This window comes from Pristis pectinata, chromosome 39 (genome assembly GCF_009764475.1).
Source record: "Pristis pectinata isolate sPriPec2 chromosome 39, sPriPec2.1.pri, whole genome shotgun sequence".
Taxonomy (NCBI): domain Eukaryota; kingdom Metazoa; phylum Chordata; class Chondrichthyes; order Rhinopristiformes; family Pristidae; genus Pristis; species Pristis pectinata.
The window spans coordinates 1,607,921-1,677,812 of record NC_067442.1 but is presented as its reverse complement, the minus strand read 5'-3'; the positions used below and the strand labels follow the sequence as shown (position 1 = coordinate 1,677,812).

The following is a 69,892-nucleotide window of genomic DNA, read 5'->3' as shown; positions in this document are numbered from 1 at the left end:
ACACTCCTGAGCTGTGGACAGGGGAAAGTCCTTGGGATGTCAGGAGGTGAGTCACTCTCCGCAGGATCCCCAGCTCTTGATGGAGAGCAAATTGCACAGAGTCCTTGTAGAAATCAATGGCCAAGTAGCACAGTGGATAGAGCCACTGCCTCCTGTCCCCAGAGACCTGGGTTCGATCCCGGCGTCCGCCGCTGTCTGTGTGTGTGAGGAGTTCACACCTTCTCCCCATGACCCCTGTAGGTTTCCCCAGGGGCTCCGGTTCCCTCGCACATCCCAAAAAATAATGACGTGCGGGGTCGGTGGGTTAATTGGCCGCTGTAAATCGTATCCCCCCCACCCCGGTGTGGGTGGATAAGGGGGGTAGTTGTGGGAATGGGGGGAGAATGAAATGGGATCAGTGTAGATGGTCAGTCGATGGTCGGCACGGACTCGGTGGGCCGAAGGGCCTGTTGTTTTGCTCGGTGACTCCCTGAATCTTTCACCCTTCTAATTTCCAACCCCTGCCCTTGCAGTGCCTCCGAAGCCAACAGTCAGGGTGCTGGGGGAGCCCGCCAGGGAGAACGGCGAAGTGGAACTTCAGTGCACTGTCCCACGGAGCAAGCCTCCCGCCAGGATCCACTGGATCAGGGACAAGAAAAAACTGCAAGGTGAGACAGCACCGTCCCGTCACACACTCCCGGGGCCAGACCCCCCGCACCGTCCCGTCACACACTCCCGGGGTCAGACACAGAGCGAAGGTCCCTCCGCACCGTCCCGTCACACACTCCCGGGGTCAGACACAAGGTGAAGCTCCCCCCGTACCGTCCCGTCACACACTCCCGGGGTCAGACACAGAGCGAAGGTCCCTCCGCACCGTCCCGTCACACACTCCCGGGGTCAGACACAAGGTGAGGCTCCCCCCGCACCGTCCCGTCACACACTCCCGGGGTCAGACACAGGGTAAGGCTCCCCCCGCACCGTCCCGTCACACACTCCCGGGGTCAGACACAGGGTGAAGCTCCCTCCGCACCGTCCCGTCACACACTCCCGGGATCAGACACAGGGCGAGGCTCCCCCCGCACCGTCCCATCACACACTCCCGGGATCAGACACAGGGTGAAGCTCCCCCCGCACCGTCCCGTCACACACTCCCGGGATCAGACACAGAGTGAAGCTCCCCCCGCACCGTCCCGTCACACACTCCTGGGGTCAGACACAGAGTGAAGCTCCCCCCGCGCCGTCCCGTCACACACTCCCGGGGTCAGACACAGAGTGAGGCTCCCCCCGCACCGTCCCGTCACACACTCCCGGGGTCAGACACAGGGTGAGGCTCCCCCCGCACCGTCCCGTCACACACTCCCGGGGTCAGACACAGGGCGAGGCTCCCCCTACACCTAGCACCCCCAGCAGTTCCTGAACTAGCAGCTTGGTCTATAATCTTCTCTTGGGATCTTGCTGTGCTCACTTCTTGCATTGGACCCTCTCTGCCAACTGACCGCCCAGGTCACGCCACTGCCCCCTACCCCGCCCCGCCCCCGCCGGTGGGATCTTGCCATGCAGAAAAACCCCACCTCCCCCGAACACCCCGCCACAGAGATCGGCATTCCCAGGGCTGTTGGGCTGTGAGGGGGGCCACGTTGGGAGGTTTAGGGTGGTGGGAGAGTGGAGGTGGGAGGGGAGCACCTCTGGATGCATCCTCCGGACAAGCCGTCCGAAGGTTTTCCCGATCCGATGCCCGGCATCCCCGTCACCAGGGGAGACAATTCCCTCTGTCAGCGCAATTTCACACTTGAAAATACTTGAAAATGTCATTTATTCTGGCAGATTACTGAGGGATTGACTCACCCGCTGCCTCTCCAGGGCTGCGTGAGAGACTGCAGAGTGAAATGCAAATTCAGCAACTGCGGGGGGTGCAGGAAACATCTGCCCTGATGTGCAGCCCACACAGAGCCAACCCCTGCACTCCCGTCACCGGACTGACCTGCTCCCCAGGGAATGGTCTCGGAGAGATCGGTGGGCAGTTCAAGTGTCCCAGAGATAGCGGAACATGTCGCGGGTGTGCGTCCGAGAGGGACGGACAGTGAGGAGGGAGGGGCAGTGAGGAGGGAGCACTGCGGGAGGGGCGGAGAGGAGGGAGCGCCGCGGGAGGGGCAGTGAGGGGGGAGCGCAGATTTAAAATCCCACTCTCCCTTCCATACAACCCCCAGCCTGAGTGCATTTTCATCCCTCCCCACTCAAAGCCTTTAATCAGCTTAATCCGTGCATTTAACAGTGAGGAGCGAGTGTAGATCAGAAGGTTAACTAGTTTAGCATATAGATTGCTTTCTGAGGGATCATTGCTGTTCGATCAACAATCGTATGGTTTGTATCAGTGCTGTGCCTTATGTCACCGACTGAGCTCAGATTCTGTTGGAGAGCGACTGTGACACTTGAGTCCTGTTATATTTTGAGAGATAGATGTTGAAAATCTCACAGCTCCTGTGGGAAACATTTGAAGAGGGAATTTCTAGACCATAAATTGTTCTTTTGTGTTCCCTCACCGCCCCTCCCGCAGCGTGGCACTCCCTCCTCACCGCCCCTCCCGCAGCGTGGCGCTCCCTCCTCGCCGCCCCTCCCTCACCGCCCCTCCCGCAGCGTGGCACTCCCTCCTCACCGCCCTCCCGCAGCGTGGCACTCCCTCCTCACCACCCCTCCCGCAGCGTGGCACTCCCTCCTCACCGCCCCTCCCGCAGCGTGGCACTCCCTCCTCACCGCCCCTCCCGCAGCGCGGCACTCCCTCCTCACCACCCCTCCTGCAGCGTGGCACTCCCTCCTCACCGCCCCTCCCGCAGCGTGGCACTCCCTCCTCACCACCCCTCCCTCCTCACCACCCCTCCCTCAGCGTGGCACTCCCTCCTCACCGCCCCTCCCGCAGCGTGGCACTCCCTCCTCACCGCCCCTCCCGCAGCGTGGCACTCCCTCCTCACCACCCCTCCCTCCTCACCACCCCTCCCTCAGCGTGGCACTCCCTCCTCACCGCCCCTCCCACAGCGTGGCACTCCCTCCTCACCGCCCCTCCCGCAGCGTGGCACTCCCTCCTCACCGCCCCTCCCGCAGCGTGGCACTCCCTCCTCACCGCCCCTCCCGCAGCGTGGCACTCCCTCCTCACCACCCCTCCCTCCTCACACCCCTCCCTCAGCGTGGCACTCCCTCCTCACCGCCCCTCCCACAGCGTGGCACTCCCTCCTCACCGCCCCTCCCGCAGCGTGGCACTCCCTCCTCACCGCCCCTCCCGCAGCGTGGCACTCCCTCCTCACCGCCCCTCCCGCAGCGCGGCGCTCCCTCCTCACCGTCCCCCCCCAGCGCGGCACTCCCTCCTCACCGCCCCTCCCGCAGCGTGGCACTCCCTCCTCACCGTCCCTCCCGCAGCGTGGCACTCCCTCCTCACCGTCCCCCCACAGCGCGGCACTCCCTCCTCACCACCCCTCCCGCAGCGTGGCACTCCCTCCTCACCGTCCCTCCCGCAGCGTGGCACTCCCTCCTCACCGTCCCCCCACAGCGCGGCACTCCCTCCTCACCGCCCCTCCCGCAGCGTGGCACTCCCTCCTCACCGTCCCTCCCGCAGCGTGGCACTCCCTCCTCACCGTCCCCCCACAGCGCGCACTCCCTCCTCACCGCCCCTCCCGCAGCGTGGCACTCCCTCCTCACCGTCCCTCCCGCAGCGCGGCACTCCCTCCTCACCGTCCCCCACAGCGCGGCACTCCCTCCTCACCGCCCCTCCCGCAGCGTGGCACTCCCTCCTCACCGTCCCCCCACAGCGCGGCACTCCCTCCTCACCGCCCCTCCCGCAGCGTGGCACTCCCTCCTCACCACCCCTCCCTCCTCACTGCCCCTCCCGCGTGGCACTCCCTCCTCACCACCGCCCCTCCCGCAGCGCGGCACTCCCTCCTCACCACCCCTCCCGCAGCGTGGCACTCCCTCCTCACCGCCCCTCCCGCAGCGTGGCGCTCCCTCCTCACCGTCCCCCCACAGCGCGGCACTCCCTCCTCACCGCCCCTCCCGCAGCGTGGCACTCCCTCCTCACCGCCCCTCCCGCAGCGCGGCACTCCCTCCTCACCACCCCTCCCGCAGCGTGGCACTCCCTCCTCACCGTCCCTCCCGCAGCGTGGCACTCCCTCCTCACCGTCCCCCCACAGCGCGGCACTCCCTCCTCACCGCCCCTCCCGCAGCGTGGCACTCCCTCCTCACCACCCCTCCCTCCTCACCGCCCCTCCCGCAGCGTGGCACTCCCTCCTCACCGCCCCTCCCGCAGCACGGCGCTCCCTCCTCACCGTCCCCCCACAGCACTTCCTCCCTACTGTCTGTGGACCGTGACTTGAATCGACAAGGTACGGAAGGACAGGGACTTACAGCAGGCAAATGGAATCAGTACAGATGGTCGGCACGGACAAGTTGGGCCGAAGGGCCCCTATCTGCACCGTATGGCTACGAGGAGAGACAGGGAGAGGCTGGGTCTGTTCTCCCTGGTGAGGAGGGGGGCTGAGGGGAGGACCCGATGGAGGTGGACGACATTGTGAGAGGGGAGAGACAGGGTGGGGAGTGGGAAACCTCTCCCCATGGGAGATGGGTCGAAATCCTGAGGGGTAGGATATTTAAGGGGGTGTGTTGGGCTGTGGAATGGTCTGCCTGAGTTCTTGATTCCCCAACCCTGGGAAAAAGACCCTATCTATGCCCCTCATGATTTTATACACCTCTACGAGGTCAACCCTATGCTCCAATAAGAAAAGTCCCAACCTGCCCGACCTCTCTCCATAACTCAGGCCCCCGAGTCCCAGCAACATCCTCGTAAATCTCCCTCTGCGCTCTTTCCAGCTTTATGGCATCTTTTCTACAGCAGGGTGACCAAGGGCGGCGCGGTAGCGTAGCGGTTAGCGCAAGGCTATTACAGCGCCAGCGATTGGGGTTCGATTCCCGCCGCTGTCTGTAAGGAGTTTGTACGTTCTCCCGTGTCCGTGTGGGTTTCCTCCGGGTGCTCCGGTTTCCTCCCACATTCCAAAGACATACGGGTAGGTTAATTTGGGTTTAAAATGGGCGGCGCGGACTCATTGGGCCGGAAGGGCCTGTTACCCCGCGGTAAATAAAAAAAACTGAACACCATACTCCAAGTGCAGCCTCACCAACGTCCTGTACAACTGCGACATAACCTCCTGACTCCTGTACTCAGTGCCCTGACCGATGAAGACCAGCGTGCCGAACGCCTTCTTCACCACCCTGTCTACCTGTGACGCCACTTTCAATGAGCTGTGTACTTGTACTCCGAGGTCCCTCTGTTCTGTTACACTCCCTGGTGCCCTATCATTTATAGTACAGGTTCTACGCTGGTTTGACTTTCCAAAGTGCATCACCTCACACTTCTCTGTATTGAAATCCATTTGCCACTCCTCGGCCCACTTCCCTAACTGATCAAGATCCCCCTGTAATCTACAATAACCTTCTTCACTGTCAACTACACCCCACAATTTCATGTCATCTGCAAACTTACTGATCAAGCTGTCTGCATTCACATCCAAATCACTTATTAAGTAACGAATAACAAGGGTCCCAACACCAACCCCTGCGGCACACCACTAGTCACTGGCCTCTGTTCCAAGAAGCAACCTTCAACCACCACCCTCTGCCTCCTACCTCCGGGCCAATTTTGAATCCATTGAGCTAGCTCTCCCTGGATTCTAGTTGTCTAGTGAGAGGGAGATGTAATCCCCCTCCACTGGGGACTGTGAGAGCGGGAGCTGATCCCAGAATTCTGGGATGGGATGGTGTGCCTGCAAGCAGGAGGTATAGTCCCTGGACAAGAAGTCAGAATTTCGAGAGAGGGACGAGGAGGAAGTCCTTCTCTCCAAAGGCTGGGTATGAGAGGGATTCCCTCCCTGGGCACAGGGAAACCTGGGATAATGGGCATCCCAAAATCAGGATGTCATTGATGAGTGCGTAAAAATCACACCAAATATTCTCACCCCCTATTTCTAGTCCCTGTTTACGATGTTAAAATATACACCTTTAATTTCAACACTGCTTAAACCAAGAAGCAACAGTTCATTAATATCCCTGACTTCAATTGCTTCGTCATGTCCAGCGTGCAGGCAGTAAAATCATTTCAATTTCTCCTCTTCACTAATAGATCTGAGATATTCCCTGTTGCAGAGTCACAATCCACTGGTACGCATTAATTGTTTCAATAGAGGAAAGCAATACTGACTAACTCCTGCAGTTAAACACTTCCAGGGTAGGGGGAAGGGATTAGACACAGGGTGAGGCTCCCTCCGCACCGTCCCATCACACACTCCCGGGGTCAGACACAGGGTGAAGCTCCCTCTGCATCGTCCCATCACACACTCCCGGGGTCAGACACGGAGTGAAGCTCCCTCCCCACTGTCCCGTCACACACTCCCAGAGCGCAGGTTACAAGTTAGAATTTTTTATGAATAAAGTAAACTTTGAACTCAAAAACAGGTTACAAATTTGTATTAAAACCCCCTGAACTATTTAATTGAAGTTTGTCGATAAACAATAACTCGTGAAGTGTTAATGGTTAATAATGGAACACATTACTTTGGGTGAAAATGTAATTTATTATTTTTTTACAAATAAAGAATATTTTGAAATAAGTAAAGCAACAGATGTGGGTGTTAGCAGGACGAGTGCAGACTGAAGCTCCCTCATCCGGCACCCTCGGGACACCTGGTGTGGCACCCTTGGGCCCTCTCCAGTGCCAGATCACAGGAACCGCTCTGAGATCTCCCTGCGTAAGGGTATACCTAACCCCTCTGAATAATTATTGCCAATGTCATAAAGCTTAAAACAGAAAATAAGACTATCAGAAATAACCTCAGGGGGGGAAAAAGATTGCCCTGTCAGTTTCCAAAGCAAATCGCTTAAGCGGCCTCACCACTGTCAACCGGCAGCCTGCAATTGTTCTTCATCAACCTGTTCCGTTCTCGGTGTACATTTTCAGTTGACTTATTTACTCTTCCACATCAATTCCCTCAGAGAATATTCATTCCACAATTCAGATTTTGACGATTACAAAAGTGCTAATGTAGCCCCATTGGTGGTCTCTCTGTAGGTGTCAGATTCAAATTATGCCAGACTCCCGGAAGTTCCAGAGCACAGAGTGCCGGGGCAGGGAGTTTCAAGCTCTGATTCGCCTTTGCAGTCATCCAGGATCGCCGAGGCAGGGCAGGGTAGGGATCAAGTGCTGGGAAATAGGGTTGGTGCAGAGGATTAGCATGGATATGGTGGACTGAAGGGCCTGTTTCTGTGCTGCCTGAGTGACTTAAACTACGATCGGAAGGATCCCAGTGATTCCAGTTTGGGACCCCGGCGTCCTGAGTGTGTGGGACACACCTCTCATGGAGTTTCCAGCATTCCCACTCTCTGGAGGTATTTTGATGGAGCTGTATAAAACCCTGGTCAGGCCGCACTTGGAGTATTGTGTGCAGTTCTGGTCGCCCCGTTACAGGAAGGGTGCGGGGGCTTTGGAGAGGGTGAAGGAGAGGTTCACCAGGACGCTGCCTGGATTAGATGGCATGAGCTATAAGGAGAGGTCGGACAAACTTGGGTTGTTCTCTCTGGAGCGGCAGAGGCTGAGGGGAGACCTGATAGAGGTTTATCAGATTATGAGAGGCACAGATAGAGTAGACAGCTGGGATCTTTTCCCCAGGGATGAAATGCCTAATACCAGAGGACATGCATTTAAGGTGAGAGGGGGAAAGTTCAAAGGAGATGTGTGAGGCAAGTTTTTTACACAGAGAGCGGTGGGTGCCTGGAATGTGCTGCCAGGGGTGGGGGTGGAGGCAGATACGATCGAGGGGTTTAAAAGGCTGTTAGACAGACACGTGGATGTGCAGGGAATGGAGGGAGATGGACCGTGTGCGGGCAGAAGGGGTTTAGTTTAATTCTGCATCGTGTTTGGTACAGAGACCGTGAGCCTGTTCCTGTGCTGTGTTCTGTTGTACGTTAGTACGTGAGACAGCAAGAGGCTCCTGTGTCCTGCGTTGTATGAGCTATATTCTTCTTCCGTCCCCTTCAGGAGTCACTACCCAGGAGCAGCAGGGGAAGATCTTCACGGTGACCAGCGTGGTGAAGATTCCGGTGGTCCGCAAGGACGATGGGACCATCGTGACCTGTGAGGCCGACCTCCCGGGGGTGAAGGGGCAGAAGCGGCGGACAGAGTTCCCGCTCAGCGTGCGCTGTGAGTTTCAGAACACGGGGCACGGAGGTGGGGGGGGGCGGGGGTTGGGCCTGCGTGTGGGGCGGTGTGCACGCCTTCCCTGGCACCCCTTACGCTGTCCCGGGAGCCCTTCCACACCCCAGCCCCGCTGATGGAGGGGCAGCCAGATCCCAGCAGCGGGAAGAATAAGTGGATCATCTGCGCCAATGCCAGGAGGCCATTCAGCCCCTCTAGAGCCTGTGGAATTCTGCGGCATGTCAAGATTAGAGAAGGAGACGTGAGATATGGTAGCAGGCATATAGGTGGATAAGTCCCCGGGGTCAGATGGAATGTACCCCAAGCTACTATGGGAGACAAGGGAGGGGATTGCTGGGGTCCTGATGGAGATATTTTAGTTGTTAAGTGTGAGGTGTTGCATGTTGGAAAGTCAAATCAAGGTAGGACTTCCACTGTGAATGGCAAGGCCCTGGAGAGTGTTGCAGAACAGAGGGACCTAGGAGTACAGGTACATAGTTCCCTGAAAGTGGGGTCACAGGTAGACAGGGCGGTGAAGAAGGCGTTTGGCATGCTGGCCTTCACTGGACAGGGCATTGACTGTAGAAGTGGGGACGTTATGTCGCAGTTGTACAGGACGTTGGTGAGGCCGTGCTTGGAGTATTATGTTCAGTTCTGGTCACCCTGTTACAGGAAAGATGCCATTCAGCTGGAAAGAGCGCAGAGGGAGATTTACGACGATGTTTCCAGGACTCGAGGGACTGAGTTATGGAGACAGGTCGGGCAGGTTGGGACTTTTCTCGTTGGAGCGTAGGGGAATGAGGGGTGACCTTACAGAGGTGTATAAAATCAGGAGGGGCATCGATAGGGTGAATGCACACAGTCTTTTCCCCAGGGCTGGGAATCAAAAACTAAAGGGCACAGGTTTAAGGTGAGAGGGGAGAGATTTAATAGCAACTTGAGAGGCAACTTTCTCACCCAGAGGGTTGTCCGTATGTGGAACGAGCTGCCAGAGGAAGTGGGTGAGGCAGGTACTTGGACAGGTCTGTGGATGGGAACGGTTTAGAGGGATATGGGCCAAATGTGAGCAAATATGGACTAGCTTAGATGGGACTCTTGGTCAGCATGGAGGAGATGGGCTGAAGGGCCTGTTTCCGTGCTGTGTGACTCTGTGACTCAACCAGGTTTAAACATGTAGAGGAATCCCAAGAATGGAGCATTGGACTTAATCCAATTTGACTGCAGAAGGGAGATATTGAACATCTTATATCCACTGGCTTCATTTTTTTTTAATTACTTTCTGGTTATAAATTCTCTGTTTATCTGTATGCAGAAGTCACTGTAGATAAAACATTTTAACCCACGCTTAATTTAAGTCTGCACTCCCTCATTACTTTGAGAGCTAAAGTCCCAGTGAAAATTGGGAGCCCAATTAAATATATCAGCCCAAACTCAGTCTGAATCTGATGTCAGTCAAGCACTTACCGCCAACGTTTGAACGTCACAGCAGCTCAGAACAAAATCAAAATCACTTTTCTGCACGGGGAGCTCCATTCTGAAGTGAATTGCTCTGGGGTGTTCCGGGATTTATGTATTCAGGAGATTGGTGAGTGAGAATTCGAGGCTGAGTGAGTGGGCGAGTGCCATGGCAATGGAGAGGCAGCTATCCCAGAATAAACTGCTTCAGAGAAAGTTCTCTACTGAAGCCACAGGGTCACGGCAGGGTTCCCTGAGAACTGTTTGTAACCCTGATTTTCGGAAGTCGGAAGTGAGTGGGAGGGGGTCGCGGGAAAGGCTGTGATGGGAGAGCGAGCAGGCACGGGAAGGGCGGCTGCCAGTCACGGAGTTGGATAGCAGGGAAACAGTCCCTTCGGCCCAACTGGTCCGTGCCGACCCAGATCCCCATCTGAGCCAGTCCCATCTGACCACATTTGGCCCATATCCCTCTGAACCTTTCCCATCCACGGACCTGTCCGAGTGTTGTTAATGTTCCTGCCTCACCCACTCCCTCTGGCAGCTCGTTCCACGTACGGACCACCCCCTGGGTGAAGAAGTTGCCCCTCAGGTTCCTATTAAATCTCTTTCCCCTCTCACCCTAAACCTGTGCCCTCTAGTTCTTGATTCCCCAACCCTGGGGGAAAAGACTGTGCGCATTCACCCTACCGATGCCCCTCATGGTTTTATACTCCTCTATAAGGTCACCCCTCCATCTCCTACCCTCCAAGGAATAAAGTCACAACCTGCCCGACCTCTCTCCATAACTCAGTCCCTCGAGTCCCGGCAACATCCTCGTAAATCTCCTCTGCAGTCTTCTGGCCTCACTGACTCAGTGAGTGAGTCTGCGCAATGCCCCCTCCTCTGCTCAAGGCAAGTGGAGTTTCTTGCTGTGTGCACAGTGACGGTGAGGCGCAGGGAGGGTGAGGCGCAGGGAGGGTGAGAAACGCGCTTGCAGCAGCATCACAGGCACAGAGGTACAGACAACACGCAGGACATATACCAGGCAGTGAAGAACAAGAGTATGCAAACCAAGACCTCAGTGCAAACACAAACACACAATCAGAGGCAAGTCCATGCTAGTGCAAGAGGCGGCCCCAGTGTTGCTGCACTGAGGCAGTGATCAGGGTTGTGCCGGTCGGTTCAAGAACCGAATGGTTGAAGGGAAGTTCTCCTCCTGCCCGATGGCAGCTGTGAGAAGATGGCACGGCCCGGATGGTGGGGATCTTTGATGACGGACGTTGCCTTCCTGAGGCAGCCCCTCCTGTAGATACTCCCGATGGTGGGGAGGGATGTGCCCGTGATGTATTGGGGCTGAGTTCACCACTCTCTGCAGCTTCTTACGTTCCTGCGCATTCGAATTGCCGTCCCAGACCGTGATGCACTGGGTCAGGACACTTCCAACTGGACATGTGCAGAGGTTTGTTCGAGTGTTCGGGGACAAGCTGAACCTCCTCAGAAACCCCCAACGTACATCTTTTGCGGTTTGGGAAAATGGTCCATTCCTACCTGATGTTCCACCCGTCTCCCAAACGCTCGCTCATACCTCCGGGGTTCCCACATGTCGGGTGTTCCGAAGCCGGGGAGGACCTGTATCAGGAATGGAGCTTGAACCAGGCAGAGGGATGAACAGAGTCGAGCGAGCAGATCTGGAATGTCGTTCCGGAAACTTGGTGCACCTTGATGCATCACTCAGTGGTCTACAGTCCCTCACCTCATTCTTGGGGAGTGTGTGACGGGACAGTGCAGAGGGAGCTTCACCCTGTGTCTGACCCCGGGAGTGTGTGATGGGACGGTGCGGAGGGAGCTTCTTCACCCCACGTCTGACCCTGGGAGTGTGTGATGGGATGGTGTGGAGGGAGCCACACTCTGTGTCTGACCCTGGGACTGTGTGACAGGACGGTGCAGAGGGAGCCTCACTCTGTGTCTGACCCCGGGAGTGTGTCTGACCCCAGGATCCTCACTCTGCAGACCCCAGCTCTGCCGCTGTATACCCTGCCCAGTTCAGCGATATCTCTCTCAAGTCTGATAATTCCTCCTCTTCTCACAGATTCCCCAACGGCTAAAGTGGAACCCCCACCGGTGATCCTGAGGGAAGGAGATGATCTGGTCTTATCCTGCTCCGTGACAGGGAACCCACTGTAAGTACCTCCCCGGTGACGAGCAGACTATTTGCTCATCAAAACATTAGCTGCCAAGGTCCTGAAGTTGTGCTCATGTTTAATTTGGAACTGGTTGGATAAAACTCCGATAATCAGGCTCTCTCCGGACTTCTGTGTTGCTGGAACTCGTTATGCAAGTAGACAGGTCGGTGAGGGAGGCGTACGGTGCGCTGGCCTTCATCGGTCGGGGCATTGAGTACAAGAGTCGGGAAGTCACGTTACAGCTGTATAAAACTCTGGTCAGGCGGCACTTGGAGTATTGTGTGCAGTTCTGGTTGCCCCGTTACAGGAAGGGTGTGGGGGCTTTGGAGAAGGTGCAGGAGAGGTTCAGCAGGACGCTGCCTGGATTAGAGGGCATGAGCTATAAGGAGAGGTCGGACAAACTTGGGTTGTTTTCTCTGGAACGGCGGAGGCTGAGGGGAGACCTGATAGAGGTTTATCAGATTACGAGAGGCACAGATAGAGTAGACAGCTGGGATCTTTTTCCCAGGGTGGAAATGTCTAATACCAGAGGACATGCATTTAAGGTGAGAGGGGGAAAGTTCAGAGGAGATGTGTGGGGCAGGTTTTTTACACAGAGAGCAGTGGGTGCCTGGAATGTGCTGCCAGGGGTGGGGGTGGAGGCAGATACAATCGAGGGGTGTAAGAGGCTGTTAGACAGACACGTGGATGTGCAGGGAATGGAGGGAGACGGACCGTGTGCGGGCAGAAGGGGTTCAGTTTAATTTGGCATCATGTTCAGCACAGACATGGTGGGCCGAAGGGCCTGTTCCTGTGCTGGACTGTCCTGTGTCCTATTGGATGTTAGAATGTAGGATAAGAGGATTCGATAGGGTAGATAGAATATTTTTGCCCATGGTGGGGGTATCACATAGATTCCCTCACTGGCCCCCTCCGGCCCCAACACCAGGGGTCACAGAGACGGGGAGGGGTGTAGGGGCCGGAGGAGTTCACAGAGACGGAGGGGGGGGGGTGGTGTAGGGGAGGGACGGGGTCACAGAGACGGAGAGGGGTGTACGGGAGGGAGGGGGGTGTTACAGAGAGGGGGAGGGTTGTCGGGGCCGGAGGGAGTCACAGAGACAGGGAGGGGTGTACGGGAGGGAGGGGGGTCACTGAACCGTAGACCTCCCTGTTAATAAGATAAGATCTCTTTATTAGTCACATGTACATTGAAACACACAGTGAAATGCATCTTTTGCGTAGAGTGTTCTGGGGGCAGCCCACGAGTGTCGCCACGCTTCCGGTGTCAACATAGCATGCCCACAACTTCCTAACCCGTATGTCTTCTTTTTTGGAATGTGGGAGGAAACCGGAGCACCCGGAGGAAACCCACACAGACACGGGGAGAACGTACAAACTCCTTACAGACAGTGGCCGGAATTGAACCCGGGTCGCTGGCGCTGTAATAGTGTTACGCTAACCGCCACACTACCGCTCCTGCCAGCGTTATCTCCCAGCGGAGGCTGAAACCCGGATTGATTCCGACAACAGTTTTCGGAACACTTCACCCAATGCCCATTGTTGTGGGCTGGAGGGGTGGAGACATCCTCTGAATCCCGATAATTGGAATAGAAATGACTCATAAATTGGCTGCACCTCTCAGCGGAGGTTTTAAACAAGTGCAGGCGATTTGGAATAATGGTTTAATCTTCACGCATTGCAAACAGTGCAGCCAGCAGCCTGCTTGTGTAACTCAGCAATGGGTAACTCAGAATGATGGAGAGGTGCCATTGAACCAGTTTAACACGAGGTTCTCCTCCTCAGCACCAGAGGATACACCCCGTCATTAACCACATCCCCTGCAATTTCCCACGGCTGCAGACACCTCCGGTTCAAAAGGCAAACACCTCTGTACCCAGTCCCACTGTGGGGCGCTCCCTCCTCACCCTCCTCCCACAGCGCGGCGCTCCCTCCTCACCGCCCCTCCCTCGGCACAGAGCCCGGGGCCCGGTGTGATCAATGCAGGAGGACTGCGAGTGGGTGGGTGGGGATGTTAGAGGTGGGGAGGGTCTCTCCGTCGTGACACAGGCAGGGGAGCTGAGATCCCTGTGGTCCTCACCTCGGGGCTGCACTGGACCAGTGTAGGGTGGGGCAGGAGTAGAAACAGGCAGGGGTCCCCTACACCCCTCCCCGCGACACCCCTCCCTCCCCTACACCCCTCCCCGCGACACCCCTCCCTCCCCTACACCCCTCCCCGCGACACCCCTCCCTCCCCTACACCCCCCCGCGACACCCCTCCTCCCCTACACCCCTCCCCGCGACACCCCCTCCCTCCCTACACCCCTCCCCGCGACACCCCTCCCTCCCTACACGCCCGCCCCCGCGACACCCGTCTCTGTGACCCCCTCCCCATCTCTGTGACCCCCTCCCTCCCCTACACCCCTCCCCATCTGTAACCCCCACCTTCCCCTACACCCTCCCCCTGTGACCCCCTCCCTACCTCTGTGACCCCCCATACCCCTCACTATCTCTGACCCCTCCACCCCTCCCTACCTCTGTGAGCCCCTACACATCTCCTCGATCTCCACTGCCCCCCCCCAGCTCCGATTCCTTTCTCTCTCCCACTGACGGCCGTGCTTTCAGCTGCCCGGCCCCCAAGCTCTGGAATCCCCTCCCTTGCCTCTCTGGAACCCCCATCTCTCTCCCTCCTCCCTCCCTCTCTCCCTCCCTCCCTCTCTCCCTCCCTCTCTCTCTCCCTCTCTCCCTCCCTCTCTCCCTCCATCTCTCTCTCCCTCCCTCTCTCCCTCCCTCTCTCCCCTCCCTCCCTCTCTCCCATCCCTCTCTCCCTCCCTCTCTCTCCCTCCCTCCTCTCTCCCTCCCTCTCTCCCTCCCTCCCTCTCTCCCTCCCTCTCCTCCCTCCCTCCTCTCCCTCCCTCTCCCCTCCCTCTCTCCCTCCCTCTCTCTCTCCCCTCCGTCCCACATCCCCCTCTCTCTCTCCTTGTCTCTCTCTCTCCGTCTCTCATCCCTCTCTCTCTCCCTCTCTCTCTCCCTCCCTCTCTCCCTCCCTCTCTCCCTCCCTCCCTCTCTCCCTCCCTCTCTCCCTCCCTCTCTCCCTCCCTCTCTCCCTCCCCTCTCTCCCTCCCTCTCTCTCTCCCTCCCTCTCTCCCTCCCTTCTCTCCCCTCCCTCTCTCTCTCCCTCTCTCCCTCCCTCTCTCTCTCCCTCCCTCTCCTTCCCTCCCTCTCTCTCTCCCTCCCTCTCTCTCACCCTCCCTCCTCTCCCTCCCTCTCTCTCCCTCCCTCTCCTCTCTCCCTCCCTCTCTCTCTCTCCCTCCCTCTCCTCCCTCCCTCTCTCTCCCTCTCTCTCTCTCTCCCTCCCTCTCTCCCTCCCTCTCTCTCTCCCTCTCTCCCTCCCTCTCTCTCTCCCTCCCTCTCCCTCCCTCTCTCTCTCCCTCCCTCTCTCCCTCCCTCTCTCTCTCCCTCCCTCTCTCCCTCCCTCCCTCCCTCCCTCCCTCTCTCCCTCTCTCTCTCTCTTCCCTCTCTCTCTCCGAAGGACATTTGGCCTTCCCCTGTACCCCCCCCCCCCCCCACGTGGGAGAATATGGCTTACAGTCTGTCCTGATACAGCCCGTTTTGTCACGAAACATGGTTTAATGAGGGAGTTTGGCGCGTGTGTGGGCTGCTGCTCTGTGTTCTGCGCGGGTGCACGACCAGAGGCACAGTTCACCCTGTCATTGGTAATCTCTGTGTGTTTAGTGACGGGCACTATTTATAGACTCCAGCTGGCACTAATCCTGCGGTGAATTCATTTGCAGAGCAGTGGCTTTCTGCTTAACAAACCCTCTCCCTGCAACTCACTCAGTGCCTGAGAGCTCGATCGACCAGGCCCGCTGGTACGAGTTGTTACCTTCCAGCGCAGGGGAGGCGAGGGTTGAGTTTCAGGTGGCAACATACGTTCGAGGAGTGCAGTATGTCTGACTAGGGTCCGTCTGCTTGCTCTGTGGTGTTTGGGAGGGAGGGACGGACGGGGTGGGGGTTCCGTCAAGGGAATGGCCCTGCCTCGTTTTGTGGTTTATTTGCACAACCTTCATTGGAGCATTGACATGGTGGGGGGCACGGGAACAACGCCGTCCTTATCCGGGATGCAATTCTAACCCCGCAGCGGCTACAGGTGCCGGGAGGTGTCGATGGTGTCCGTGGACACCGTGTGCTTCCTCTGCAAGGATCTCACTCCCTCCTCACTGCCCCTCCCGCAGCATGGCGCTCCCTCCTCACATCCCCTCCCACAGGTCGTAAATTATGAGAGTTGTTAAGGATCCTGCTTTTACTGTGAACAACTTGAGGTCATTCAAAGCTCCTCTGATGTGATTTTACTTCGTCATTTCCTCAGGGATCTGAGCACTTCATATATTTTAACAAATTGTACACACTTATCCAGGAACATCAAATATTCAATCTTTTCTCTTCAACAGTTCATCAGTGTTGGGTGTCGACAGTATCGAGCTCGGGGGAGACACAGGGACAGGCAAACCACAGCTCAGTCGGAGATGGAGGGGCAGAGAGGGGGAGGGAGGGGTGGAGGAGGGGAAGGGGGGCCCAGAGAGGGGGAGGGAGGGGCAGAGAGGGTGAGGGAGGGGATTCCAGAGCTCAGGGTCCCGGCAACTGAAGGCACGGCTGTCAGTGGTGGAGAGACGGGATTTGGGGGGGTGTGGGGAGGGGTTGGAGGTGGGGAGATCAATAAGGGGTGTAGGGGGTTTAAGAGACAGGGAGGGGGTGTAGGGGAGGGAGTGGGGGTCACAGAGATGGGGAGGGGTGTAGTGGAGGGAGGGGGGGTCACAGAGACGGGGAGGGGATGTAGGGGAGGGAGTGGGGGTCACAGAGACGGGGAAGGGTGTAGGGGAGGGAGGGGTGTAGTGGAGGGAAGGGGTCAGAGACGGGGAGGGATGCAGGGTGTCGACGAGGATATTTTCTCCCAGGGAAGGGATGACCCGAGCCATCTCTCCCCAACATCCATGAATCCACACATCCTTCCTTCTTTCTGCGTTCCCTGTGGTGTTGGTTCCTGGGCTGATCTGTCACCTCACACAGGCACCTCCTCCCACCTGTTCAACACGGGAATAATCCCTGTTATTTATGCTTCCACAGGGAACCTCTCCGTGGACTAATTAGGCTGTATGAAATTCAAATCTTGAATAATCCTTCACATATTACTGAAAACTCTTCTTCTGTCAAGCGTGCACACATTTTATCTCCTGACTGGATATCATTGTCACAAAAATCACAATATTTTCATTATTTTCGTTTTTGATCTCTGGACATTTATTGCCTCTTCCTCCCCGCCCCAGAAGGTAACGTGGCAGATGTGGAGTGCATGGACTAACCCCACCCAGGGAGCTGGGGAGTGTCCCGTCACACTCCTGACGTGTAGGTGGGGGACAGGTGATGTGGCGGATGTGGAGTGCATGGACTAACCCCACCCAGGGAGCTGGGGAGTGTCCCGTCACACTCCTGACGTGTAGGTGGGGGACAGGTGATGTGGCGGATGTGGAGTGCATGGACTAACCCCACCCAGGGAGCTGGGGAGTGTCCCGTCACACTCCTGACGTGTAGGTGGGGGACAGGTGATGTGGCGGATGTGGAGTGCATGGACTAACCCCACCCAGGAAAGTGGGGAGTGTCCCGTCACACTCCTGACGTGTAGGTGGGGGACAGGTAATATGGCGGATGTTGGGTGCATGTATTTTAGGATTCTAATTTCTGAACCAATCCTCGTGCTTCCTGTAACTAACAGAATTATGCTCAGTGGTCCCAGAGTGCTCCCCCACTGACACCCCAGTCACTTGCCCAGCCTCATTCCCCAAGGGGAGGTCAAGTACATAAGCATATTGCTTGAGAAATTAATGGATGTTCAAGTCCCACCAGCCTTGACTCAAAGGGATGGGCACAGAGAGCAGCACTGATGAATCCCCTTCCGAAGAAGGGTGAATACTGAGTCGCAAAGTTCTCAATGGAACAAGCAGTACACCTTTCAGGGAAGTGGTCAACAGCAAAGGGGAAGTGACTGACAGTCACTGGGCTGGGGCTAGTATGAATTATGTGGGCCGAATGTCCTCTTCTGTGCCATGAGCGTCTTGTAAATCATACTGACTCCTTCAAGATCACAGGAACTTTGGGCGAAGGGGGTCTCAGATTTACGGGAATGATTTCAGGGATGAGGAGAGAGATCAGAAGAAGCTGGGATTGCTTTAGGAACAGCTGTAGGCCAGCGTGTCGAACGCCTTCTTCACCGCCCTGTCTACCTGTGTCTCCACTTTCAGGGAACCGTGTACCTGTACCCCTGGGTCCCTCTGTTCTACAACACTGGTGCTAGATTGGGAGATGGTGTTGGTTTATTATTGTCACTTGTACCGAGGTACTGTGAAAAACTTGTTTTGCATGCCGTTCACGCAGATCAATTCATCACATCAGTACATCAGGGTGGTACAGAAGGAAAACAGAATGCAGAATAAAGTGTCCCAGTTACAGAGAAAGTGCAGTGCAGGCAGACAATAAGGTGCAAGGGCCACGACCAGGTAGATTGTGAGGTCAAGAGTCCATCTTATCGTACTAGGGGAACGTTCAATAGTCTGATAACAGTGGAATAGAAGCTGTCCTTCAGCCTGGGGGTACGTGCTTTCAGGCTTTTGTACCTTCTTCCCGATGGGAGGGGGGAGAAGAGAGAATGTCCGGGGTGGGTGGGGTCTTTGATTATGTCGGCTGCTTTACCGAGGCAGCGGGAAGTGTAGACAGAGTCTATGGAGGGGAGTCTGGTTTCCGTGATGCGCTGGGCTGTGTCCACAACTCTGTGCAGTTTCTTGTGGTCCTGGGCAGAGCAGTTGCTGTACCAAGCCGTGATGTATCCGGATAGGATACTTTCTATGGTGCAGCAATAAAAATTGGTGAAGGTCGATGGGGGCATGCCAAAATTCTTTATCCTCCTGAGGAAGTAGAGGCGCTGGTGAGCTTTCTTGGCCGTGGCGTCTACGTGGTTGGACCAGAACACTTCTGAATTCACTCCGAGGAACTCAAAAGCCCTCAACCAAGGTGATCGAGGGAAGGGGAGAGGGAGCCATCTCTGAGGGTCGGAGGGACTGAGGGGGGGAATGGGAGCAGATCCCAGAGGGCAGATGCATGAGTCAGCGAGTGGAGGGAGGGGCTGGGTGGGCTGTGGGATCCTCCTGTGCGGGCACTGACATGGTGTTTTCTCCCCTCCTCCCCCCGGCAGGCCCACTCAGGTGACCTGGAGCCGGCTGAATGACAGCCTCCCGGAGCGGGCGGAGCCACAGGGCCAGTCACTGACCGTGCGCCGACTGACCGCTGCCGACAACGGCACCTACGTGTGCGAGGTCCACACCGAAATGGGCAGTGCAACTGACCAGTACGTCCTGGTGGTGTACGGTGAGTGACTGGTCCCAGAGGGGGGGCGGGGGCTCAGCTGATGAAGACAACACCTTCCTCACCACCTCATCTACTCTGCGGAGGGAGCCACGCCCTGTGTCCGACCCCGGGACTGTGTGACCGGACGGTGCGGAGGGAGCCTCACCCTGTGTCTGACCCCGGGACTGTGTGACCGGACAGTGCGGGGGGAGCCTCACCCTATGTCTGACCCCGGGAGTGTGTGACCAGACGGTGCGGGGGGAGCCTCACCCTGTGTCTGACCACGGGAGTGTGTGACCGGACGGTGCGGAGGGAGCCTCACCCTGTGTCTGACCACGGGAGTGTGTGACGGGACAGTGCGGAGGGAGCCTCACCCTGTGTCTGACCCCGGGAGTGTGTGACCGGACGGTGCGGGGGGAGCCTCACCTTGTGTCTGACCCCGGGAGTGTGTGACGGGACAGTGCGGAGGGAGCCTCACCCTGTGTCTGACCCCAGGACTGTGTGACCGGACAGTGCGGGGGGAGTCTCACCGTGTCTGACCCCGGGAGTGTGTGATGGGACGGTGCAGAGGGAGCCTCACCCTGTGTCTGACCCCGGGAGTGTGTGACGGGACGGTGCAGAGGGAGCCTCACCCTGTGTCTGACCCCGGGAGTGTGTGACGGGACGGTGCAGAGGGAGCTTCACCCTGTGTCTGACTCACATTGCCCTGCCCCGGGAGTATTTCTGTTTAAATATATTTTTCTCCAAATCCAGAGGTCCCCACCACTGCATGCACCCCTCGCCCTTCAACAGGTAAGGTATGGACTTCTGTGTCCAATGCATGGGATCAGTTTAATTCACTAATCATAGCTGCTGAAATTCGTAGCTGCTCGGTGAGAATCCAGCTCTGCCAGTGCAATAATCAAGTTGAAGCACAATGTGGTTTGCAAGGTGTCGGGCAGCTTAACCTGGTGCTTGCTGGGCTGGAGCTCCCCAGATGATTTGGCAGTGGGGCGGACGTGTGCATGCGGTTCGTCTGCGGGGAGGTGGCTGCACAGGATTGGGGACTGCGTTTGCTGATGTCACACGCGCCTGCGTTAAGGCCCACTTGCTGTTTAATATTATAGCGTTAACAGGAATGTTGGTCTTGAACCGACTAACGACGGGAGGCTTGTCGGAGATTTGCTTCACGTCTCTTGTATGGCAAAGGAATCATTATATTACTGTGCCCCCCAACAGCGCGGCGCTCCCTCCTCACCGCCCCTCCCACAGCGCGGCGCTCCCTCCTCACCGCCCCTCCCGCAGCGCGGCGCTCCCTCCTCACCGCCCCTCCCGCAGCGCGGCGCTCCCTCCTCACCGCCCCTCCCGCAGCGCGGCGCTCCCTCCTCACCGCCCCTCCCGCAGCGCAGCGCTCCCTCCTCACCGCCCCTCCCGCAGCGCGGCGCTCCCTCCTCACCGGTCAATCCCCCAGCCCCAGGGAGCCGGAGATCAGAAGCGAGAGGCCAGAATACTCGGGAATACTCGTCAGTCGGGCAGCGCCTGGAGAGAGGGGAGCAGAGCATCCCCGGTGTCCACCCCATAAACCCGTCACTGTGAGCCTCCAGGGCTTGACACCGCCCCTCCGCACACCTTCCCCTGCCCGCAGGGCACTGCCCAGAGCTGTAGGAGGCACTCCTCCAGTTACAGCTCAGGTACAGCTTCTACGGGCACTGACCGACCTCTCCTCCTGACCTGCCTTTCACAGCCTTTACATCCCCTTCTCTTTGACTCCCTCTTCTCTCACTCCTCCCCTCTTCCCTTTTCCCCTCTCTCCCCCTCTCTCCTTTCTTTCCCACTTTCTCTCTCCCTCTCTCTCCCCCTTCCCCTCCTCACCCTCCCCTCTCCACCCTCCCCTCTCTTTCTACCTCCCCCTCTCTCTCCCCTTCCTCTCCCCCTCTCCCCGCTCTCTCCCCTTTCTCACCCTCTCCCCCTCCATCTCTCCTTTCTCTATTTCTCTGTTCCCCTTCTCTTCCCTGCTCCCTATCCGTGCTCTCCCTCCCTCACCTCCCCCCTGCCACTCTCTAACTTCCCTTGTTAACCCATCAACCCAATGACTCAATCGACAACTTATCCCCACTGCAGCCCTGACCTCACCCTCCCAGAGATGCCACAGAGCCATCCCTCCCCTACCTCTTTGTCCCCTCTCCTCGGTTCCAATGGAAGTTCTCCCCCCCGGACCATCGACCCTGTTCCTCCCTCCACTGACTCTGCCCGGCCCGCGGAGTGTTTCTGGAATTTTCCATCATTCATCTGTTCTGAAAAAGCTTCGTGTTGTTTTATTAGCTCGACGATCCCCAGATATCACCGGGGTGTGTGTCCCTGTTCCCGGCGCGTACACCCCCGGATATCACCGGGGTGTGTGTACCTGTTCCCGGCGCGTACACCCCCGGATATCACCGGGGTGTGTGTACCTGTTCCCGGCGCGTACACCCCCGGCTATCACCGGGGTGTGTGTCCCTGTTCCCGGCGTGTACACCCCCGGATATCACCGGGGTGTGTGTCCCTGTTCCCGGCGTGTACACCCCCGGACATCACCGGGGTCCGTGTACCTGTTCCCGGCGCATACACCCCTGGATATCACCGGGGTGTGTGTCCCTGTTCCCGGCGTGTACACCCCCGGACATCACCGGGGTCCGTGTACCTGTTCCCGGCGCGTACACCCCTGGATATCACCGGGGTGTGTGTCCCTGTTCCCGGCGCGTACACCCCTGGACATCACCGGGGTCCGTGTACCTGTTCCCGGCGCGTACACCCCTGGATATCACCGGGGTGTGTGTCCCTGTTCCCGGCGTGTACACCCCCGGACATCACCGGGGTCCGTGTACCTGTTCCCGGCGCATACACCCCTGGATATCACCGGGGTGTGTGTCCCTGTTCCCGGCGTGTACACCCCCGGACATCACCGGGGTCCGTGTACCTGTTCCCGGCGCATACACCCCTGGATATCACCGGGGTGTGTGTCCCTGTTCCCGGCGTGTACACCCCCGGACATCACCGGGGTCCGTGTACCTGTTCCCGGCGCGTACACCCCTGGATATCACCGGGGGCCACGTCTCTCACTGCAGGGGGCTCTTGCAATGGTGGGATCATTTAATGGTTCTCTGTCTCACTGTCTGTGACCTTCTCTGCCTCATCTCCACTTCCCCCAACCCCATCCCCTAACCCCCTCCCTCCTCCCACCTCCCCATCCTCCCCATCCCGCCCCCCCCCACTCCCTCACTCCCCCTCCCCCCCCAGATCCAGGAGCAGTGGTGGAACCGCAGACGGCCACCAGTTACGCCATTGTGGGAGGGGTCCTGGCCGTGTTTGTGTTCATCGTGCTCTGTACGCTCATCGTCACCGTCTGGGTCTCCCTGAGGCAGAAAGGTACCACCGCTGGCCGCTCGTCCGTCTGCTCCCTGCTACCCCCGGGCCCCGCAGCACCGGCAGACAAGAGCCGGTGACGAGAGTCACATAACACAGAAACAGACCCTTTGGCCACAGCTCCCGCTCCCTTTAAACCCACCAGGACCCCATCCCCTGCTCCCGTTAAAAAAAACTGGGACCCCGTCTCCTGCTCCCTTTACACCCACCGGGAGCCCGTCTCCCGCTCCCGTTAAACCCACCGGGACCCCGTTCACCACTCCCGTTAAACCCACCAGAACCCTGTTCCCCACTCCCTGTAAACCCACCAGGACCCCATTCCCCGCTCCCATTAAACCCACCAGGGACCCGTTTCCCACTCCCGTTAAACCCACCGGGGACCCGTTTCCCACTCCCTTTAAAATCACTGGGACACCATTTCCCGTGCTCCAATTTACTCCCCCATCTTGTTTTCCCTCGCTTTTTCCCTCTTGTGGGATCTTGCTGTGCATAGCTACTTGTCGGCCCCTCCCCTGCTCTCCCACCACCACTAATCCCCCAGATAAACATCAGGACAGAACACATCCTCCAAATCAGAGTTTCATATCCATCTAATTTTTGGGGGAGTGGATTGAGTCAGGTACTGGGAAAAGTCTACAAATTTCTCTCTCTCTCCCTTTCTCCCTCCTTCAAACCCAGGGTCCTACCTGACCCACGAAGCGAGCCGGTTGGATGAGCATGGAGAGGTGAGGGAAGCCTTCATCAACGGGAACGAAAACCACGAACTAAAGAAGGAATATTTCATCTAGTCCCTGGAGGTGTTGGACGAGGATCAGCAGCCATCGCTCCACACCCCTTGTTCAAAGACTCAGTGATTCTTGGATTTTTTTTTACAATTATCTTGGGATTAAGGAATAGACCGTCTGTCTCCCTGCGAAGAATTGATCCACCTCGGGATTTGGAAATAGATATATTATAAACACAAGAAAACTCAGTGATGCAGAGACAAATTTTGCAAAGCAGTGAGCGTTAATGAATGCGGTGGGCTCCCCCTGCCTTTAATTGCCACAACAGAACCTCCACTTCGGAGACTGGGAGATGGGTTTTTCCTACTTCCATCTTTTTGGGGGATTGGAATGAGTCAGGTACTGGGAATATCTGCCACTGCGAACTGAGCACGACACCTTCTGTAATTAACGGTGGGGTTGACTCCCTACTGGACGGTCGCTTGTTATGGCTTGTCCGGACCGCCAGCGATTCTGGGAAGACGGCGTCATCAGGCACATCCAATGGGGCAGTGCGGAAGAAACCATTTGGCCCATCATGCCGGTACTAGGCACTGACTCCAGCCCCAAGTTTGACCCCCGCGCGTCCCCAACAGGATTCCCCAGCCTGGAATTTCCCGGAACAGCTGGAGAGGAGACCCGAGTGACGGGGGTCTAGCAGGGGTTTCGATGGAGCAAACATATGCCCGGTCGGAGGGGGGGGGGGGTGGTGGGTGGGGTTTGTCCGCGTCCCGTTTCCGGACTCTCCGTGACCCGGGGGAGGGGGATTCCCTCTGTCCCTGCGGCTTCCTCGGGGCCTTGTGCCAACCGATTCCCAATGGACGGAGAGAGGTCCCAGGTTGAGCCGGTCGGCTGACCCCCAGCGCCTGGCCTTGCCCTTTGACCCTCTCCCTATTCCCAGATTTCCCACTTTTTGGGTGAATTGTTGACCCCCCCCCCCCACCCCATCCCATGATGGGATCCCAGCCTTTACCAACATCCTCCCCACGCCTTCCCGAGTCCGACCGGGATGGGCTCGTGGGCTCCTCCCATTCGCCGGGGGGTGCAGGAGGAATGGTTTGAAGGTGGCGCCGGGGATGCGTGGAGGTGGGTGGGTGAGGGTCACAGGATTCAGGGTCTCCCTCGCGGAAGCTCCCCACGCCCCTCACCACACCCCCCCCCCCACCCTGAGTAATTCTGACAGTGGGGGGAGGGGTGCAAGCAGGGTCCCGTCCCCCAACCAATCGGATCACAGCTTCCCGCCAGGGTTTCGGCCATCTTGCTGCCAGCATTTATCGCCTCACCCTCACCATCCCCCGGAGAAGGTGGGGAGGGGGGTGAGTCGCACCCCCCCCTCACCTCGAACCGCTGCAGTCCGTGTGGGGAAGGGGCTTCGGTGCCCTCGGGGAGGAGGGAGTCCCAGGGGTTCAGGGTGGACGGTGCGCACTCACTGTGTGAAGGGGAGGTCACCCCCCACCCCCCCTTAACACCGCCATCAAACCCCAATACACCAACACACCCGCTCTCCTCCTGTTGGACACCAGAGGGCGAAGGTGAGCAGCCCCCGCTGCCGCCGTGGAGCAATGGCCTCACCTGGTGGCGGCACGGCCGCACTGCAGGTCACTTGTCCTCTTCCCCACCCAGGCCGGGAGGCACAGGAGATGCAGGTGCTGCAATCTGGAGCAACACACGCTGTACTGGAGGAATTCGGATGTATGACCCGCTGAGCTCCTCCAAGTGCACTGTTGCTCAGACCTAATCAAGCAGGTAATACCGGGAGCATTCTTCTGCTCTTTGTTCCTTTTGTTTTGCTTGCTTTTGCGGGCAGTGAGGTATTTTTCACGCCCTGAAAGACTAACAGGGACACAAAATGCCCCTTTGTTCACGCACTGAAATGGAATGGTGGCAGAGTGAACTGGAGCGAGTGACTCAGTGGGGCGACTGAGTGAGAACTTTGCAGGTGGGAGTCCCAGAGACACCGATCCCTCTCCTGCTGTTCTTGGGACGTTCTTTGCAACCCCTCAAGTCGGGGAAAGAAGGAAGACGATGGACCTGGGCGGCCGCCACTGTGTGTGGGATCTTGCTGTGCTCAAACCTCTCAAGGTGGGGGGGTGGGTGGGATTCTTGCAGCCCCTGGCTGATGGGGCGGGGAGACACTGTTGGGTGGAGATGCTACGTTTTTCGGGAGGGAGGGAGGGAGGGAGAGAGAGAGTCAGGGGGCAGGCGGAGAATCAACTCGCCTGGGCGGGAGGGCGAGAAACGGGTCCAACGTTGAGAAACGTTGGTGCAAAGAAAATATACATGTAATCGGACAGTGAAGCGGCTTTTGAGGCATCGGGATTTCTTACATTTCCGTGCAATTTGCCAACATTATTGCAAAGTCTGTGTGCAGAGGGGCTGAGGGAGGAGAGGGAGGGAAGGGGTTTGATGCATCAGGACCTTACCTGTGATCTATAAAAGCCATGATTTTAATTCAGGGTCTTTTTTTTTCCTCTCTGTTCTCGGTGCGTCTGCATTGCTCTCTGACGAGAGAGGGAGAGAGTGCATTGTACCCCCCCAGCAAACGCTGTGAACCACCCTGAATGGCAGGCGTGGAGCAGTTTTGAGAGAGCCCGGTTGTTTTTGCATTGACGTTGATTGACAGGTGCCCCGGGGGCCGCTGGCGTGCAGTGGGGCGGCGCCGGCACCAGGTGGCGGTGCTGCTCCACCCAGCGCGACGCGGGGCGACACCACCATCTGGCGGCCGCGCCGTCGAACTGCAGGCGGACCCGAAAGTTTTGGGTCCAAACTTTGCACGGCTCGGGAAGGATCCCATAGAGAAGAGGGTGGGGGTTTGGGCAGAGAAGGTTCCCCCCTCACCACCAGAACGATCCCGGGAATGAGGGATCCGAGTCCTGGGGTGGGGATTGAGCGAGAGGGACTGAGAATTGGCCGGGTGGGATCTTCCCGTGCACTTCACCATCCCGCCAGTCGCCTGGGAGTCTCTCCTGGAAACGCCCGGGGCGCTCCCTATCCCAGAGGGGCAACTAAATCCCAAAGGGTAGAAACTCCAAGCCAAACAAACAAAAATCCCCCGCAGATGCCGGTGATGCCGAGATAAAATCAGGGAGAGTGCCCAAAACGCTCACCGGAGCTGCAGAGAGAGAGCGCGGTGTTGGCTCTGCCTCTCTCCCCACAGATGCTTCCCGGCCTGCTGAGCATTTTTTTGTGTCTCTATTCTCGCCCCAATCCCCAGTCACACACCTACCACTGTCCCAACAGGACACTAACCCAGTGTAGAGAGGGTTAACTGACCACTAACCAGGTGTAAAGCCTGCACCAGGGCTGCATAAAGTCTGCGTTTGCACCGCGTTCCTCCTCAGCATCTGTGCTTGGCCCTGTAAACATCCCTGTGGGGGTTTCCCAATGAGGAATTGGTCAGGGCCAGGTATCTCTGTGACCCCCTCCCTGTCTCTGTGACCCCCTCTGGCCCCTACACCCCTCCCCGTCTCTGTCACCCCCTCCCTCCCCTGCACCCCTCCCTGTCTCTGTGAGCCCCTCCAGCCCCTACACCCCTCCCCATCTCTGTCACCCCCTCCCTGCCCTACACCCCTTCCTGTCTCTGTGACCCCCCCTCCCTCCCCATCTCCATGACCCCCTCCCTCCCCTACACCCCTCACCATCTCTGTCACCCCCTCCCTGCCCTACACCCCTTCCTGTCTCTGTGACCCCCCACCCCTACATGAACTCTGGTACAATAAACGTAGGGCAAGTGTAGAAGAGAGAGAATGGGACTGTCGGGCCGAATGGCTTCCTCCTGCTCCTTTCCAATATAATTTCAACAATCCCAAATATCTGAGCAAAGCGCTCGCTCTCTCTCTCTCCCTCTCCACTGAACCCTTGAAACCTAAATTAACATCCGTCCAAACCTCTCTCTGCATCTAATGGATTTTTATTTAACACTGGTGTTTTCGATGGTTTAATCTCGGGATTTTCCTGCCTTTAACAGGCTGGTCTCCAGCCGATAGCAGCGATATTTATCCGTGTGTGAGCCGGGAGGGCTGGGGTACCGGTGGGTGACTGCCGCCCGTTCAGACACTGACCAGAGAGCTCGTCGAGTGTGCGGGGGCTCCCCGGGGGTTCCCTCCTGTCCCGGTGCTGGGCTCCGGGGGTGGAGTAGCTCTGGTAACGCGGAGGGAGCGCGGGCGGTAGGAGGGGAGGGAGGTTCTGTCTGATGTGGAGGGAGGGAGTGACTGCCGGGGTGTGAAGGAGAGAATGTGGATGGAAGAGGCTGTGTATGTGTGAGAGGGTGTGTGTGTACCTGTGCGCACGCATGCGTGTGTGTGTATCTGTGTGTGTACATCTGTGTGTTTGTACCTGTGTGAGTGTACCTGTATTTGTGTGGGTGTGCGGGTATACCTGTGTGAGTGTACCTGTATTTGCGTGTGTGTGTACCTGTGTGTGTGAATATATACTTGCATCTGTATGGGGGTGTGGGTCTACCTGTGTGTGTACCTGTATTTATGTGTGAATGTACCTGTGTGGGTGTATCTGTGTGCGTGTGTGCACCTGTGTGTATGTACCTGTATGTGTGTGTGCCTGTGTGTGCACTTGTGTGTGTGCATGTGCCCATGTGTGTGTACCTCTGTGTGTGTGTGTGTGTACCTCTGTGTGTGTGTGTGTGTGTGTGTGTGTGTGTGTGTGTGTGTGTGTGTGAGAGAGAGAGAGAGAGAGAGAGAGAGACACCTGGTTTTGCCAGGTTTTTCTCTGGGACACGACCCGGAGGAGAGGCAGAGTGTGGTTGTGAACTCGGCAGGACGTGTGTGAACTGTGAACGGCTGGGGGAGGGGAGTGTGAACGACACACACACTGGTGGCAGCATCACAGTCTGGCGCAGTAGCCTTCACACTCACACTCACACATACACACACACGTGCACAGACACTCACTGACACAGGGACACACAGACCACACACAGGTACACAATCACACTCTCACATGGACAACCACACATACAGTCACATAAACACAAACACACACTCAGTCACACACACGTTCTCACACACACTCAATCTCACTCAGACACACATTCTAACACACACACATTCCAACACACAGACACATTCTCAGACACACACACTCTCTCAGACACACACACTCTCCCTCCCTCCCGGGTCACAGTGTGAGATAATTCCGTTAATCACTCCCGTTTGGTTACCGTGTACCGTACGTTATATGTGACTTTAAGTAAACATCTCCTCAGCCAATTTATACCCTTCTCTTGTAAACCATTTTGTATAAAAGAACCAAAAATACTGTGTATTCAAAACTAATAAAAGTTTTAATGTTTGAAAGTGTCTGGAGTCCAATGTCAGACGTGTTTGGGATCCGGACACACACACACACCTCCCCCTGACCTTCAGACACAACCCCAACTGCTCACCTCAACTCTGACAACCGCTCGACCGGCCCCTGCACTGCCGGACCTTACAGAGGCCCTTCAGCCCATCGCGTTCCTGCCGACCCACCGACGCCGACCCCATGCCCCAGCACTGGGTCCTTCCTGCCTTGGCCATTTGAGAGCATGTCCGGATCCTCCTCCGGTGCCATGACAGTCTTCTGCCCCTCCCCACCCCCTCAGGCAGTCCGTTCCACATCCCAACCCTGCCACCCCCCCCAGGGGGAGAAACATTCCCCCTGGGGACTTTGCCGTAGGGAGAAGTTTCCCACTCAATATCCCCCTCAGTCCCCCTCCGCTCCCGGGGGAACAGACCCGGGCTCTCCCCATCTCTCCCCGAACGTCCATCCCAGGGACCCTCTCCAGTGCAGTCACCCCCCCCCCCCTCCAGTGTGGGGCCCACAACTGCGCGCAGTCCTCCCTGCTGGGGGTCTGACCAACATCGTGTGAAGTTGTCCCGGGACCTCCCCGCTTGTGTTCCACACCCCGGCTGATGAAGGCAGGAGTCCCGCACACCTTCCTCACCTGATCTCCCGGCCCTGCCCCCTCCGAGGATCCTTGGACCCACATTCCCTCTGTCCCTCGGCACCCCCTCCCCCCCCCCCCAGGGCCCGACCGTTCGAGGTGCGTGTCCCACCCTCAATCCACCACCCAAATGTGTCACCCCCGCACTCTTGATTAAACTCCATCTGCCTCCGCTCTGCCCCAGTTCAGCAGCTGATGGCATCGCCCTGTGGTCCTAAAGACGACCCTCCACTTCCCCAAAACATCCGGCCTCGGGGCGGGGAATCCAATTGATTCTCTGCCCCAGGAGTGACGGCGTTCTTCTGCCTCTGGTCTGGGGAACGTCCCAAGTGCGTTCCAGGCTCCCTATCCCGGGTGAGGGGTGCGGGGAAGGTGGGGAGAGGTCCCTGACCCCGACCGTGTGCTGCCTCCGGGGGCAATCCCTCCATACCCGCTCACTGCTCCCCCCCCCACCACTCGTGAACCCTCCGTCAACACACCGACATCACTCCCAAGTCATTTACTCCACACACCAAGCACTTTATTCATTAACGCTCCCAAAGGAGTAACCGGCAAAGTGGATCAAGTTAATTTTTTTTAAAGTGCAGTTACATTGCTCCGCCTCTGGGTGGCAGTAGCTCCGCCCCGCCCAACATCACCTTCTGGTGGCGGAGCAAAGAACTACACCGGTCACCGTGTGCCTGCCCCTTTAATTAAAGGGACCACACCCAACCCAATGACTCACTAATGTAAAAACGTCCATTAAAGTATCCTAGAACTAATTAATTAAAGCACAATATTATATTGATCTGCAATCACTAGGAAGCATATCCGACAGAAAATAGGGGATTAATTCAGGAAAAGTCCGAGCCTTTCAACCTCCACGGATCTGCAGGGAGTGCCTCAAATCGCCTGCCCTCAGCCCTTGTACTTTCTACAGTTGCTAAAGCACCCAAACCTTCCCCACAAACTTTCCCGTCAAGCCGTGAAAGAGTTAGTGGACTCAAACACCACAGGAACTCATCCCGTCCAACAGGCTGTGCTGTTCTCCCTTACGGTGGCTGCTCAGGGGAACATTAAACCATCGTAATCCCAATAAGTTATTCTAAAACCCTTCCTTTCCTTCGTCTATTTGATCAATTTTTCTATATATGAACAAGAGTAGTAATAAACTTTCATTTAAGACAGAATAATAAAAAATCAATTCCTTCACCCCATCCACCACCAATATAGCTCACAGCAGAGAAAAACACTGAGTCGTTGAAGTTTAGATAATCCAGAAAATCCATCACTTATCCCGCGTCCAAAACATTACAAAGGAGGAGGAAAGTTTAATTCTTCAGATGACGGGTTAGACATCAAGGGAATCCTGCAGTGAAAAATACGTACTGTTATTATTTGGGTAGAACTTAAATCAGATTCAGGCAATAATTGTAGATATCCGAATACTCCAACAACCTTCTACAGATGTCCCGTTGGAAGTGTCCTGACTGGTTGCATCAGGGTCTGGGACGGCAATTCGAATGCGCAGGAACGTGAGAAGCTGCAGAGTGGTGAACTCAGCCCAATACATCACGGGCACATCCCTCCCCACCATCGGGAGTATCTACAGCAGGTGCTGCCTCAAGAAGGCAACGTCCGTCATCAAAGATCCCCCCACCATCCGGGCCGTGCCCCCTTCTCCATGCTGCCTTCAGGCAGGAGGTACAGGAGCCTGAAGACCCCACACCTCAGGGTTCACCAACAGCTTCTTCCCCACTGCCCTCAGGTTCCTGAACCCACCTGAAAACCCCAACACTGCCTCGGACTCTTATATCCTTTTGTTCTCTCTCAGTCTTGCACTGGTGTTTATTCTGTTGTGTAAGGTCTGTATAATTCATGTTAATTGAAGTTTAGGTTAACTTATGTCTGCCATGTCGGTAACGACCGTGCTGTAGAGAGCCAGTCTTCATGGCATTTAAACAGTGACAATTACCTTGAACCTGACCTCTCTGCATCTACATTTGACCCCAAAGTAAAGAACCTCAACCGAAAATTGAGGAGAGACCTCAGCTGTTCTGCCCAGATTCTCGACTCCAACCATTGCCCCCCTCCAGGGAGGGGACTGAGCTCCTGGGCAATGCCTTCCATTGCCGAATATCCCACCGCCTAGGCTCATGCCGGAGGTGGGTCAGGAGTAGCTTGCCGATGGTGGGAGGGTTGATTGAGGAGTGGCAGTAGCAGTGATTTGGTGAGGGGGAGGGGGTGCCTAGAGCCGAGACCTACCTCCTCACATGACCAGGGGGACAGAGTCCGACACGGTGACGGGAGAGCGGAAGGAGCCGCCCTTCCAGATCGGAGTCTTCACAACCTCGTCGTCGCTGCGTGAAGGAACGAGAGACCAGAGCTTCAACAAACACTCCCGGCCAACTCCCAGTCCCGACAGGATCGAGGGGGTGGGGTTGAGTGGGTAGGGAAGGGAGGGAAGGGCAGGGGGTGGTGGGGTACAGAGTAAACTCCACGTGTCTAAACTGTGCTCAGTTCTGGTCGCCTCACTACGGGAAGGATGTGGAAGCCATAGAGAGGGTGCAGAGGAGATTTACAAGGATGCTGCCTGGATTGGGGAGCATGCCTTATGAGGGAACTCGGCCTTTTCTCCTTGGAGCGACAGAGGATGAGAGGTGACCTGATAGAGGTGTATAAGATGATGAGAGGTATTGATCGTGTGGATAGTCAGAGGCTTTTCCCCAGGGCTGAAATGGTGGCCACAAGAGGACACAGGTTTAAGGTGCTGGGGAGTAGGTACAGAGGAGATGTCAGGGGTAAGTTTTTTACTCAGAGAGTGGTGAGTGAGGGGAATGGGCTGCCGGCAACGGTGGTGGAGGCAGATACGATAGAGACTGTTGGATAGGTACATGGAGCTGAGGGCGATGGGTAAGCCTAGTAATTTCTAGGGTAGGGACATGTTCGGCACAGCTTTGTGGGCCGAAGGGCCTGAATCGTGCTGCAGGATTTCTATGTTTCTATGTAAACTGGGGCAGAGCGGAGGCAGATGAAGTTCAATCCTGAGGTGAGACGTTTGGGAGATCCAACAAGGGTCAGAGGCACACCTCGAGCGGTAGGGCCCTGGGGGGTGCCAAGGGACAGAGGGAGTGCAGGTCTAAGGATCCTCGAGGGGGGCAGGGCCGGGAGATGAGGTGAGGAAGGCGTGCGGGACTCCTGCCATTGTCAGCCGGGGCACAGAGTACAAGAGCAGGGAGGTCCTGGGACAGCTTCACACGACGTTGGTCAGACCCCCAGCGGGAGGACTGCGCATGGTCGTGGGCCCCACACTGGGGGGAGGAGGTGACTGCACTGGAGAGGGCGCAGAGGGGACTCCCCAGGACATTGGCCTGGGATGGACATTCAGGGAGAGACAGGGAGAGGCTGGGTCTGTTCTCCCTGGATCTGAGGGGGGGGGACCCGAGGGGGGTCCTGACAGAGGCAGACAACAATGTGGGGGGGGGGGAGAGAGAGGGTGGGGAATGGGGAAACCTCTCCACGTGGGAGGGGGGGTCTAAGTCCAGAGGGTGCAGGCTCAGGGTTGGGGGGGGGGAAGCAGTCTGGAGAGAGTGGTCACCAGTCACCCAGCGCCAGACTGGCCCTTCGGCCCATCGAATCCGTGCCGACCCCTTCACACATCCATCCCGTTCTCCCCCCACCAGCTCCCCTCAACCACACCCTGAGAATTCCCGCGATCGCCCTCCCCCCACACACCCTCTGCCAGGTCCCCACCCCCCCCCACCCCAGTGGGAAATGACCACCCCTCCCGACCCTGTGACTGCCCCCTGGATCGAGACTCTTCCGCTGGGGGAAACATCTCCCCCTGTCCCGTCCCCGCAGCGTCTGGGACGCCTGCAGTTAATTTCCTTGATTTTTCGCTGTACTCCAGCTGTGGCCTCACCTGTAGAACCGTAATATCCAGTGCAGGACGGTCCAGCGCAAGAACAGGCCCTTCGGCCCATCGTGTCTGTGCTGAACACGATGCCGAATTCAACTAAATCCCTTCTGCTGCACATGGTCCGTCTCCCTCCATTCCCTGCACATCCACATGTCTGTCTAACAGCCTCTTAAACCCCTCGATCGTATCTGCCTCCACCCCCACCCCTGGCAGCACATTCCAGGCACCCACCGCTCTCTGTGTAAAACACTTGCCCCGCACATCTCCTTTGAACTTTCCCCCTCTCACCTTAAATGCATACCCTCTGGTATTGGACATCTCCGCTCTGGGGAAAAGATCCCGGCTGTCTACTCTATCTGCGCCTCTCATAATCTGATAAACCTCTATCAGGTCTCCCCTCAGCCTCCGTCGCTCCAGAGAGAACAACCCAAGTTTGTCCGACCTCTCCTTATAGCTCATGGCCTCTAATCCAGGCAGCGTCCTGGTGAACCTCTCCCGCACCCTCTCCAAAGCCCCCGCACCATTCCTGTAACAGGGCGACTAGAACTGCACACAATACTCCAAGTGCGGCCTGACCAGAGTTTTATACAGCTGCAACGTGACTTCCCGACTCTTGTACTCGACGCCCCGACCGATGAAGGCCAGCGCGCCGTACGCCTTCCTCACCGCCCTGTTGACCTGTGCGGCCACTTTCAGGGAGCTGTGGACTTGGACCCCAGGATCCCCCTGTACACCACCACCGTTGAGGGTCCCGCCATTAACTGTATCCTGTCTCCTTACATCTGACCTCCCAAAATGCGACACCTCACACTCGCCCGGACTAAACTTCATCTGCTGTTTCCCTGCCCATGTCTGTAACTGATCTATAATTTCCAAGAATAAAACTCACAGAAACTTCGTTTTCTTCCATTTGTCCTTTCGAGCCCGATACATGTAGGTAGCGATCCCGACTGCAGTCAGCAGGAGGACTCCGGCCGGCAGAACGATGGCCAAGATCAAATTCATCTCGTTCAGCTGCAAGGAACTGAGGGGTTCTGAGGGCAGAAGGAGAGAAAAGTTTGTGGGTGCGAGGGGATTAAACAGGAGCCTTGGGAGTGAGCATGGCCTCTCCTTCAGATTCAGCAAACCAGAGGAGCTGGTCGCTGACTTCAGGACGGGGGGCAGTGCACACGCTCCTGTCTACGTCTACGGTGCTGAGGTCAAGGGGGCTGCAGGACACACATCTGGGACAGATCTGGGACACAGGACAGGGTGGGACACACATCTGGGACAGGTCTGGGACACGGGGTGGGACACACATCTGGGACAGGTCTGGGACACGTCTGGGACACATCTGGGATGGTGGGAAACGGGACAGGGAGGGACACACATCTGGGACACAGGGTGGGACATGGGACAGAGGGAGGGACACACATCTGGGACACAGGACACAGGGTGGGGCACATCTGGGACCGGGTGGGACACGGGACAGAGGGAGGGACACGGAACACAGGGCTGTGCTGAAGGCAGACTCACCTTCCACCACTTCGATGAGAACAGACCTGCACTGGGTCAGGGTGGGGATGGAGGGGTGAGTGGCTTTACACGTGTAGGTCCCTCCATCCTTGGCAGTGACCTCCTCAATCCGCAGAGAACTGTTTGGATAAATCCATTCACTGTCCTGTAAAGAGAGGGAATGCACCGCGATTGGAACCCGGTAATCAGTGATCCTTAATTCTAGTTATAGATCATCGGAATCAGACCCATCACACACTCCCGGGGTCAGACACAGGGTGAAGCTCCCTCCGCACCGTCCCGTCACACACTCCCGTGGTCAGACACAGGGTGAAGCTCCCTCCGCACCGTCCCGTCACACACTCCTGTGGTCAGACACAGGGTGAAGCTCCCTCTGCACCGTCCCATCACACACTCCCAGGGTCAGACACAGGGTGAAGCTCCCTCCGCACCGTCCCGTCACACACTCCCGGGGTCAGACACAGGGTGAGGCTCCCTCCGCACTGTCCCATCACACACTCCCGCGGTCAGACGCAGGGTGAAGCTCCCTCCGCACCGTCCCATCACACACTCCCGCGGTCAGACACAGGGTGAAGCTCCCTCCTCACAGGCTGGAAGTTGGATTCTCCGTGAGTTCCCAGCCGGATGTCCTGCCCCTGCCTACCTGTCGCTTCCACTGGAAAAGTGGGGGCTGCGAGGAGCTGGCTGAGCACGTCACCTCCAGGCTCTTGCCCTTCATGACCCGGATGACCCGTGGGCTCCTGGTGTAGTGGCTGAAGTGGCTGCCTGGCTCAGTGATGGAGACGTCATTAAGGTCTGAGACAAGAGCAGAAAGAGTCAGGGTGACTCATGGGGACCAGCACGGTCACCCGGTGCGGCGGGGGTGGGGGGGGGGGGGCGCGGTTCGTGCAGAGGATCTCCTGGTGGGTCTTCTGCTGGGCCTGGTCAAGCTGGCCATCCATGGGTCCTGGCAGCGGGCAGCTGAGAGTTCCGGCTGGTCCACCTGTCTGCTTGTCTTCCGGGCTTACGTCCGCGGGCAGGTGTCGGAGAGGGATCGCGCGGTGTCCGCAGGCACCCTGGGTGAGTTCCACGCTCGGTGGGCCCCTCAGGGGATCGCGTGTGTCGTGGACAGTGAGAATGCGATTCTCTGAAGTGTTGTGTGGTGCGTTCAGCGGGTGTTAGTTAGTGTTATTGCTGTAGTAATCATAGAACCATCGAACAGTACAGCACAATACAGGCCCTTCGGCCCACAACATTGTGCCAACCTTTAAACCTCGCCTAAGACTATCTAACCCCTTCCTCCCACATATCCCTCTATTTTAAATTCCTCCATATGCTTATCCAGTAATCCCTTGAATTTGACCAATGTACCTGCCTCCACCACCACCCCAGGCAGCGCATTCCATGCCCCAACCACTCTCTGGGTAAAAAACCTCCCTCTGATATCTCCCTTGAACTTCCCACCCATTACTTTAAAGCCATGCCCTCTTGTATTGAGCATTGGTGCCCTGGGAAAGAGGCGCTGGCTGTCCACCCTATCTATTCCTCTTAATATTTTGTACACCTCTATCATGTCTCCCCTCATCCTCCTTCTCTCCAACGAGAACAGCCCCAGCTCCCTTAGTCTCTCCTCATAATCCATACTTTCTAATCCAGGCAGCATCCTGGTAAATCACCTCTGCACCCTTTCCAACACCTCCACATCCTTCCTATAATGAGGCGACCAGAACTGGACACAGTACTCCAAGTGTGGTCTAACCAGAGTTTTGTAGATGCTCAGTTTGTTTTCTCTCTTTTCTGTACAAGTTGTAGTATTTTGACACTGGTTGTCCTTTCGTAGTGTTTTTATCTAATAATAAAAAAAATGGGAACCAGCACACCACAGACCTGTCTGACCATAAGACGGGTTCAACACATTGTTTCGCAGTTGATCTTTAATCCTGGGCACTTTACTGATGCCGGATTGGAAGGTTTTTTTGAGTCATTCCAGGGATTTGCGGACTTAGTCCCATGAGAAGGTGGTGGTGAGCTGTGTTCTTGAAATACCCTGAAGTGTGGGTACACCCACAGTGCCGTTAGGGAGAGAGTTCCCGGGATTCCCTGCCCAGCGATGGTGAAGGAATGGGCGATATGTTCCCAAGTATTGATTTTGTTGTTTTATGTTCAGTTCTGGTCGCCCTGTTACAGGAAGGGTGTGGGGGCTTTGGAGAGGGTGCAGGAGAGGTTCACCAGGACGCTGCCTGGATAGAGGCCATGAGCTATAAGGAGAGGTTGGACAAACTTGGGTTGTTGGGGAGACCTGATAGAGGTTTATCAGATTATGAGAGGCACAGATAGAGTAGACAGCTGGGATCTTTTCCCCAGGGTGGAAATGTCTAATACCTAAGGTGAGAGGGGGGAAAGTTCAAAGGAGATGTGTGGGGCAAGATTTTTTACACAGAGAGCGGTGGGTGCCTGGAATGTGCTGCCAGGGGTGGGGGTGGAGGCAGATACGATCGAGGGGTTTAAGAGGCTGTTAGACAGACACAGGGATGTGCAGGGAATGGAGGGAGACGGACCGTGTGCAGGCAGAAGGGGTTTCGTTTAGTTGGGCATTTAATTACCAGTTTAATTAGTTCAGCACAACGTCGTGGGCCCAAGGGCCTGTTCCTGTGCTGGACTGTTCCGTGTTCCATGTTCTAAGCATGTGTCTGGGAGGGCGACTCCCGGGGGAGGGGGTGCTCCCCGGGATTTTGCTGCCCTTGTCCCTCCAGCCGGGAGAGGCGGTGGGTTTGGAAGGTGCCGTCTGAGGGGTCTCGGTGAGTTGCTGCAGTGCGTCCTGTAGATGGTACGCACTGCCGCTGCTGTGTGTGGGTGGTGGGGTGGGTGAACGGGGGTGGGGGGGTGCCGATCGAGTGGGCTGCTGTGTCCTGGGTGGGGTCGAGCTTCTCAAGAGTTGCTGGAGCCACCCTCACCCAGGGAGGTGGGGGGTGTCCCGTCACACTCCTGACGTGTAGGTGGGGGACAGGTGATGTGGCGGATGTGGAGTGCATGGACTAACCCCACCCAGGGAAGTGGGGAGTGTCCCGTCACACTCCTGACGTGTAGACAGGGGACAGGTAATGTGGCAGATGTGGAGTGCATGGACTGACCCCACCCAGGGAGGTGGGGAGTGTCCCGTCACACTCCTGGCTGCTACTTCGTAGATGGTGATAGGCTTTAGGGAGTTTGGAGGGGAGTGACTCACCAGAGGGATTGGGAACCCCTAGGGTGTTGCGAGTGGGAGATTCAGTGACAATCACGTGGGGGAATGTCAGTGAGTGACAGCGGGATTTTCTCTTGTTGGACTTCCTCATTTTCTGGGGTGAGTGTTATCCGTGATGAATGAATAACCAGTACCACTGACACCAGGAGTTCCCACACCAGCTCATTCACTTTGTGTTTCACATGAGACATGAAACCTTTTCTGAATGTTTTGTTTCACATTCACAAAAATTACCCAATGCAACCCTGGAGCTTAGAGGGAGCGGGAACCGGGGTCCCGGTGGGTTTAACGGGAGTGGGGAATGGGGTCCCGGTGGGTTTATACGGGAGCGGGAACCAGGGTCCCGGTGGGTTTAACGGGAGCAGGGAACGGGGTCCCGGTGGGTTTATACGGGAGCGGGAACCAGGGTCCCGGTGGGTTTATACGGGAGCGGGAACCAGGGTCCCGGTGGGTTTATACGGGAGCGGGAACCAGGGTCCCGGTGGGTTTATACGGGAGCGGGAACCAGGGTCCCGGTGGGTTTATACGGGAGCGGGAACCAGGGTCCCGGTGGGTTTATACGGGAGCGGGAACCAGGGTCCCGGTGGGTTTATACGGGAGCGGGAACCAGGGTCCCGGTGGGTTTATACGGGAGCGGGAACCAGGGTCCCGGTGGGTTTATACGGGAGCGGGAACCGGGGTCCCGGTGGGTTTATACGGGAGCGGGAACCGGGGTCCCGGTGGGTTTATACGGGAGCAGGGAACGGGGTCCCGGTGGGTTTAACGGGAGCGGGAACCAGGGTCCCGGTGGGTTTAACGGGAGCGGGAACCAGGGTCCCGGTGGGTTTAACGGGAGCGGGAACCAGGGTCCCGGTGGGTTTAACGGGAGCGGGAACCAGGGTCCCGGTGGGTTTAACGGGAGCGGGAACCAGGGTCCCGGTGGGTTTAACGGGAGCGGGGAATGGGGTCCGGGGGGGGGGGGAATTTAAGTGGGAAGCGGGGGGGGGGGGTGGGGGGGGAGTGGAGAGAGAGGGTGGGTGAGGGGGGAAAGGGGTGAGGGGGAAAAGGGGGTGGGGGAAGGGAGGGGATGGGGAAGGGGAAAGAAAAGGGAAGAGGGGGAGGGGGAAAGAGGGAGGGGAGGGGGGAAGGGGAGAGGGGGTAAGGGGAGGGGAACAGACGAGAACCGAGGTTAGTATCGAGGACTCTGCAGAGACACCTACACTGTAAAGGGATGGTGATGCTGTCAGACACGATCTCCCCCTCGCTCCCGTTGGACACACAGCGGTAGGGACCAGTGTGCCATTTGTAAATGCCTTTCACCTGCAGCAGGAGCTCGCCGTTCACCCTGCTGACGTTGAAGTTGTAAAACCAGCAACGGAACGTGGTTGTGGTGTCGATGTTGATCCACGATCTAATCCACTGGAGAGGAAAGGCCACAGTTACCCAGGTTAGTGCTGAACTAAAGCTCCCTCCGCACCGTCCCATCACACACTCCCGGGGTCAGACACAGGGTGAAGCTCCCTCCGCACCGTCCCATCACACACTCCCGGGGTCAGACACAGGGTGAAGCTCCCTCCGCACCGTCCCATCACACACTCCCGGGGTCAGACACAGGGTGAAGCTCCCTCCGCACCGTCCCATCACACACTCCCGGGGTCAGACACAGGGTGAGGCTCCCTCCGCACCGTCCCATCACACACTCCCGGGGTCAGACACAGGGTGAGGCTCCCCCCGCACCGTCCCGTCACACACTCCCGGGGTCAGACACAGGGTGAGGCTCCCTCCGCACCGTCCCGTCACACACTCCCGGGGTCAGACACAGGGTGAAGCTCCCTCTGCACCATCCCATCACACACTCCTGGGGTCAGACACAGGGTGAGGCTCCCTCCGCACCGTCCCGTCACACACTCCCGGGGTCAGACACAAGGTGACGCTCCCTCCGTACCGTCCCAATCTCTACACCCACCGCCGCCCCTGAACTCCCTCCACATCAGCGTCCCCCCATGACAAGACAACTCATCTCCCCCATTGCGCTGGTTCTGCGCACGGCCCACCTTGTGGTACATCTGGAACTTGCAGGAGGACAGGTTGAGCCCAGTAGGCAGGCACTGGAGGGTCACATCGCTGCCCACCACAATCAGGTCGCTTGGATCTTTCACCACTACCTCCAAACTCTCTGCAATGGAACCGCAACCAGATGCCCGGTCAGAGACACAGTGCCCTCACACGCATTTCTGTGGGACAGGGGCAAGGGAAGCCACAGTGGCAGACCACTGACAGGGAGACAGCGAGTTTGAATCCCACCACACCCACACAGATAACTGAAAAAACTGGAGTAAACACTGAAATATAATGAACTATTTGGAGGAGAATGTACAAGGCACGGTCAATGAGTTTGCAATGGACATTAAAATTGGTGGTGTCATTCACAGTGAAGACAGTCATCAGGATTTACAGGGGGATCTCGATCAGCTGGGGAAGCGGGCCGAGGTGTGGCAGATGGAGTTTAATTCGGATAAATGCGCAGTGTTGCGTTTTGGGAAGTCAAACCGGGGGGGGGGGGCTTGTACATGAACGGCAGGTCCCCGGGGAGTGTTGTAGAACAGAGGGACCCCGGGGTACAGGTACACGGTTCCCTGAGAGCGGCGTCACAGGTAAACAGGGCGGTGAAGAAGGCGTTCAGCACACTGGCCTTCATCGGTCAGGGCACTGAGTACAGGAGTCGGGACGTGATGTCGCAGTGTACAGGATGTTGGTGAGGCCGCACTTGGAGAACTGCGTTCAGTTCTGGTTGCCCTGCTGTAGGAAAGATGCCATTAAGCTGGAAAGAGCGCAGAGGGAGATTTACAAGGATGTTGCCAGGACTCAAGGGACTGAGTTATGGAGAGAGGTTGGGCAGGTTTGGACTTTATTCACTGGAGCGTAGGAGACTGAGGGGTGACCTTACAGAGGTGTATAAAACCACGAGGGGCATCGATAGGGTGAATGCGCACAGTCTTTTCCCCCAGGGTTGGGGAATCAAGAACCAGAGGGCACAGGTTTAAGGTGGGGGGGGGGGGGGGAAAAGAGATTTAATAGCATCCTGGTGAACCTCTCCTGCACCCTCTCCAAAACCCCCACACCCTTCCTGTAACGGGGTGACCAGAACAGCACACAATACTCCAAGTGCGGCCTGACCCGAGTTTTATACAGCTGCAACACAGAACATAGAACAATTACAGCACAATTCAGGCCCTTCAGCCCACAAAGCTGTGCCGAACATGTCCCTACCCTAGAAATTACTAGGCTTACCCATAGCCCTCTATTTTTCTAAGCTCCCTGTACCTATCCAACAGTCTCTTGAAAGACCCTATCGTATCCGCCTCCACCACCGTTGCCGGCAGCCCGTTCCACTCACTCACCACTCTCTGAGTAGAAAACTTACCCCTGACATCTCCTCTGTACCTACTCCCCAGCACCTTAAACCTGTGTCCTCTTGTGGCCACCATTTCAGCCCTGGGGAAAAGCCTCTGACTATCCACATGATCAATGCCTCTCATCATCTTATACACCTCTATCAGGTCCCCCCTCATCCTCCATCTCTCCAAGGAGAAAAGGCCGAGTTCCCTCAACCTGCTTTCATAAGGCATGCTCCCCAATCCAGGCAGCATCCTTGTAAATCTCCTCTGCACCCTCTCTATGGCTTCCACATCTTTCCTGTAGTGAGGTGACCAGAACTGAGCACAGTACTCCAAGTGGGGTCTGACCAGGGACCTATATAGCTGCAACATTACCTCCCAGCTCCTAAATTCAATTCCCCGATTGATGAAGGACAATACACCGTATGCCTTCTTAACCACAGTGTCAACTTGCACAGCCGCTTTGAGCGTCCTATGGACCCCAAGATCCCTCTGATCCTCCACACTGCCAAGAGTCCTACCACTAAGACTATATTCCGCCAACATATTTGACCTACCGACTTCCCGACTCTTGTACTCGACGCCCCGACCGATGAAGGCCAACGCGCCGTACGCCTTCCTCACTGCCCTGTCGACCTGTGCGGCCACTTTCAGGGAGCTGTGGACTTGGACCCCAGGATCCCTCTGTACATCAACAATGTTAAGGGTCCTGCCATTAATGGTGTCCTGTTTCCCAATCTCAATACATCCCCATGGGGTGTTGGTGGGACAAGCAACCCACAGCTCGGTTGGATAGCGAAGGGTTAAGGAGGAGAGGGGAGAGGGTCTGCAGATGTCTGGGAAGGAACAAAGTCTACAGGAGCTAATAACAGACTTCCTGGTTTCAAACACAAACAGGTCCTGTTGTTGTGAAGTTTTCACTTCACGGATCAACTGCCTTTATCAGCCGGCAGATGTCACAGTGCCTGGCATTCAGTTGTGGGGGTCGGAGGGGTGTGGGGGAGGGAGGGGGTCACAGACCGGGAGGGGTGTAGGGGAGAGAGGGGGTCACAGACCGGGAGGGGGTCACAGAGGCGGGGAGGGGTGTGGGGGAGGGAGGGGGTCACAGAGACGGGGAAGGGTGTGGGGGAGGGAGGGGGGGTCACAGACCGGGAGGGGAGTAGGGGAGGGAGGGGGGTCACAGAGACGGGGAGGGGTGTAGGGGAGAGAGGGGGTCACAGACCGGGAGGGGGTCACAGAGACCGGGAGGGGAGTAGGGGACCCCCTCTCTGGAGAGACTTCCTGCCCTTGGAGGACGCAACGCAAGGCAGGAGCGGGGCGAGGACGGAGGGGCCGAGTGTACTCACCGCCCAGGACGGGCTGCAGGCTGAGGGCAGCCCCCACAATAGCCCAGAGAAGCGCCGCCATCGTCCTCTCTTGCCGGGTCCCGTATCGGTCGCAGCAAACCTTCGAGCAGCTGAGCGGAGCTCCTCTCTCTCTCTCGGGACGTCCGGAGGCGGAGACCACTTTATTCTGCTCTCTTCCGGGTCGCTCAACTTGTACTACACCCTGCCTACACCCACCCTTCGTCCTACACACAAAGGCACAGTCTCTCTCCCTCTCCCTCACACAAACACAGGTACAGTCTCTCCCTCTCCCTCTCCCTCACACAAACACAGGTACAGTCTCTCCCTCTCTCACACACACACGCACAGGTACAGTCTCTCCCTCTCTCTCACACAAACACAGGTATAGTGTCTCCCTCTCTCTCTCACACACACAGGTACAGTCTCTCCCTCACACACGCACAGGTACAGTCTCTCCCTCACACACGCACAGGTACAGTCTCTCCCTCTCCCTCACACACGCACAGGTACAGTCTCTCCCTCTCCCTCACACACGCACAGGTACAGTCTCTCCCTCTCCCTCACACACGCACAGGTACAGTCTCTCCCTCACATACACAGGTACAGTCTCTCTCTCTCACACACAGGTAGTTTCTCTCTCACACACACTGATACAGGTACTCTCTCTCTCTCACACACACACAGGTAAAACACACACAAAAATGTGCAGTCACACACACACACACTAAGGTAAAATCACACAAACAACGGTAGTCCCACAGACAGGCAGAGAAAGACTCAGACACTAAGGCACCCAAAGGTACAGTCTCACACACACCGACACAAGAGCGGTGACACAGCGAAACACAGACGTTGGTCTGTAATTTAATCATTATGCCCCATATATAATTCATTGCTCTGAACCTGAGACCACACTAAGAGTTAATGGTCCCTCTTCCTTCAGCCAATGGCATGGCCGAGAGCAGGCGTGACGTCATCTGTAACCGGGTGAACTCCGCGCTGACAGTTTGGGTTTTCGAGCCCCGCCCCGCCCGTGTGTGCTGCTCGGAAGTTTCCGGGGTCCCGTCCCGGTCCCGGTCCCCTCCCTACTGCTTGGGGGGGGGGGGGCGGCAGAGCCGGGGAGATCGGACCCTGGCCCAACCTCCTTTCACTTTGCCCATTCCTACTTGGCCACATTTTTTTAAAGTTAAAAAGTTTACTTCATACATCAAAGTTCCAAAACAACTAATCACAGAAGTTCCAAGACTTAACATTGGCACATCAACAGTTGCTCAGACCAGAAGTAACTCGTTGGTGGGGTTGGATACAAGTGCAGGTGACCTGGTTAGTGTGATGCACAGTTAAGGGGGCTGTCTGAGGTTAGAACAACACACAAAGTCTCTCAGGAACTCAGCAGGTCAGGCAGCGTCTATGGAGGGAAATGGATAGACGATGTTTCAGGTTGAGACCACCCCCCCCCCCCCCCCCACACACACACACACACACAGATGCTGCCTGACCCGCTGAGTTCCTCCAGCATTTTGTGTCTGCGTGGGTTGCTCCAGATTCCAGCTTCTGGGGAACCTCTTGCCTCTCTGACCAAGGTTACCTGAGGGTCTGTGGATCAACGGGGGAAGTGGGCCAAGGTCTGGCAACTGGAGTTTAACTCGGACAAGTGCGAGGTGATGAATTTTGGGGAGTTCAACCAGGGCAGGACTTACACAGTGAACAGCAGGGCCCCGGGGAGTGTTGTAGCACGGAGAGACTCAGGGGTACAGGTACACGTACACGTTTCCTTGAAAGTGGTGTCACAGGTAGACAGGGCAGTGAAGAAGGCATTCGGCACACTGGCCTTCATCGGTCAGGGCACTGAGTACAGGAGTTGGGACGTCCCGTTACAGCTGTACAAGTCGTCGGTGAGGCCGCACCTGGAGTACTGTGTGCGGTTCTGGTCGCCCAGCTATAGGAAGGGTGTCACTGAGCTGGAGAGGGGGCAGGAAAGGTTCACGGGGACGTTCCCAGGGCTGCAGTTATAAGGAGAGGCTGGACAGGCCGGATAAAATAAACCTTGCTGCTGAGGTGGGGCCCATGTTTACTTCCTCCCCAGGGGCCATCCAGCCCACTGCAGTCATCCAGGTTTGATGTCCTGGTGAGGGTGTGGAACCATGCACATTTAGGGTTAGAACAGAGAACAGGGGTCATAATCAAAGACCCCACCCACCCATCATTCTCTCTTCTCTCCTCTTCCATCGGGTAGAAGATACAGGAGCCTGAGGGCACGTACCCCCAGGCTCAAGGACAGCTTCTACCCCACTGTGATAAGACTATTGAACGGTTCCCTTATACGATGAGATGGACTCTGACCTCACAATCTACCTTGTTGTGACCTTGCATTTTATTGCACTGCACTTTCTCTGTAGCTGTGACACTTTGTACTGTTATTGTTTTTACCTGTACTACCTCACTGCACTCTGTACTGACTCAATGTAACTGCACTGTGTAATGAATTGACCTGTACGATCGGTTTACAAGACAAGCTTTTCACTGTACCTCAGTACAAGTGACAATAATAAACCAATACAGCACACAGACAGGCCCTTCAGCCCACAATGTTGTGCTGAACTAATTAAACGCCTCACTAAACTAATCCCTTCTGCCGACACAATATCTGTCTCCCTCCATTCCCTGCACATCCACGTGTCTAACAGCCTCTTAAACCCCTCGATCGTATCTGCCTCCACCCCCACCCCTGGCAGCACATTCCAGGCACCCACCACTCTCTGTGTAAAAAAAAACCTGCCCCGCACATCTCCCCTTTCACCTTAAATGCACGCCCTCTGGTATTAGACATTTTGACCCTGGGGATAATGATTCCGGCTGTCAGAGTATCTGTGCCTCTCATAAACCTCCATCAAGTCTCCCCTCAGCCTCTGCCGCTCCAGAGAAAACCACCCAAGTTTGTCCTAAACTCTCCTTGTTGGAGATCACACAGAGAAGTCGTCCCTGCTTTGACGAACCTCGGCCAAGTTGGGGCAGAGGCCAGTCAACAGGGCAAGTCACACCCTTGACACAGGCACCAGATCTTCTGTGCAGACATTCTGAGGGCAGGGGAGTGTGATTACACTCACTGGCACGGGTGTAGAACCAGTTCTTGCGAGGAGCTAGCTCCTTGTGTTGGACAAAGAGTAGATAGATGTGTTGGATAGAGGTGACAGCTGGAATCTTTGTCCCCAGGGTGGAAATGTCTAATATCGGGGGTGTGCATTTAAGGTGAGGGGGAAAGTTCAAAGGAGATGTGCAGGGCAAGTTCACGGCGTCAGCCCAGTCTGGGACCTTCAGTTCCCCTGCACCTGTAAACAGAGAGGTCACGGTGACAACCCCCGGAACACTGCAAGCACAAGATACCACGGAGACATCACTGGAATCCACGCAGAACTGTCAAATGCACTGGCTCAGAAACTTGGAGCAGGGAGAAGCTGCCGCCTCAATGCTTGAAATGAGATATCGTGGCTCAACTTGCAGTGACACAGGCTACTGGAGACACAGAAGGAAGCTCACGCACATTTCATGCGGTTTTTTCTTGTTCTTGAAAGAGCAATGAAGTGCTCCAAGCGGCTTCACAAACAAAATCAGATACCGACGCAATCTGGCGTTTGATCAGATTACCACAGCGGAACGCACAGCTGGAGTGACACGGGCTGGACATAGAACACTACAGCACAGTACAGGCCCTTCAGCCCACAATGTTGTACCGACATTTTATCCTGCTCTAAGATCTATCTAACCCTTCCCTCCCACATATCCCTCCATTTCTCTATCATTAATGTGCCTAAGAGTCTCTTAAATGTCCCTAATGTATCTGCCCCCATAATTTCTGCCAGCAGTGCGTTCCACGCACCCACCACTCCCTGTGTAAAAAACTTACCCCTGACATCCCCCCTATACCTTCCTCCAATCACCTTAAAATTATGTCCCCTCGTGTTAGCCATTGTCGCCCTAGGAAAAAGTCTCTGACTGTCCACTCGATCTATGCCTCTGATGGACTCTGACCTCACGACCTACCTTGTTGTGACCTTGCACCTTATTGCACTGCACTCTCTGTAGCTGGGACACTTTACTCTGTACTGTTATTGTTTTTACCCGTACTACCTCAATGCACTCTGTACTAACCCAATGTAACTGCACTGTGTAATGAATTGACCTGTATGATCGGTATGCAAGACAAGTTTTTCACTGTACCTCGGTACAAGTGACAATAATAAACCAAAACCAATAAGCTCACCTCTCATCCTACTCCTCTCCAAAGAGAAAAGCCCGAGCTCACTCAACCTATCCTCATACAACATGCTCTCCAATCCAGGCAACATCCTGGTAAATCTCATCTGAACCCTCTCTTAACCTTCTTATAATGAGGCGACCAGAACTGAACAGTCTATCTTCTAGCGTGAATAAATGCAGCCTATCCGATCTCTGCTTATAACTACAGCACTCCATTCCGGGCCACATCTGGTGCTCCCGGTGTGGTCTGACCCAGGGATACGGAGACCGGGAACTGTGCACGGTGCTCACGGTGTGGTCTGACCCAGGGATACGGAGACTGGGAACTGTGCACGGTGCTCACGGTGTGGTCTGACCCAGGGATACGGAGACTGGGAACTGTGCACGGTGCTCACGGTGTGGTCTGACCCAGGGATACGGAGACCGGAACTGTGCACGGTGCGGGTCTGACCCACGGATACGGAGACTGGAACTGAGCACGGTGCTCCCGGTGTGCTTCTGACCCAGGGATGCGGAGACTGGAACTGTGCACGGTGCTCCCGGTGTGGTCTGACCCGGGGATACAGAGACTGGAACTGTGCGTGGTGCTCCCGGTGTGGGTCTGACCCAGGGATACAGAGACTGGCCTCTGCTCGCTGTCCACTGGCTCTAGTGTCTCCCGTGGTCTCTGAGCTACAGGTCACCCATGACTCCCCGTGTCAAGAGCAGACCCCACCCCTCCCACTGCTTCAACAGTCGGGAGGCACGGTGAACAGGGGCAGATCATAGGTTATTCTCAGCACCAGACTCTGTACCAACCATCCCAGTGAAGTGAATCAGTGACTGGACAAACTGCACAGTCGGCCAGCTATTCCCCTAGGTAAACCGGCACCCTGTCTCGGAAGGATCTCTGCATGAAGCCCATCTCTGGCCAGACCCATGGGCACAGGAGGAGCCCGGTGATTTTGTTCTGCTATCCAATGAGATCACAGCAGGTCTGGAGTTTTATCTGTAACGGGGAGGGGCGGCGAGGAGGGAGCGCCGCGCTGCGGGAGGGGCCAAGAAATTCCTGTGCATTCTGTCCTTTCTCCCAATCTGCAGCAGGGCAGCATTTATTGCCCATCCCTCCCTCCCCCCCAAGAATGTGGGGGTGAACCCCCCCGACCCGCCACAGTCCGTGTGGGGGAGGTGCTCCCATGGTGCTGTTGTGGGGGGGGGGGGGGGGGGGGGGGGGGGGGAGAGAAGTTCCAGGGTTCACACCCAGCGAGGGTGAAGGGGGCTGGTAAACATGGGGAGCGGTGGGTGGGGGGAGATCTCGTTTTCCCCAACTCTTGATGGGCTGAGTGGCCTCTCTCCTCCCTCTGTGCGTGTGGCAGCAGATCTCCCGGTCAATCATTACTCAGGGCAGGAGCCTGCCGCTGTTCAACGTGTAACCGTGTCGGACAGGCAGAGTACTCAGGGCTCAGTCCCTCCAGGTCCCGGGGAATGAGAATCCTCTGCCCTTGCCAGAGTCACCGCCTGCCCCTCCGCTGTAAAGCAAAGACAGATGCAAGCTATGCTCCCCCTCCCTGCCCTGACAGCGTTCCTGAGTCCCACCCGATCGGATTACGGGGATAGGTTTCACATCAGCTCCAGGGGAGGTGGAGAGCGACAGATGCAAGTGTTCAAAGTACCACGGAGGCTGCGAATCCGAGGTGGAGAGAGCGCTGGACACACACGGCGAGGTCAGGCAGCGTCCGTGGAGAGAGATCACCGCAGTGTGTGCAGGCCTGGTTGCTAGTCGTTACTTTTGCAGACAGGAACTGTGCACAGTGCTCCCAGTGTGGGTCTGACCCAAGGATAGGGAGACTGGAACTGTCTCCATGATCGCTTCCCTTTCTCTGATCACAGCCGAATGGCTCTGACATCATGAAGGAGGGAAGTGCCTTCCGTTGATGCAGCCACAACACAACCACGTTGTGGGTTGGGGGAATCAGACCCGGACTGCTGCCGGATTAATCCCAGTTCCTCCCTGTGGTCATGTATGAAAACTAATTGTGTTTGATTACAGACTTGTCTCTCTTTGTCGTCCCTGGGCCACGGATCAGTTTGCCATCAATTCTTTGCACCCTACACATCTGTTGGGAAAGTACAGGATTCGTTACATGGAACTAGTTGGGAGGGGGGAGGTCATGTTGCAACTTTACACCTGCCAGGCCATACTTGGGAGGACTGCGCGCAGTTCTGGCCGCTGCGCTGCAGGACGGGACTGCGCTGGAGAGGGTACAGAGGAGGTTCACTGGGACGGTGCCTGGATTGGGAGGGCTTCAGTTACGGGGAGAGATCAGACAGGCCGGGCTCGTTTTCCCCGGAGCGAAGGGGGCAGTGGGACAGCCTGATGGATGGACATTAAGATTATGAGAGGCAAGAGACAGGGGTAGATGGTCAGAACCACGGGGGGGTGGTGGTATCAACAACAGGAGGGCAACAGAGAGGTCGACATCCGGAGACACAAGAGGCTGGAATCCGCAGAACCAAGCCGACTGCTGGAGGGAGTCAGCCGGTCAGGCAGCGTCCGTGGAGGCGGGGGGACGGTACTAACGCGGGCGAATGGGAGGGTCAGCATGGGACGAGTGGGCCGAAGGGCCTGTTTCTGTGCCGTACAGTTCCATGAACCACCCTCCTCTCCCCGTCTGTGACACTCAGCAAGAAGAGGATTCTGGTGTTACGTTGGAACATAGCCATATATAGCGGGGTGGGGAAGGCACACATGTGTGGGGTAAAGCTCATGTTGGCAAACAACTGCAGTGTGGCAGAGTGACACAGCACAGGAACAGGCCCTTCGGCCCAATGTGTCATGCTAACCCACATACACCTGATCCCCATTTCATTCTCCCCACACTCCCACCAACACCCCCCTCCCTCCCCCTTGGATTCTGTGCCTCACCCACTCACCACCAATTAACCCACTGACCCCACACATCGTTGCAGTGTGGGAGGGAACTAGGAGCACCCCAGGGCAGGGGAAACCCACGGGGGGGGGGTCCACAGGGAGAAAGAACAGGCAAACTCCACACAGACAGCGTCGGAGGTCGGGATCGAAACCGGGTCTCTGGGACTGGGACCTACGTGAGACGCACGATCAAGGGCTGCCAAGCCGAGCAGCAGGCTGGAATGAACACGGCAGGAGGTCGAGTTGAAGGATTTTATTTTTCTTTAAAATATGACGTGCTGATCTCTCAATGTTTCTTGCTGGCTGCTGCTACCTGCAAGGTGAAAAAGAGGACAATGTTTTCGCCGTGGGCACAGACGCCACCCACTCCTCCCACCTGACAAAGTCAGGCCACACAGCATGCATTGATGTAACACCTTTCCCTGCACTAGGCAGTGTTGGAGAATTTGGCGAGACCAACTGCACAGAGTACAGGACAGGTATGCTCCAGCAAGAAGCAAGGACAGGGATGGCACGGTAAGGGAACCTTGGATGTCGAGAGGTGGGGAATTTAGTCAAGGAGGAAAAGGAAACGTGCAAGGTTTAGGAAGCTAAAATCAAACAGAGGCCTTGAGGAATATAAAGAAGCCAGAAAAGAACTCAAGAAGGGAATTCAGAAAGCCAGGAGGGGCCATGAAAAGTCCTTAGCAAGTGAGATTAAAGAGAATCCTAAGGTATTCCATATATACCTCAGGAGCAGGAGGATAACTGGGGAGAGGGTAAGACCACTCAAGGATAAATGAGGGAACGTGCTTGGAGGCAGAGGATGTGGGTGAGATTCTAAATGAGTACTTTGCATCAGTATTCACCAAGGAGAAGGATGTGGAGGAGAGGGAGATCAGTGTGGAGTGTGCCAAATTGCTAGGGCATTTTGAGATAAAGAGGTGGCATTGAGTCTCTTGTAGAACATTGCTGGATAAGCCCCCAGGGCCTAATGGGATGTACCCTTGGTTATTGAGGAAAGGCAAGAGATGAGATTGCTGGGGCCTTGACCACGATCTTCGTTATCCTCTCTAGCCACAGGCGAGGTCCTGGAGGACTAGCAAATAGCTAATGCTATTCCTTGGTTCAAGAAGGGAAATAGGGAATTAAAAGACCAGTGAGTCTCAGTGAGAGGGAAGCAACTGAAGAGGATTCTTGGGAATAAGACTTAAGAGCATTTGGAAAGGCAGGGCTGAATTAGGGACAGTCAGCATGGCTTTGCATGGGGCACACTTGAGTTTTTTTTGAGGAGGTGCCGAGGGTGATTGATGAAGGTAGAGCTGTGGATGAATCCTACGTGGATTTTAGTAAGGCGTTTGACGAGGTTCCTCATGGGAGGCTCATCCATAAGATTAAGATGCATGGGATCCACGGTGAATTGGCCATTTGGATTCGGAATTGGCTTGCCCATAGAAGACAGAAGGGAGTGGTGGAGGGGTGTTATTCTGGCTAGAGGTCTGTGACCAGTGGCATTCCGCAGGGATCAGCTGTCTGTGATGTATACAAATGGCTTGAATGAAAACATGGAGGGATGGGTTAGTAAGTTTGCAGATGACACAAAGGTCAGTGGTATTGTAGAGAGTGAAGCAATTTGTCAAAGGATACAGTGGGATATAGATCAGTTACAGATACGTGCAGACAAATGGCAGATGGAGTTGCACTTTGGGAGATCAAATATGAAGGGAAAATACAGTTAATGGCAGGATCCTTAACAGTGCTGATGTACAGAGGGAGCATGGGGTCCAAGTCCAAAGCTCCCTGGAAGTGGCCACACAAGTTGATTGGGTGGTACAAGGCAGCATAATGGCACGCTCGCCTTTATTAGTAGAGTTAGGAAGTTGCAGCTCTATAAAATGCTGGTCAGGCCACATCTGGAGTATTGTGCGCAGTCCTGGTCGCCCCGTTACAGGAAGGGCGCGGGAGCTTTGGAGAGGGTGCAGGAGAGGTTCACCAGGACGCTGCCTGGATTAGGAGAGCATGAGCTATAACGTTGGACAAACCTGGGTTGTTTTCACTGGAGCAGCGGAGGCTGAGGGGAGACCTGATAGAGGTTTAGACCCAGTATATTCTAATCCTGACCTATACTAATCAGGTCACCCCTCCCACCCCCCCCCCCCCCCCCCCCCCCACTCCAAGGAAAACGGCCCATCTGAGGAAGTGAAGGGTTAAGAATTGCAACCATACCTGTAACTGGCAAACAAAAAATATATATATGCATTTATATTTCTTTAGCAAGGACTAGCAAGCTGCTGACCCACTAGTTAGGTTGGAATGTTAAGTATTTTTGTTTCGGGTAACGAACCATTCCGTTATGTCAGATGGTGGTGATACTGGGTGTAATTAACACCGAGGTGAAGACTTGGTCTAAACAATGAAGGGTGATACCTGCCTTTGAAAGCCTTGATTATAACTCAATTATACTAAGACAAAAGGTGTGATAGCTGTCTCGGGATCTCTATAGCTTGACCGAAACTCGTGGCGCCATTTGCATGGGATGTGCGTGACAATTCCCGTATAAATGTCTGTCTGCCCTTTGTTCGAAGAGAACTCGGGAAGTGACTCTTAGTGAGTGCTGAAGAGAATTCTCCTAGCGGTGCACTGCTAATAAAGGTATTTGTTCGAATCGACCTTGTGGCACTGTGTTACTTACAACGGACGGAAAGGGAAAATTGATTTTGGGACGACACATCTACACAATTGAAACACTCCCTGTGATCCAGTCACCGGATCACTATACAGCTCCTCAGCTTCCAGTTAAGGGGAAACCCCTGCAGAGTACCCGCTGTGCCTCCCTTGGACCCAGCTTGTTGTAACTGGTCGAGGGAAGCCGAGATCCTTACCTGCCCAGCAATCCGATCCAGGTCTCGCTGTCCCTGTGGAGTCAGCCTCCGGCCCCTGCGGCAAAGAATGGGGAAGGCTGTTGGATTCCACTGTTTAACATACCTCTTCTCTTTTAGAGAATTTTTACCTGTATAGTGTGATACACTTCTGGTGGCTGTACGAGGAAGAACTGCTTCTAAGCTTATTGGCTCGTACATCAGGCAAATACGTGTTTTCTCATTGGTTGATGTTAGATTTTCTGACTGGACTGTTGTTATCTAACCTTATCTCGGGTATAAAAGGTGTCAGTTTTTGTTAATCACTCTCTTCCCCCTCCTCCCAGTTCCTGTGTCTCGGTTCATCTCCCAGTGGTTAAGCGAGTGCCATGTGCTCCATGACCGTTTCTTTGTTTTAAACTTTTCCAATTAAACTTTGTGAAGCAACAAGTTGTTTCCAACTCATTCTTCAGACTCCCGAAAGAACCTGCGGATTCAAGGATAACAGGATCCGACAAGGTGTTCCCCACTCACTGACAAGCACCAGCTGGGCTGCAGAAACAGCTACAAGCCCCACAGAAGGTCACCACTTCATTCTGGTCTCCAGGACCAAGCAGGGATTCATCTGGGAGACAGTGCAGTGTAGATTTCTGGGAACTAAGAGAGAGAGCAAGGTTTCCTGGGGTTTAGGGGATGATTTCAACAAGACACTAGTTTCTGGCAGGGAGGGACGGGGTGGGGGGGTTGCAGAGGCAGTCTGTCCCAGGAGCCTGCAACTGTTGTCCTAGACATTCTGAACTGGGACAAGGAGGAATTCCTTGGATCCGAGGGCTGGGAATCATTGGGACGAGCTATGGAGGGGAAGGGTGGGATGATACAGCTGGGCAGAAAGGCCAAGACTCTAAATAGGCCAGGACCTCGTGTTTTACAGTCCCGGCTGACACACAAGCCCCAACCCCGACAGAGCAGCGCAGCGAGACAAACCCACCCCGCCCAGTGTCACAGCACAAAGGCATCAACATACGGCCCTTGCACCTTATTGTCTGCCTGCACTGCACTTTCTCTGTAACTGTGACACTTTATTCTGCATTCTGTGTACTACCTCAATACACTGTGTAATGAATTGATCTGTACAATCGGTATGCAAGACAAGTTTTCACTGGACCTCGGTACATGTGACAATCTGAGAGAACCACACCTTACACCCACCTGGGTAGTCTCCAACCCAATGGTACAAACACTGAAGTTACACTTTCAGGTGACCCACACCACCAGCGTCCTCCCCTCTCCCACCCCAACCCACCGCCCCCGGACCCCGCCCTAACCCCTAACCCACCACCCCTCTCCCCCACCTGGTCCATCGTCCCACCAGCACCACATCTGGTTCCATCCACCACCCTCTCCCCTACCTGGTCCATCCTCCCTGTCAACCTCTGTTCCAACACTCCCACCCACCTCTCCCTCAGCCCTGACATGAGAGATTAACTTGCACCTCCACGGATGCTGCTTGACCCACTGGGTCCTTCCAATGAGCTGCCATTGCCACGGACCACCCCAAACCCTGCCGAGTTCAGGATAAGAGAGCGCCTCCTCCAGCAGAGGAGACCCCCCCCCCACAAGTACTTTGGGATACCGTCCCCACACCCCCCTCACCCGTTGGGATCCTTCTCCACCATCTTCAGCCCCTCGAGGGCCTGGAGCACCTTCCTGGCGACGGACTTGGAGCCTCGGCTGAAGTGGCTGGGCTTCACACCGTTGCGCTGGCGGCCCCCGTAGATCTTGGTCATGGCGCCCACGCCGACGCCACCCCGCAGGTACAGGTGACGGACTGTGGAAGCTGTGGAGAGAGAAGCCGGAGTCAGGGACAGGGTCCAGGCAGAGCCTGCGCCGTGCGGCCTGACACCAGCGGGCGGCCGGTGTCAACAGCCCCCTGGAGGGGACAGCACCTCCCCAACTCCAGCAGCGACTGGGAAAATCAACGGTCGGATTCCACAGATCCCCCAAACCCTGTCCCCGTCTACACATCAGGAGTGTGACGGGATAGTCCCTACCTCCCTGGGTGAGGTTAGTCCATGCACTCCACATCCGCCACATCACCCGTCCCCCATCTACACGTCAGGAGCGTGACAGGATACTCCACACTTCCCTGGGTGAGGGCGGCTCCAACAACTCTTGAGAAGCTTGACACCATCCAGGACACAGCAGCTGCTCCATTGGCACCCCCCCCAACCCCCCACACCCCCACCAAACACACCTCCCCCCAGCACTGGCCCACAGCGGCTGCAGTGCGCACCGTCTACAGAACGCAGGAATATTGCTTCTGTGCTGTATGACAACGACACAAAGGCTGCTGCTGCATCTCTGAAGGAGTTCTCCCCTCTGACCGGCCAACTCAGGCAGGTTAGTCGAGTTCAAACAACGCAGTGGTTTAGGGCCACCCTGAAATCCACAGCCCTGGTTTGCACAACGGCATACAAGAACTTTGGCTGCTGCTGCACATGTTTATACAATTAGTGCAACACAGAGTTTGTATTTTCTTCATCCAACCTGGTTTTGCACTAAATTTAAATTTTATATTTTAAAAAAAGTTTTATTTACAGCGTGGTAACAGGCCCTTCCGGCCCAGTGAGTCCGCGCCACCCATTTTAAACCCAAATTAACCTACCCGTACGTCTTTGCAATGTGGGAGGAAACCAGAGCACCCGGAAGAAACCCACGCAGACACGGGAGAACGTACAAACTCCTTACAGACAGCGACAGGAATCAAAACCTGATCGCTGGCGCTGTAATAGCATCGCGCTAACCTCTATGCTACCGTGCCGCCCAGCACTAAATTTGTATTCTGTATATACCATTTTTGCACTGTTTATACTTGCACAATTTTTTTTGTCTGCGTTTATTGTGTGTCTTCTGTTCTATGTGTGTCCTCTGTTGTGAGAGTCTGGGGGAAACAACATTTTGTTTTTATAGCATATGGTGAATGACAATAAAGTAACTTGAACTTGAAGAAGCCACCCCCATTCTGATCTCTAAACCAAACCAGAGTTGGGGCAGAGCCCAGCCAACTGGGCAATTAGCACCCTCAACACAGGCGCCAGACCTGCTCTGCAGCCTTTGCACGAGTCTCAAAGCAGCGGGGAAGGATGCACCGCACCGATTGCACTCACCGGCTCGGGTGTAGAACCAGTTCTCGTCGTAAGGAGCCAGCTCCTTGTGTTTACCCAGCTTCACGGTGTCAACCCAGTCTGGGACCTTCAGTTTCCCGGACCTGTAAACAGAGAAGTCACGGTGACAATCCCCAGGAACCCTGCAAGCACAAGACACCACTGCAACACCCAACGCAAAACTCTCACAAACCATCTGTTAGCTCAGAGCGCGGAGGAAAAGCTGCCAGAAATTAGATAACGTGGCTCCACTTGCACCGTCACAAGCTATCGTACAGTCAGAGAAGGAAGCGGACGCACATAAAGTGGGGGTTTTAAGGCAATAAAATGCCCCAAGCGGCTTCACAAACCGAGATATTGCTTAACTAGGAGGCTGCATCAGGCAGAGAGCACAGTAACTGGCGTTGGCAGGGATGCCATATGGGAGGGGAGAAATGGTTCCTAGTTTTCAATAAACCTCTGCAGGGTCACCCCCTCAGCCTGACATTGCAGTGAGGACAAACCCGGCCTGTCCAATCTCTCCTTGCAACGACAGCCCTCCATTCTAGGCAACATCCTGGTGAATCTCTTCTGCACTCTCTCTGCTGCCACCTCTCTCCATTGCCACAACCTCTCCTGCACTCTATTACCCCGATCTTTCAAAAAAAGTCTCATTCCCCTACACAATCCCCTCCTCCACCTCCCCCCCCCCCCCCACCCCCCTGCCGTGATACAGCCTCCAAACCCTCCAGGATAGAGAACTCTCAACTTTCAGCGCTCTTTGCAAGAAGAAATTCATTCACACACTTCACATTTAAATGATCGTCCCCCTGTAATTAGGGTAAGCCCCCGATTATCCGGTATCCAACTGTTCTGAAATGCTGATGGTTCAGCTCCTGGCTCACTCTAAGTGCAAAAGGTGAGCCAGGGGCCAGGAGGCCTTGTAAATCTCCCGCTCTATTATGCTACTATGTAACGTGCAGAAATACCAAAATAAAAGTGAGTTTGGGAGTAGGAGTAACATCCAATAATCTGGAATATCTGCCAATACGACACTGCAGAAATCCAGAGTGCTGGATTAGTGGACTTTAAGTCCATGGCTCCTCATTTGAGGCTCTCCAACTAAAATTTATAGTTACACACTCACACAACCTTTTTGATGCTGTAAAAGATTTTCAGCTGTGCCCTGGGGGGGGGGGGAGCAGTCTCCCATCAGGATCTGTAACCAGGTCGATCGATTAAGGAAGAAATAAATGGACACAGTCTGATACCCGGTACAAAGAGCTGATTACAAATCAGCCAATACAGGGGGTTAAATAGCCCAGGGTATGTGGCTTTCAGATGACATCAGCAAAATGTGCAGCCCTGAGAGGGGAGATAAAGACAGCAGAGAGAAAGGATCAGAGCCCCAGTAAAATCAGCTTGGACAAAAAACCAGGAGCATTCAGATGCTGCCTGACCTACTGAGTATCTCCAGCATTATCTGCTTTCATTTCAGATTCCCCCCACGTGCAGTTTAAAAAAAACAATTAATCACCAAGAGACCAAGCAATTTAGAACAACAAGAGACCTCACAGAAAGGTACAAAATTCCTCACGGGCCTTGACAGAATGGATGTGGGGGCATTTCCCCCAGCTGGGGACTCCAGGACCAGGGTTCCCAGCCTTGGAATAAGGGGCCAGCTGTTCAGGACGGAGATGGAGAGAGATTTCTTCACCTGGGTGGGGGTCGGGGAATCTCGGGAATTCTCTCCCACAGCCGCTGAGAGTATTCAAGGCTTCTGTTTTTACAATTTACAAGCTACGTGAGAAGCAACTGAGACAGGTAACAGAAAGCTCAGGGTTGGTGTGTGGGTGGTGGTGGTTTAAGGAGAATCCACAAGAAAGAGCTGAGAGGGTGAGGGAGGGAATTCCAGAGCTCGGGGTCCAGGCGCTGATGGTGGAGAGACGGGATTGGAGGAAGGTGCAGGTCGAGGAGGGGTGCAGGGGCTGCAAGGAGTTACACAGCCACAAGGCATCTCCCTCCCCTGTGAGCCAGACGGCCCGGGACACCTACTTCTTCAGGAAGGCTCCCAGGGCCCGGACGAACTCCTGCTGATTCACGTCCTTCACCGTTACACCCGGCATCTGTGGAGGAGGGAGAGCAGTCAGAGCGTGGGGGGAGAATCGGGAGCTGGCCCCAGGGCCACAGCATCACCCCTTCCCCACCGCCTCTTTCCCCACTCCCCTCCTCCCACCTCATTTTTCCTTTCCCCTCCCCTTCAGCTGCCCTCACTCCCCAAGCCCCCTTCCCCCCCTCATTCCTTCACCCCCTCTCCCATTCCCTACCACCACTGCCCCCCTCTATCTATCCCACACGCCCTTCATTTCCCTGCCCCTCTCCCATCATTCTCCAGCACCATCCGCCCCCTTATTCCCCCCCAAACCCTCACTGTCCCACACACTCCACCCACGTCCTACACCCCATTCCCCCCACCCTCATTCCCCTCACCTCCATTCCCCTCCCAGCTCCTCCCCCACCACCCGTCATTTCCCCTCAGGCCTCCCTATCCCCAACCCAGCGCTCCCTCAGACCCCCTCCGTGCTCTCCTTTCCATCCCTCGTCACTCCCCACATCCCCTTCTCCCCCCCTCATCTCCCTGTGCTCCCTCCTCCCCCACCCACCCCCCGCCACTGCTCCCTCACACCTCCCCTCCCTCATGGTCCCTCCACCAGCACCCCCAGCGCTCCCTCCCTCCTCCTCTCCTCTCCTCTCCTCCCCCCCGGCGCTCCCTCCCTCCCCCCCCTCTCTCCCCCCGGCGCTCCCCCCCTCACCCCTCCCCCCGCGCTCCCCCCTCACCCCTCCCCCCGGCGCTCCCTCACCCCCCGGCAATCCCTCCCTCCTCCTCCTCCCCCGGCGCTCCCTCCCTCACCCCTCCCCCCGGCGCTCCCTCACCCCTCCCCCCGGCGCTCCCTCCTCCTCTCCTCTCCCCCCCCCGCGCTCCCCCCCTCCCCCCCCCCCCGGCGCTCCCCCCCTCACCCCTCCCCCGGCGCTCCCTCCTCCTCTCCTCTCCCCCCGCTCCCTCCCTCACCCCTCCCCCCGGCGCTCCCTCCCTCCCCCTCCCCCCCCTCTCTCCCCCCCTCACCCCTCCCCCCGGCGCTCCCTCCCTCACCCCTCCCCCCGGCGCTCCCCCCCTCACCCCTCCCCCCGGCGCTCCCCCCCTCACCCCTCCCCCCGGCGCTCCCTCACCTTCTCTCCTCGGCTCCGCGCGTTGAAAGGCCGGGCACGGGGCCGCCCTCCGCATTTAGCAGGGGCGCCGCGATCTCGCGGGGGTTGAGCTCTCGCGAGAGCCTACGCTCCGCCCCCACCCTGATGCCACACGTGCTGCTGGCCATCTTGGTGAAGGACGGACGGCCATGTTGGTGAGGGCCTGGAGGACCGGTGACGGCGGCCATGTTGGTGAGGGCCGGGAGGACCGGTGACGGCGGCCATGTTGGTGAGGGTGAAGAGTCCAAGTGAGCACCAATGGAGTACAACAACAACTTGGGTTTAGGTGGAGCCTTCAGCAATCACAACAGGCTGAGCCTTTGACTGAAGCAACCACATCACTGCTTTACCTTGACCCACAGCTATTGCCAACGTGAAGATCTTCGTCGAAGCCACAATCTAAAGAGCAAACTGTTGGCCATCTGGGCCTCAGGCTTCAGTCTCCGTACTGGACCAGCTTCAGGGAGGGGAGAAACCCCTGGCTTTGGCAATAATCCTCAGTCAAGGGGTCCCTGAGTGAAAAGGTCCGTTGTTGTTTTAGGAGACCCAAGAAATTCTGCAGATGCTGGAATCTGGAGCAACACACAAAAAGTGCTGGAGGAACCCAGCAGGTCAGACAGCGTCCATGGAGGGAAATAAACTGTTGATGCTTACCGCTGAGACCCTTCATTAGGACTGGAAAGGAAGAGGGTAGAAGCCAGAACAAGAAGGTGGGGGGGGAGGCGGGGAACGGGGTAGAGGTTGTTTTATGCAGCTTCTTCGATGAGGAGAGAGGGAAGTGGAGAGGTTTCGGGAAGGATTTCTGGAATACAGGGCCCGGACAGCTGAAGGCACGGCCGCCACTGGCAGAGAGACAGGAACTGGGCCAGAATTGGAGGAGGGCTGAAATAAGGTTGGGTGTAGGGGCTGCAGGGGGCTACAGAGACGGGGAGGGGTGTAGGGGCTGCAGGGGGCTACAGAGACGGGGAGGGGTGTAGGGACTGCAGGGGGTGACAGAGACCGGGAGCGCTGTGGAGGCCAGAGGGATCTCAGAGACAGGGAGGGGTGTAGGGGAGGGAGGGGGGTCACAGAGACGGGAGGGGTGTAGGGAGGGAGGGGGGTCACAGAGACGGGGAGGGGTGTAGGGGCTGGAGGGAATCACAGAGACGGGGCGGGGTGTAGGGGCCGGAGGGGGTCACAGAGACGGGTAGGGGTGTCGGGGAGGGAGGGGGGTCACAGAGACGGGGAGGGGTGTAGGGGCTGGAGGGGGTTACAGAGACGGGGAGGGGTGTGGGGGCTGGAGTACTGTGGAAGATCTGTCACTGGGTTCTGTCAAAATAGAGATCGATAGATTCCTGGGTGATGGCACTGAGATCGATCAGCAATTCAGTAAAATGCGAGAGCAGGTTCGAGGGAGCAAATGGCCAACTCCTGCTCTGATTATGTTCTCAAAGGATCAGGCACTGTCGAGCCTTTTGTTTATGCTCTACAAAAGGCCTCAACATGGTTTTCCAATGCATTGTTGCTGCATTCTGCACATGCTTGCTGCAGCTGATCCAATGCATTGCCACTGAGCTGCATTCTGCAATGTTTGCTGCAGCTGATCCAATGCATTGTTGCTGAGCTGCATTCTGCACATGCTTGCTGCAGCTGATCCAATGCATTGCCGCTGAGCTGCATCCAGAGCTGGCAATTACTTTGCCTCCCTTGCTATTTGCAGTTAGCCTGACTGCATACACTCCGGGTGGCAATTTACAGTGGCCGATTAACACCCCCCCCCCACCGATCCCGCACGTTGTTGAGATGTGGGAGGGAATCGGAGCACCGGGGGGAATCCCAAGTCGTCACAGGGAGAACCTGCAAGCTCCACATAGACAGAGGGAGCTGGAGGTCAGGATTGAAGCCAGGTCTCTGGAGCTGGGAGGCGATGGCTCCACCCGCTGTATCACTGGGTCACCCCTTCTTTCACAGACAAGATTTACCCAAGGATATAATTCACAAGGATATAATTTTCATCTTTCAGCGCCAAGATCCAAGCATCCTTTGCTGCATTCTGCACATGGCCTGCAATTCATGCATTGGAGCCATGCAGTAATCCAATGCAGTGTCGCTGATCTTCACTCAGCACAGTTTGCAATTCATGCATTGGTGCCCATGGGAGTCAGTCCGTTGCATTGTTGCCCAGCAGCATTCAGCGTGCAGTTGCAGTTCAGTGCATTGGTGGTCTGCACCGTGGCCGTGTGGGCGATCCAATGCATGGGTGCTCAGTTGCATTCAGAACACTGCAGCCAAGGCCGGGGACTGGAGGGAGAAGGGGGCGTGGTCGGCCCGCAGCCCACGTGGGCGGGGCGAAAAAGGGGCGGGGCCCGGGCTCCGGCTTCTGGCGCGTGCGCAGTGGCGTGTGTACACACGGGGGGCGTGGCTCGTCTGGGGCGGGGGGGCGTGGCGACAGACGACGCATGCGCACTGGTGGGGGCCACCCTACCCCGAGAGGGAGTGGGCGGGGCTACTGCAAGGGGGCGCGGCGACGGATGGCGCGTGCGCACTGGTGGGGTAGCCGCCCTCGGAGGGAGTGGGCGGGGCTACTGCAGGGGGCGTGGCGACGGTTGGCGGCCCCGCCCCGCCTCGTCGTTCCCGCCCTGCGGCTTTTGGCGCGCTTTTCCGTTTGGTTTGGCAACAGCCGGCGTTGTGTCAATTTCAGGGCGGGTGTGGGGGGGGGCGGCAAAATAACCCGGGCAAACCCGGGCAAATAGGCGCCAACCCGCCAAACCCTGAGGAGAACCCACCCTCAATTCGGTAAAGGAACCCCCTCCAGGGGCTGCCGGCCAAATTTGGGGCCAATTTTACATCCCAACCCCTGTTGCCCCCCCCCCACCACCAGACCCAAACTATTGCAACACCAGAGGCGAGTTGCCTCCATGGGGTGGGGGCAGGGGCAACATCACCATCGTCATAGCCCCCTCCCCTCCTTCCCGCTCTCCACGGTCCACCATCGGAGCCGAGCCGGCCGCGGTCGGGTGGCCGAGCTCTCTCCGCCGACGGTTGGGTGGAAAGTCCGTCCTGGGCGCGGCGATGGAAGGAACCCTGGCGGTCCTCCGCCACCGTCACTCCGGCGGATCCCAGCGCCCTCGGCGGGAGCTCGCTGCACGTGGGTGGGGGCGCGGCGTCTCTCGCTTTGCAAGCGCCTTATTGGCAGCGTCACCCTTAGCCGAGGCGCTGTAGAAATGCAAGCCTTTTCTTTCTGGGTCAGAGATTGGATCATATTTCATTTGTTCATAGCAAATTAGTTGGAAAACGTCATTTCTGGGGGGGAAAATGTGTTCACCTCAAAATGCTCTCAAAGGGTTTGGATCTCGCTTGGGAGTGGTCAATAACTTATCGATTATTTCTCTTCTGTTGAAGTAGAGATGAATTGGTTTCCGAGGAGCCAGAAGGAATAGTTTGTGTGGTTTTGGCATCTACCGCATTGGCGCTAGCCTGTGGCAAAGTAACCGGGGGGTAAGTCCGATATCCAGCCCGGATCACTCGGAAAATCCAGACATCGGTCCGCAAATGTGATAAATACTGCTATTTTGCACTTTTTAAGGTTATGTAGTAGTTAGCCCGGATTGGCTGGAGCCTCTGTCTTCTGCCGCCTTATTGGCTGTGAAGCTTGGAGATGCAAATTGGAGCGCTACAGTGCCACCACTGGTGGGAGGGTTTAACTACAGCGTGACTGTTTACATAGGTTCTTCCCATTATATATATTGGGAGAGAGGGATTAAATTGACAGGCAGTGACAAATATAAGATTTATTATGCAGAGGATCCAGGGGCAACTCTATAATAAACACAGGAGCTGGTGTGCTTTGTAATGTACACAGTGGTCGCTATTCCATCTGATATGCACAGGCACCGCCGTTCCCCATAATACACACGGGGAATGCCGTTCCCTGTAGTACACACGCGGACCGACCTTCCCTGTAATACACCCAATGAACCAGGGTCATTTGACTCGGCCCTTCGGTCCGTCGAGTTTGTCCTGACCATTAACCGTGCATTTGCACCGATATTGTTCAATTCCCACCAACTCCCCCAGATTCTCCTCTCCTCACCCACACATCATTCACAGCAGCTGATTAACCCATCGACCCCAGGGTGTGGAGGGAACCGGAGCCCCCGGGGGAAACCCACGGGTGGTCACAGAGAAAACATGCAAACTGCACACAGACAGCGGCGGAGGTGGGGATCAAACCCGGGTCTCCGGGGCTAGGAGGCAGCGACTAGGAGACCACCCAGAGGGTGGTCCGTACGTGGAACGAGCTGCCAGAGGAAGCGGGTGAGGCAGGTACATTAACAACATTTAAAAGACACTCGGACAGGTCCGTGGATGGAAAGGTTGAGAGGGATATGGGCCAAACATGGGCAAATGGGACCGGCTGGGATGGGGATCTTGGCCGGCACGGACTGGTTGGGCCGAAGGGCCTGTTTCCGTGCTGGGTGATTCCATGAAGATGGGGTAGATAGTCTTTTTCCCAGGAATTTCCCAACAACTTGTGTGCAGTTCTGGTCGCCCCCGTTACAGGAAGGGTGCGGGGGCTTTGGAGAGGGTGCAGGGGAGGTTCACCAGGATGCTGCCTGGATTAAAGAGCATGAGCTGTAAGGAGAGGTTGGACAAACTCGGGATGTTTTCTCTGGAGCGGTGGAGACTGAGGGGAGACCTGACAGAGGTTTATAACATTGTGAGAGGCACAGAGAGAGTAGACAGCCGGTACCTTTTTCCCAGGGTGGAATGTCCAATACCAGAGGACGTGCATTTAAGGTGAGAGGGGGAAAGTTGAAAGGAGATGTGCGGGCGAGTGTTTTACACAGAGAGAGGTGGGTGCCTGGAATGTGCTGCCAGGGGTGGGGGTGGAGGCAGATACGATCGAGGGGTGTCAGAGGCTGTTAGACAGACACGTGGATGTGCAGGGAATGGAGGGAGACGGACCGTGTGCGGGCAGAAGGGGGTTAGTTTAATTCGGCATCGGGTTTGGCACAGACACGATGGGCCGAAGGGCCTGTTCCTGTGCTGGATTGTGACGTGTTCTACGACTCCAAACCATTTTCTTTTAGAAAAGAAAGTGAATTAAAAGTTTGTGTCAGACTATGAATAAAATAATGTCCAATTGTCTGGAAGATCATCCAGTCCGGCACCACCAAAATCCAGAGTGTGCTGGATTAACGGAATTTTATTGTTGTCAGAAGGAAATCAGAAACTTCCCCCAAGAGTGTAGGTGAATTTCAGATAACCTTCCCTCTCCTCTGCCTTCAAATCCCCGGGCGTTAACACATCGGACGACCTGTCCCAGGCCCAGCACGTAGACATGATCACAAGGAAGGCGTGCCAGCGTCTTTACTTTCTCAGGAGGTTAAGCTTGTCACCGAACACTCCAACAACCTTCTACAGATGTTCTGTTCGAAGTGTCCTGACCAGTTGCATCACGGTCTGGGACGGCAATTCGAATGCACAGGAACGTAAGAAGCTGCAGAGCGTGGTGAACTCAGCCCAATACATCACGGGCACATCTCTCCCCACCATCGGGAGTATCTACAGGAGGCGCTGCCTCAAGAAGGCAATGTCCGTCATCAAAGATCCCCACCATCTGGGCCGTGCCATCTTCTTGCAGCTCCCATCGAGCAGGAGGTACAGAAGCCTGAAGTCCCCACACCACCAGGTTCAGGAACAGCGACTTCCCTTCAACCATTTGGTTCTTGAACCGATCGGCACAACCCTGATCACTGCCTCAGTACAGCAACACTGGGGCCACTGTGCACTATAGTGGACTTTTCTTTTGTTCTAATTGTGTTCTTGTAAAAATTGTGTATAATTTAATTGATGTTTTTCTGGTGAATGATGCTCTGTGCCTGTGATGCTGCTGCAAGTAAGTTTTTCATTGCACCCGTGCGCACGTGGACTTGTGTGTGTGAGTGTGTATGTGTGTGTGAGACCCGTCCCCCTGTGTGTGAGTGTGTGTGTGAGAGAGAGAGAGAGAGAGAGAGAGAGAGTAAACTGGACTTTGCCTTTGACAGGTATGGCGTACCGGATGGTGACCACACGCTCCCCAACCTGTGCTCGCTGCCGCAACCACGGCGTCACCGTACCGCTGAAGGGACACAGAAGACGTGTCAGTGGCAGAGCTGCCAGTGTGACAAGTGCATTCTCATCCTGTGAGTAGCCCAGAGGGCCGTCCGCAGGTCCCAGCACCGCTGCTGCAGCTCGCGGGTCAAGGTGACAGTGGTGCAGAGAGGGACGCATTGGTGGGAATTCCGATCCGGAAATTTCTCCACCTGCTCCAAACCGACCCCTCAGGCGAACGTTTACATCAGTTCCGCTGACATCATGTGGCTGGCTGCAAAAAGTTTCAGATCTGCTCCTGAGAAGGTGCAAGTGACGTTTCTCAGCCCCATGGGTCCCACAAGAGCTAGTTGTCATTTACTGAGGTCACAGATCCTTTGGAAACAAAGCTGCTGACTTTATTTCTAAAAGCAGAGAGGTTTTCTTTATATCCCTGGGTCAGACCCACACCGGGAGCACCGTGCACAGTTCCAGTCTCTGTATCCCTGGGTCAGACCACACCAGGAGCACTGTGCACAGTTCCAGTCTCCATATCCCTGCGTCAGACCACACCAGGAGCACCGTGCACAGTTCCGGTCTCCGTATCCCTGGGTCAGACCACACCGGGAGCACCGTGCACAGTTCCGGTCTCCGTGTCCCTGGGTCAGACCCACACCGGGAGCACCGTGCACAGTTCCAGTCTTCGTATCCCTGGGTCAGACTACACCGGGAGCACCGTGCACAGTTCCGGTCTCCGTATCCCTGGGTCAGACTACACCGGGAGCACCATGCACGGCTCCGGTCTCCGCACCCCGTTGTTTGGTGTGCGATGTGGTGGTCCCGTGTTCGAGGACGACCCTGACTGGCCTTTTGTCTGCCCCTCAGGGAGCGCCGTCGTGTCATGGCAGCCCAGGTCGCTCTGCGACGACAGCAGGAGACTGAGCTGAAGAAGAGGCTGGCCAAGGGGCTGCTGACGTTCGGGGAGGCAGAGCGACTGAAGCTGGATAGCACCATGAGACAGCCTCTGAGTAAGTCAGGCACACGCCTGGTCCCAGCATGGTCCCCTCGTATCATATCTGTGATGGGATGGTGCGGAGGGAGCTTCACCCTGTGTTTGACCCCGGGAGTGTGTTGATGGGACGGTGTGGAGGGAGCTTCACCCTGTGTCTGACCCCGGGAGTGTGTGATGGGACGGTGTAATTTGTCACTGTAAGTTGCCTCTGTGCAGGTCAGTCCCCAAAGAAACAACCAGAGGGTTGGCTGGTGTTCATGGCGATGGGTGACAGGGGTCCAGAGAGAGATTGGGAGAGAGGGATTGGGGCTGATTGGATTGCCCTGCTGGGTTCCTCATGGTTAAATGGCTTCTGTTGTTGTCAGTAGACACTGCTCTGTAACACTCCGATAATTCAGCAGCCTTGGGGCTTTGTGGTACCAGACTAACAGATTACAATCAGAATCAGGTTTATATCACTGACAGATCACAGGAAATGTGTTGTTCTGCGGCAGCAGTATAGTGCAAGACATAAAATTACTACAAATTACAAGAATGAATAAGGAATAACAAGGGAGTGTTCATGGGTTCATGAACCGTTCAGAGATCTGATGGCAGAGGGAAGAAGCTGTTCCTGAATCATTGAGTGTGGGTCTTCAGGCTCCTGTACCTCCTCCCAGATGGCAGTAACGAGAAGAGGGCATGTCCCGGGTGGTGAGGGTCCTCAATGACGGATGCCGCCTTCTTGAGGCGCCGCCTCTTGAAAACGTCCTCGGCGGCGGGGAGGTTGTGCCTGTGATGGAGCTGGCTGAGTCTACAACCCTCTGCGGCCTCTTGCGATCCTGCGCATTGGAGCCTCCACACCAGGCAGTGATGCAACCAGTCAGGATGCTCTCAGCTGTACATCTGTAGATGTTCTGGCTTGTTGGGTATTATTCCCATCAGTACCCCACACTTTGTTTAACGGTACATGGTAGAAGTAGAAGTAATTCTTCAGTGAAGCAGGTCAGTTTAAAGTTGGCATGTGAACAGGGTCCTTGTGAGCTGTGTAAAACTCTGGTCAGGCTGCACTTGGAGTATTGTGTGTAGTTCTGGTCACCCCGTTACAGGAAGGGTGTGGGGGCTTTGGAGAGGGTGCAGGAGAGGTTCACCAGGATGCTGCCTGGATTGGAGAGTATTAGCTATGAGGAGAGGTCGGACAGACTTGGTTGTTTTCTCTGGAGCGGCAGAGGCTGAGGGGAGACCTGATAGAAGGTTATAAAATCCTGAGAGGCACAGACAGAGTAGACAGTCAGTCTGTTCCCCAGGGATGAAATGTCTAATACCAGAGGGCGTGCATTTAAGGTGAGAGGGGGAAAGTTGAAAGGAGATGTGTGAGGCAAGTTTTTTAGACAGAGAGTGGTGGGTGCCTGGATTGTGCTGCCAGGGGTGGGGGTGGAGGCAGATACGATTGAGGGGGTTTAAGAGGCAGTTAGACAGACACAGGGATGTGCAGGGAATGGAGGAGATGTGGATCATGTGCAGGCAGAAGGGGTTTGTTTCAATTTGGCATCGTGTTCGGCACAGACACGGTGGGCGAAGGGCCTGTTCCTGTGCTGGACTGTTCTGTGCTCTGTGTTCACTCCGTTTCAGTGAACAGAACCCCGAGGGTGAAGACTGAAGAACTTTTGGACACCAGGCAGGGAGAGCATGCGGTGAAGTGTATCTCCGTCCAGCAGAGTGCAGGGCTGGTGGTCAAGGTAAGTCAGTGCTTGGTGAGCCTGCTGAAGTTCCGCTCCCTCTCGTGTCCCTGTCGGGTTGGGTGTTCCACTCCTGGAAGCCCCACAGGCACACGGTTTTCCCCGCTCCCGGCACTCCCCCTCCTCTTCTCCTGGCGATCCTGCTGGGCTCCCCCCCTCACACACCCACACACCCCCCGGCACTATTGCCGCTGTCTCTCTTGGTCTGTGTACGAGTCAGGAAGTCACACTGCAGCCGTGTAAAAGTTTGGTCAGTCTACACTTGGAGTATTGTGTGCAGTTCTGCTCACCCTGTTACAGGAAGGGTGTGGGGGCTTTGGAGAGGGTGCAGGAGGTTCACCAGGACACTGCCTGGATTAGAGGGCATAAGCTATAAGGAGAGGTCGGGTTGTTTACTCTGGAGCAGCGGGGCTGAGGGGAGACCTGATCGAGGTTTGTAAGATTACGAGAGGCACAGATAGAGTAGGTAGTCAGAATCTTTTTCCTAAGGTTGAAATGTCTAACACTAGAGGGCATGCATATAAAGAGAGAGGGGAAGTTCAAGGCAGATGTGTGGGACAAGTGTTTTTACACAGAGAGCGGTGGGTGCCTGGAATGTGCTGCCAGGGGTGGGGTGGAGGCAGATAAGATCGAGGGGTTTAAGAGGCTGTTAGACAGACACGTGGATGTGCAGGGAGTGGAGGGAGACGGACCGTGTGCAGGCAGAAGGGATTTAGTTTAATTCAGCATCGTGTTCAGCACAGACATGGTGGGCCGAAGGGCCTGTTCTTGTGCTGGACTGTCCTGTATTCTGTGTCCCTGCTTTCCAAGCAGAGGTTGTGTGAGTGACTGAGAAGGGCAAGACTTAACGGGGTGTCCCAGATCAGAAGTCCCGGTCCTCTACCCCATCCTCCCCAACTCACACCGCGCATTTGCAAAGCAGAGAGCTCCTTCCATGTGGGTGCTGGGGAGAGGGAGCAGAGGCTGGCTAACTAGCGCAAAGGACAGGTCTGTGTCAGCTATTCTGTGGTTGGGTGACTCATCACCTGACACCTCACAGCATCCGCTGCATCGAAAGCTGGTGCCTCGTTCACTCAGAGTACACCTTGCAGTTTTACAAACCTTTGTTGAGGCTGCACTTGGAGTATTGTGTGCAGTTTTGATTGCCGCATTACAGGAAGGATGTGGAGGCTTTGGAAAAAGTACAGAAGAGTATAGAGGTTGGGAGGTCATGGTAAGGTTGTACAGGACACTGGTGAGGCCGCGCTTGGAGTACTGTGTTCAGTTTTGGTTGCCCTGCTGTGGGAAAGGTGTCGTCGAACTGGAAAGAGCCCGAAAAAATCTATAAGGAAGTTGCCAGGACTTGAGGGACTGGGTTATAGGGAGAGGTTGGACAGAGTAAGACTTTATTCCCTGAAGCATAGGAGACTTGAGAGGTGAACTTTATCGATATGTATAAAGTCATGAAGGGCACAGATAGGGTGAATACCAGGGCTGAGAAATCAAGAACTAGAGGCACAGGTTTAAGGCGAGAAGGGAAAGATTTAAAGGAGAAATTTTTCACCCAGAGGGTGGTGGGTACGTGGAACGAGCTGCCAGAGGAATGGTTGAGGCGGGTACTGTACATTAACCACATTTAAAAGACACTTGAACAGGTCCTTGGATGGGAAAGGTTGAGAGGGATATGGGCCAAACACGGGCAGATGGGACCAGCTTGGATGGGATCTTGGTCGGCACGGACCAGTTATGCCGAATGGCTTGTTTCCATGGTTTGACTCTGTAACTCTACGAGGATGGGGTAGATAGTCTTTTTCCCAGGGTGAAAATGCATTTAAGGTGAGAGGGGGACAGTTGAAAGGAGATGTGCGGGGCAAGTGTTTTACACAGAGAGCGGTGGGTGCCTGGAATGTGCTGCCAGGGGCGGGGTGGAGGCAGATACGATCGAGGGTTTAAGAGGCTGTTAGGCAGACACGTGGATGTGCAGGGAATGGAGGGAGACGGACCGTGTGCAGGCAGAAGGGATTTAGTTTAATTCGGCATCGTGTTCAGCAAAGACATAATGGGCCAAAGGGCCTGTTCCTGTGCTGGACTGTCCCATG

At 56.0% G+C, this 69,892-nt stretch overlaps 3 protein-coding genes across 6 annotated transcripts in view; 1 reads left to right on the top strand and 2 right to left on the bottom strand.

Moving 5' to 3' along the window:
• cadm4 (cell adhesion molecule 4) overlaps positions 1-25,417 on the top strand; it is a 92,017-nt gene extending 66,600 nt beyond the window's left edge. For 3 of the 4 annotated variants that reach the window (XM_052045512.1, XM_052045515.1, XM_052045513.1), the window contains exons 4-10: positions 513-647; positions 8,048-8,209; positions 11,727-11,817; positions 19,040-19,212; positions 19,945-19,983; positions 22,447-22,575; positions 23,251-25,417. In XM_052045512.1, the coding sequence (XP_051901472.1) occupies positions 513-647; positions 8,048-8,209; positions 11,727-11,817; positions 19,040-19,212; positions 19,945-19,983; positions 22,447-22,575; positions 23,251-23,360 (839 nt within the window). In that variant the 3' untranslated portion in view covers positions 23,361-25,417. The remainder of the gene's footprint in view (positions 1-512; positions 648-8,047; positions 8,210-11,726; positions 11,818-19,039; positions 19,213-19,944; positions 19,984-22,446; positions 22,576-23,250) is intronic. The other variant, XM_052045514.1, reaches the window with a different exon arrangement.
• Positions 25,418-29,772: 4,355 nt separating this feature from the next.
• Positions 29,773-43,490, bottom strand: si:ch211-79k12.1 (uncharacterized protein LOC568891 homolog). Its single transcript, XM_052045537.1, has 8 exons — positions 42,637-43,490; positions 39,947-40,068; positions 39,113-39,311; positions 35,334-35,485; positions 34,691-34,835; positions 34,065-34,209; positions 31,522-31,616; positions 29,773-30,625 (listed from the first exon to the last, which is right to left on the bottom strand). The coding sequence occupies exons 1-7, from the start codon at positions 42,695-42,697 to the stop codon at positions 31,526-31,528; spliced, it is 915 nt and encodes a 304-aa protein (XP_051901497.1). The 5' UTR covers positions 42,698-43,490; the 3' UTR covers positions 29,773-30,625; positions 31,522-31,525.
• Positions 43,491-50,042: 6,552 nt separating this feature from the next.
• On the bottom strand, positions 50,043-59,085 carry rps19 (ribosomal protein S19). The gene is made up of 6 exons (XM_052045563.1): positions 59,013-59,085; positions 57,840-57,910; positions 55,809-55,909; positions 54,295-54,478; positions 52,666-52,720; positions 50,043-50,117 (listed from the first exon to the last, which is right to left on the bottom strand). The coding sequence occupies exons 2-6, from the start codon at positions 57,908-57,910 to the stop codon at positions 50,091-50,093; spliced, it is 438 nt and encodes a 145-aa protein (XP_051901523.1). The 5' UTR covers positions 59,013-59,085; the 3' UTR covers positions 50,043-50,090.
• Between the last annotated feature and the right edge of the window lie 10,807 nt (positions 59,086-69,892).

Excerpts from the sequence above, each read along its gene's own strand:
- rps19 (XM_052045563.1), bottom strand. The coding sequence starts at position 57,910 with ATGCCGGGTGTAACGGTGAAGGACGTGAATCAGCAGGAGTTCGTCCGG. Across the intron at positions 55,910-57,839 it reads CTGGGAGCCTTCCTGAAGAA|GTCCGGGAAACTGAAGGTCC; the intron begins GTAGGTGTCCCG and ends CTCTGTTTACAG. Across the intron at positions 50,118-52,665 it reads TGGATCGGATTGCTGGGCAG|GTAGCAGCAGCCAGCAAGAA; the intron begins GTAAGGATCTCG and ends TTCACCTTGCAG.
- si:ch211-79k12.1 (XM_052045537.1), bottom strand. The coding sequence starts at position 42,697 with ATGGCGGCGCTTCTCTGGGCTATTGTGGGGGCTGCCCTCAGCCTGCAG. Across the intron at positions 34,836-35,333 it reads TTTTCCAGTGGAAGCGACAG|GACAGTGAATGGATTTATCC; the intron begins GTAGGCAGGGGC and ends CTCTCTTTACAG. Across the intron at positions 31,617-34,064 it reads TGGAAGAAAACGAAGTTTCT|CGACGACGAGGTTGTGAAGA; the intron begins GTGAGTTTTATT and ends TCCTTCACGCAG.